General features: G+C 45.2%; 1 protein-coding gene across 1 annotated transcript; it reads right to left on the bottom strand.

Moving 5' to 3' along the window:
* Nucleotides 1-14,936: 14,936 nt before the first annotated feature.
* LOC116860279 (neurexin-3-like) lies at nucleotides 14,937-69,203 on the bottom strand (the record flags this gene model as incomplete). Its single annotated transcript, XM_032846265.1, has 4 exons — nucleotides 68,265-69,203; nucleotides 35,427-35,444; nucleotides 17,636-17,665; nucleotides 14,937-14,948 (listed from the first exon to the last, which is right to left on the bottom strand). Coding segments are annotated over exons 1-4 (769 nt in total), but the record flags the coding sequence as incomplete, so codon positions are not given.
* Nucleotides 69,204-72,089: the final 2,886 nt, after the last annotated feature.

The following is a 72,089-nucleotide window of genomic DNA, read 5'->3' as shown; positions in this document are numbered from 1 at the left end:
GGAGTCAGACACTCCCTTTCCAGTTTGCTTTATTCCCTGGAGTTGGCTAGAGCACTGTATGTCTCCAACTTGCCTGATCATGAGACTATTTGAGACCTGCAGATTCTGCGGTTAAAGCAGAAACTGAAAGTCTTTAGTTTCACGAGTTCCTGGGGTGATTCTCAGGACTTTGAGAAACATCATGGTAACTCTGAAAGGTTTTATTTAAAATGAGATATATGCATATATTATAGAAAAAGGAAGGGGCAGGGATCCTCTGTCTCATGGAAACCATGGAGCCATTGTGTTCGTTAGATTGGAGGAAGGTAAGCTGCAGAAGTCTACCAGGCCTGACACAAGATGACGCAAGAATAGAACACAACTCACCCACTGGGGCAGAGAAAAAAACCCTTTCCCTGTCGTCCTGGACACACAGCTGAATTACCTTTCCCAGCCTCCTTTGCAATCAGGTGGGATCACAGGATTGGGTTCTGGCCAACAGCAACACACACTACTTCCAGGTTTGACCCTTTAAAAGAAAACACCCTTCATGCTCCCTCACCACCTCCCGCTCTCTCCATCTGCCAGTGGAATGCAATGAAGGACAAGGTTCTCGAAAATGGCAAAGCCACAAGATGGAAGATGACCGAATGACTGTGTGGACCCAAGGCCCCTCCTTCACCATGCACCAATCTGCCCTGTAAAGTGTGACGCGAATAAGGAACTTGTTAGCATCAACCTCCTGGGATTTGGGGCCCGTTTGTCACAACAGTTAATCTACCCTAACACACACCATAACTTCCCTGCACCTCTCCATTTTATCCGTTCCCAGCCTACTCCCTGGACTTCAGGGTTAGGTAAACACAGACAAGCTGGGAAATGAGCCCAAGCAGCTGCCACAGCAGTGTCAGGACAGTATCTCAAACTCACAGGCAACGACTCTCCCTTAGAAAAATGCTCTTACATTTTAAGTATCATTTGGTGCAAAGCCCAAAAGAAAAGGAAAAAAAAAAAAAAGAATAACTTTTGGAATTCATTATAAAGGTGTTTTCCTCCTACCATATTGTGAACTGCTTAAGAACAAAGACTGAGGGGGGACTGGGTGGCTCAGTGGGTTAAACAACTGCCTTCAGCTCAGGTCATGATCCCAGGGCCCTGGAAGCGAGCCCCATGTTAGGCTCCTTGCACAGTGGGGAGCCTGCTTCCCCCTCTCCCTCTGCCTACTGCTCTGCCTGCTTGTGCTCTCTCTCTCTCTGTCAAATAAATAATTTTTTTTAAAAAAGAACAAAGACTGATTTTTATTCAATTTGTGTATCCCTTGTGCTCAGTGCTTGTTAAATTCAATTATACTTCGTTGTTACTGTCAAGAATGGAGGGAACATATTATTTTTTAAAATTACAGCAAGAGCCAGACATCTTGTTAGGCACTTAACATGTGTTAGTTCACTTCTCAATTCACCACAAGTAAAATAATGTATTATTTATAATACATTATATGTAATAGTATCTATATGCATTATGAAGACTATCTTACATTAATGCAACATTATCCCCATTTTATGGAAGGGAAAACTGACGTTCAATAAAATTAATTGAAGCGATCGTACATAGTTACGTAGAATTAGTTTCAGCTTCCGGGCTCGGGCAAGGCTAAGCTCATCTTGGTCCTGCTACTAGTTCTATAACTAGTTTTGCAACCCTGGACTTCTATTTTCTTATCTGTGAAAATGGGGATAATGTCATGTAATCATTCAGAAATTTCTTTAAAGGGACATGAGAAATAAAATTTTTTTAAAAATTGCTTCACATAAAGGATGCACTGGTAGAGAAACTTAAGGATCATTTCAGCCAAGATAAACCATTTCCAAGAAGGAAGAGGCACTGGCTCTCACCTCTAAAACAAACTGCCAAGCAAGAGCCAACGGAAGAGCCAGTAAAGGGAAATGCAACCACTTACCTCTTGGGAGAACGGTCCTGTCTCTGTCCACTAAATGGATGAAACAAAAAATGCATGAAAGGCTTCCAGCTATGGCCAGAAAGGGCATAAAGGATGCAAGAGAGAAAGCGAGGCTGTGAATCCTCAAATGTATTTTTTTTCCCTATTATTTTTGGAGGAAAGCCGACGAAAACAGGAAGGGATCTGGAAAGTTGACAAAAGTCATTATTCTCCACAAATTACTTTAACCTTGCCTCATCAGTGACCTTCACACCACCTCTGGTTTAATGACGTTTATTTCAACAATAGCTGATTTCACTATTAAACAGAGATGCAGAACACAAGATAATACGACTAAATCACTCTAGTAAATATTTAATATCATCGCCTTTCTTTTTTTCCTTTTAACAAATCACTATCAAAGCAGAGCACATAATAGAAAACACATTTATTTATTCTATCCTGGAAAAAAGCTTAGTGCTCATGCATTTTATCTATCTAGTTCTCCAAATGACTTTGACACTTGAGAGCCCTTGTGATCAAAGCAGTCTAAAGGAAGGTGGTTTGCAACAATTTAAGAACTGATTTCACGTGTTGATCAACAGCCCCCAAAAATGCCTCGTGGAAAGGCATTAAACTTAATCCATCACACCCATGGCAAACTCTAAAGTACAAAATTACTATTTTTTTTTAAGATTTCATTTATTTATTTGACAGAGAAAGACACAGTGAGACAGGGAACACAAGCAATGGGAATGGGAAAGGAAGAATCAGGCTTCCTGCCGAGCAGGGAACCCAATGTGGGGCTCGATCCCAGGACCCTGGAATCATGACCCAAGCCGAAGGCAGACACTTTTTGACTGAGCCACCCAGGCACCCAGAAAATTATTCTAAAAAGAAAACAAAATGGGGGTTGCCTGGGTGGCTCAGCTGGTGGAACATCAGACTCCTGGTTTTGGCTCAGGATCCTGGGATGAGAGCCACGTTTGGCTCTGTGCTGAACAGGGAGTCTGCTTGTTTCCCTCTGTCCCTACCCCGGAGCACGCACATGTGCTCTCTCTCTCTCTCTTTCTCTCAAATAAATAAATCTTAAAACAACAACAACAATGAAGGAATGATACTGGCTTAAAGATAAATAGATTCCTACTTGAGAAAAAATGAATTTTCCTTTTTAGTTAAAAAAAATTGTAAACAAAATTACGAAACTATTCTTAATGGAAGAAAAGAAGTGGAAAAAATCATTAAGTAACAGTTCGAAAATTAGTCCCAAGTGTATTTCCGTACAGGCATCTCCTCTTGGAAACTGGCAATATGGGACAGGAAAAGAAAAAAAACAAGCGGGTGTAAAGGCTTCTAAAGTCATCTTGGCATTTGTCACCCTCTTACTCTAAGCCAGAAAGTTGTACAAAGAGTCTAAAATCCTGGAAGTCAGAGCAATTTACTGACAGTGTCAAAGCGGGGTTGCATGGGTCCTTGGGGCAGTTACATATTTAAGAGCCATCCTTGTTTAGAATGCTCTCACCCCACTATTTGCGGAACCTTTTGGACACTGCATGAGCGTTAATGAGTGCAGTAGCTCGTGGGGGGATCTATAACACATACCGTCATGCAGTGATGGTGACGAAAAATTGGTCGCATCTTAGAGGCAGCTTGGTGAGAGAGAAAAGAAAATAGCATCGGGAGTTAGAAGGTCTGGGTCTGACGCCGACAACACGGCAAATTATCAGTGTGGCGGCAAGCAGGACCCTTCTGCCGCCTCAGCATATGTCTTGTCATCCACAAAATCACAGTGGGGTGGACTAAAGGAATTCTAAGTTCCCTTTCAGCTCTGAAATTATATGCTCCTAAACTCTGGGGAAGGAGATCAGCATTTTTTATAAACTAGCTCTTAACCAAATGCGTTTGTTTTCTTCATGGCTCACGTAGTTTCATCAAAGGAACGTAACGAAATCCCTTAGCTCTCTGTGCACACAAAAAGAGCAAACACATCCATCTAACACCTAAAGAGCACACTGGCTTTATCGGGAATACTTTTTTTTTTAAACTTTATTTATTTATTTGACACAGAGAGACAAAGAGAGGGAACACAAGCAGGGGGAGTGGGAGAGGGAGAAGCAGGCTTCCCGCTGAGCAGGGAGCCCAAGGTGGGGCTCGATCCCAGGACCCTGGGATCATGCCCTGAGCTGAAGGCAGATGCTTAACAACTGAGCCACCCAGGTGCCCCCTGGGATTACTTTTTCTACGAGTAGTATGGGAGGCCCTCAAGGAAGAGGCCAACAGTTCCCTCTTGCAATGGAAATGCCCAAAGACCTCCCACTGAAAGTAAAATGGAATCACAGGAAACTTGGATCTGTCCATGCTTCTGAACTCTGCTAAGAGTTACTAACTAGTTCAGTGATTTCTAACACCCATGCAACAAGCATTCACCGAGTCCTTTCTACCACGAGGCAGGCAGTGTCACAGGTGCGGGACATGCCACGGTCACGAACACATGTACCACCCTTACTTATGTAGAGCGTATGTCCTTGTGGACTACTAACTCCTTCACGTTGCATGGTGCCATTTTAATTTGCAGAGCACTTCACCTGCATGATATCAGTTACTATCCAGAATGAACCCACCAAGTAGGCATTGTACAGGCAAAGACGTGGAAAGTTAAAAAGATTAATTTGTTCCAAATTCCCAGATCTGTGGCGATACTGATGAGATGTTTTTATGACGATGTTGATAACTAATGTTTGTTGCTAATGTTTGTGATAACTAATGTCTTTTTAATGTCAGATCCAAGCTCAAACATAAGCCTTTTATACACATTGTATCAGTGGTTCCCAGCCACGCTATGAAGTAGGTAGTATTGTTGTTCCCATTTTACTTACTAGGATAATAAGGCTTAACAAGGCTGTATACCTCGTGAAGGTCAAGCACTAACAACAGCACTCTGATCTGTCCTGTTTTCTCCCCCAGCATCCCAAACTAGTCTTCTGACACGTATCTCAGGGCTCTTTGTATACCAAATGTTGACCCTGCATTAGAATTATTCACACCAGGATGTCGGGTGTTCGAGGCTCAACTGCCACCTGGATCAATTAGTTTAGAACCGGGAATGTCACCCATCCCATAACAATTTTGGCCAAGACATTTGTAAATGGTCATTAGTGGTCACTTGGGGAGGGTCCGGCTGGCTCAGGAAACTATGTCTCCACAACCAGATTAAAAGCCCCAGGCGAATGGCCCACAACAGATGACCAATGGCAGCCACTTCATGATGAAAGGACAGCACAGAAATAGGACAAAGGCCTCTGCCTTGCAGTGAGAAAGCCCACAAAATCCTTAGTTGAGCCAATGATTTCTAAACACAGTACAAGTCATTCTTTCTGGGAAGAATGTCTTCTACCTATGTGTTCACTGTCTGGGCAAAAAAAAAAAAAAGGCATCGATAGTCAAACTCTCAGAGCAATCGGATGAATGGTCTTAGCAATAAACTGATAACCACAAGGACTGTTCACAAGCTCCAAATTTCAAAGCAAATAAAACTTAAAGTTCCCAGTAATTTTCTCCTCTTATGCTGAGATCAGCCCTTCCTGGAGTGAAGCAGGCCATTTATCAGGAACGTTGTTTACACACAGTGGATAGAGATCCGTCAGAGTACTTAGGTAATACAAATTGGAAGCGTGTTAACAAGACTAGTGTCTTTAAAACTGCAGTTGTTTTAACATCTGTGTTATGCATTTTACCAGGAAGCTGTAATTTCCCTATTGAAACTAATCCATCCAAAAAACTATTCCCAATCAAAACAGAAAATGCAGTTACAAAGATTCTTGAGTAAAGCCAATCCAAAAGCCTCTTTCAAATTCTAGAGACACGACAACTTATAATATTAGACTTGGAAAAAACTCGAGAAATATCTTGTCCCAAGTTTTTCAACTGAACACCAGTTTTAATTCTAGCTATCCTCATCCAAAATGTAAATTATTAAAAAAAAAAAAAGATTTCACATCAAATAAATTTGGGTAACTTTGAAAACTACATTTTCTTTCTCAACAATGTATAACTTTTCATTGTCATCACAAAGGCTCTTAGAAGTCCTACGGTCAAAAAAAAAATGTTTCATTTTGTCTTCAACCTATGTTTTGAGAACTTATTTTTCTCGGTGCTTTTTTTTTCTTGGAATATTATTAGCATTTCTCAAAATTCTTTAAGAAGTTGGCAATCTGGCTGAACACACTGTATAATATCAGATTCTGAAAGATGACAAAACCTCCCCAAATACACACACGCTGATATTTTTCCTTGGGGTTATTTTGAAATCGGGTGAAGCACTAGTTTTAAAGAAATATAACACTTAAAACGTGCCCAGTTCCTCTAGACCTAAACAATAAGCAAGTGATTAGTGTTTGATTGATCTCCACAGTCCTCCCATCAACTGAGAAACAACACACAAGTCACTTGAGACAAGATAGTACACTACAAAACTCACATTATAAAGATGATGTTCAGATACCTCACCAGGAATTGGAAAATGTGTTTTTTCAATGCATATTTTAAACCATTCAGCAATTCTTTTTTTAAAAAAAATTTTATTTATTTGTTACTTATTTATTTGAGCGAGAGGGAACAAGTAGGGGGAGGAGCAGAGAGAAAGGGACAGACTCCGCACTGAGCACAGAGCCAGATGCAGGGCTCGATCTCACAACCCTGAGATCATTACATGAGCCGAAATCAAGAGTCACACGCCTAACCGACTACACCACCCAAGTGCCCCACTGTTTAGTAATTCTTTTTTTTTTTTGAAGTTTTTATTTATTTATTTATTTGACAGAGAGAGAGAGAGAGAGAGCGAGAGAGGGAACACAAGCAGGGAGAGCGGGAGAAGCAGAAGCAGGCTTCCCACCCAGCAGGGAGCCCCATATGGGCCCTGATCCCAGAACCCTGGGACCACAACCTGAAGGCAGCCACTTAACGACTGAGCCACTCAGGGGCTCCCCCACCCCGCCCCCGTTTCTTAATTCTTAAGAGCAGCAAGGTACAACTGATCATAGTAACACACTTAATTCAGCTTAAGAAAATGGGTTAAGAGATTTTTCTACCTGTTTGTTGTCTAACACCCAAGTTATTTTGTTCTGAAAGAATTATAATACAAACACATCTACACTCAATAGTATTTGAGGTTTGAGATCTAGTTCCAGATAGCATCAAGCCAAAGAACTGACTCTCATTTCAATAATGGATCCGCAGGCATTTGCAAGACACAGTCATTAGTTTATCTTTAAGTAAATATTTTGATTGTCAGACAGCTCGTTGCAAACAAGGATCTTTTCCCAACACTCCCGGTGCATCCAAGGCCACTTGCACACTTATTTAATGATCTGCGCCTGTGCTAAAATACGAAATCATCCTAAGGAAGTCGAAACCCAGAAAAAGCATGTTCTTCAGGTTCTTCATTCAAAAGGGCTCCCCAACATGCAGACCCCGCTGTCTTTCATCAGTGCGCTACATTACCATAACGCTTCGGAAGTGAGCTATTACACACCATCATCCCTCCTCACCGCGATCACAGAAAATCACACACTCACAAAACAGCATTAATGGTCAGAATTAGCAACCATTTAAAAGGCAGCTGTTCTTTCACTCTTAAATAGGCTCCAGATTTCAGATCCTCTCCCTGTATGGGTCCCTGATCTCTTGCTCTTAACACACACGCATGCACGCACACACAATGGATCCCTAGCCAAGCGCATTTAAAAAAAAAAATTTAAAGAACACAAGAAAATATTATTTATTAAGGAACATTTTCCACCCCAGTACTTGCCATCATTGTTACCATCAGCTGACAAGCTTTCAACCCGCAGGGAAGCACTTGCAACAGCTCGAGGTGAAAGGGCTCTGATTTTGGCAGCGGAGGGGAAAAAAGAGCAGTATCTCTTTAAGAGTCAACAGTAAATTAACTTGCCCCAAAGAGTGAAATAATTAGCAGTTAGTAGCTTATTAAAAGGATGGCAAAGGCCAAGCTGCCATCTGGGATCTCCAGTTTCTTGTGATTGTTATTATGTCAAGACGTGCAAGCTGCATTAGCTTTCATGTCACCGCGCCCGCCCTTCCTTCACACGAAAATTTTAATGAAAGATGCCGCACTTTTAAAAATCAGATGTCCATCAAAAAGTGTTATTAGTCTGGCTTTTTACAAAGCATATGGTCCTTTCTACCTCTGCTGTTCTACTAACCACTAATGCCTTAGGAAAAAAAGAAAAGAAAAGCCCAATGATATCAATTAGTTGTTCTCTTTGTGCAGAAGGAAATCTGAGTGCCATCAAAGACAGAGCAAAGCTACACACCTCCCCGAATGACAACATTCGTGACTCTGTTGACACACAATAAAAACCACAATTGCCTTCCTTTCTCACAAGGCTAGCCTTTCTTCATGAAAACGAAAGCACTCTGGAGCCTGCCTGCTGATCGATTACTACATGGATATGCACAGCTTTGGAGTGGAGAATACTATATTAAAAATAAGTGACAGAAAGTAGCAGGACAGAACCTTATGGGGGGGGGGGATGGGCACTGACAGGGGCGTATACAGGTTAAATATTTAAGCGTACTCTTGAGTGTGGACTTACATATTCTACGCCGTGTGTGCTCTCTCCCAATAAGCGAGCGAATGAAAAAATGAAAAATTCCTGCTTGTTCACCCGCAAAGAATATTCTCTTCCCTGCATCGGAGAATTTAAAGGGTGGGCGATTTGAACTCAAGTATTACCTGACAGTTTCCCTTCAAGACAAATTCATAAAATTAATTCTAAAACTCCAGATATATTAATATGCTGAACACTGAATTTATTTAAAACTTTAGGACAAGAGGTAGCTGTTACAACCGAAAGCCGTTTTCATACTGCTGTGGATCGTCACCAAGGTGTCGGAGGCCCGGCTCATGTCTGCGTAGCCAGTCCTGTGTACTCAGCACCTGGCCCAGCACATCGTTGGCTCTCTGTCAGTATTTGCCGAATGTTGACTAAACACCACTTTTTTGATGTTACAGCAGACAATACGCTAAATTCAGAGGCACGGCCCCCTGGACTGTATTCTTTTCAGTGGAAAAGAATATGGAAGCCACATGCGAGAACACATTCAACCACGATAAACCTGTAAATATGTATGTGGAGAAATTATACCTATACCCAGATACACTACACTGCTCTGCACACCGGAGAAATAGTCCATGACATGTACGAGCCCAAGCACACAAGGCAACACATTTGCTTGTTTTCTTATCAAATGTTTTTTCCACCACGTTACCCTTCTGGATTCTCACTTTATAAAAGAGATGTGGCATAAGCATGTCACGATTTAATTTGAAAGATCCTTTACCTGCCGGTGCTATCAAAGTTAAGTTTATATGGGTCTACCTAGAGATCTACAGTTGAAAATTATCTATCCTCTGAGATTAACCAACTTGGTTTGATTAAAGTCTATACCTCTAAGATCAACCAACTTTGTTTGATTAAAGGCTATATAAGCAGAGCACTATTCAAGTTCAAGGAGAAAGTGTTTTATGATATATATATATATATATATATACACAGATATAAAATCTGTGCATAACTGATTAATCCAAATTGATAATTGAGAAGGAAATAAGCATGTTGCTTGGAAATCTAAGCAATATTTTCCTTGATGTGGTCGATTGGAATTTAATTGAAACATCCCATTGATCCATCACACATTTTACTAATAAATCTGCTCACATGAACATTTAAAAAAAAAAAACTCTAAGAACGACTGTTCTAAAAAAAAGTCTTCACTGTCCAATGAAAATTTCTAAACAAGGAAATTTAAAATAAACCCTTTTTTTAAAGCACAATTTCAAAGACATCAATGTCAAAAACACAGAGTTGCTAAAATCAGGCAATTTTACTTCTATGTTGAAAATAAAACTATTTTCCCCTGCAGACTTTCAAAACCTTAGAAGGGGGGAAAAGAGGCATGGAAAACAGGCTTCTTTAAAAACACAAAGTGATTTTATTCATTGTCAAGAGGACAGATCACTGGTAGATGAGAAACAGATGAGGCAAGAGATGGAAATGTAGTATTGCCCCTATTTTATTATAATTAGATATTTATAGAGCACAGATGAGTTTATTTTCATAATTAGTAGCTGGCATTGCATTTACTAATTTGCATAAACAGTTTGGCTATCAAAACAGTAACTCCTTTGCAGGGCTTTCTGGTCCTAGCAGGGACAAGAGAGGGCTCAACTCCTCAAACCAGCTTTCTTAATGTTATTATCAGCAAAATACAATCTGCATGGAATCACATTCGAGTTCATGTAGCTTGATCATCTCCTTCCAGTTTGGCCAATATTGACTAGTTCAGGACTGGAAGGCAAATGATCAAATCTACATGGGGAAAAATACATGCAAATAAATTGAAAGAGCTCTTTAAGTTCTGACAGATTAAAGTAGATCTTAGGGTCAACACTATCTAGTCCAGTAATAAAGAGCTCTGTAAAAAAGGAAAAAGAAAGTAAGTGCCACCCTCCGCTGCCCTTGTGATTTAAAATTCATGAAACTTCTTGGCCATTATTGCAGTCTGTTACCTCTCTTCCTGGTCATTCTCAGCATTTGTCATACCCTCCACAAGCATGCCTACCCTACTTTACAAAACCAACTTCACCCAACACATGGATCGGGCTCCCTGGCAACAGTGCTGAGGGTAGGAAAGTTTCCTGCTCCCTGACCGCTGCTACAGGCAAAGAGAAACTGAATCAGGGATGTGCCAATGACTGCTTCCCACCATTGACGTTCAGTGAGAAATCTTACTCCTTCTTCCTCAAACCAAAGGTCAAAAGCTTGTAGCTTGTGGCCTACAGTGTGTTCAGGCATATATACATATATACATATGTACTTAAAACGAAAGATGCCATAAACTTATATTTTTAGAAAACCCACTTCTGGCTTTTCTTGAGGATCTCGGGACACTGGGCATGTATTCTTTGTGGCAGCAACTAGCTGGAGGAGAGCAGAGCCTGCTGCCCTTGACGGGATGTGTGCTCCCCCGTTTGTCATGATCCCCACCACTCTCTGTTGGTGATCTTACACCAGGACTTTTCTTACACGGGATCTGCTCCTTGATGACACCTATCAGGCCTCTGTTGACACTGAGTCTGCAACATCTACCCCAGGTTCAGTTTCAAGGAAAAATATTTGGTGACCTAACCCAGAATGGACAATCCCTAAGTCAATAAGAAAAAGAGGATAGAAGCTAAAACACACTCAACATTTAAAGAAAGACTGTCAAAATCAGGCCAAAAAAGCTGACCAAGGCAGGTTGCTGCGTACCTCCTCCACTCAGCCACTTCCGAGTAGTCACAATGGCTTTTGGCTCAGGGCAGCCCAAAGGCTTCCTGAATGTGGCAATGACCATCACAGCCTATACATATACGCGTACATCCCACTCTGTCTCGTAGATTTCACGTCATGATTCTGCTCTCACTGCTTTGCTGCTCAGCTTTGAAGAATGACAAGATCTGAGGCTTTCTTTCCTCTGACAATCTCCTAAGAATAAATCCAAAGACTTTTCCTGCTTTTATTCTGCTACAATCAATCTGTGACCATTTCCCTCTGTCATTTGCACACACAGGGCCAAGAGAAGGCCTGGGTGAGGAGAGAAGTGGAACCACAACATTTGGCCTCAGTCCATGACCCACTGGGGCTTCTTGGCTCAGGCAGTTGCGAGGCTGAGGAAGCCAGTGATAAGGGACACAGGTTGGTGTACAATTCTGGACCAAATACGGAGCTAAATGCAGAGTGGGTAACAGAAATAACCAAGATGCAGCCTCTGTCCTGTAGGGAGAGGCTCCCCGAAACACACAAGTAAATTGGATTGAAGGTACTTTGGCACGGGAACTCCGGAACAGAAGCACAAAGTCTGCCACACCTAGGAGGCTTGGCTTTAAAGCGTGATAAGGAGAGGAAGGGTATTCCAAGGACATTCAAGAAAGAGGGCAGAGCCCCGGCCAAAGACTAAAGGCAGGAAACCATAATGTGAATTCAGGCAGAGTGAGTTGTTGACTTCAGGAGACAGGGGGCCAGCAGGGGTGAGAGTGTGCAGTGGAAAATATTATAGAAAATTAAGCTGGGGAGGCACATTGACAATTATACAATGAGAATCCTTCAAAAGCTTTTGAACAGATGAGCTACATGATCCGATTTAATTTTAATTTTGCTTTATTTTCACTTTTAGGAAGATGATTGACAGCAGACTAAGAAGGATTAGAGATCTGGAGTCCCTTCCACATGCACCCTACAATGCTACACACATCTGGACATTAACAAATGAATATGTTTGCCTTCCACATCCTTGCCCATCTTGCAGAGCAGAGTGGCCCAGCTCCCCAGTAACTCTAATAGAAAATATTAGAGAGATACATGAAGTGCAAGCTCAGCTCCGAATGCAGCTCTCAAGGACAGAGAGCAACAACTAGGAAATGAAATCTCCGTGTGATTTCAATGGGCAGAACAAAGGTGAGGAGGAGTGGTTACTGGGGAGAGAAAGAGAATAAGTAAAGCTAGCAGAAGAGGAAAGGTCCAGGAAGGTTTCCCAGTACCCCATTTGGCAACAATTTTGCATCTAAGATTAATAGAGAAGATTAAATGTACACAAGGCCATCTTAGGGACGACTTTGAAAGTGAGACAGCTAATCCTGCAACCCAGGTGGAGGACAGCAGAGCGTAAGTAGTTTTCAGTTACTGGACAGCCTGGAAGGGGCTGGAGGAAGAATGAGGCTTGGGCAAAAATCAAATAAGGGCTACCTGGGAACTGAACGAGGGTGTTGACAGTAGAGATGCACGGGATATTCCAGAGAAGAATCTCAATAAGATCTCTCAACTGATCACCCAGGACACAGAAAAATTCAGGAAGGATAGAACACGATTCCTGGTTTTTAAGTCTGGGTGATGAGGAGGACCAAGGCACCATGAACGAAAATTGGGACGTCGCAAAGGGAAGCGGATATGAAGGTTGACTTTAGACACACTGAGGTCACAGCAGTGGAATATTTATAGGGACCTGTGTTACAGAGAATGCAAAGTGGCAGGCTGGAACCTGAGACAGGTCCGTGCCAGGAAAGCAGCTGGGAGGGACATCCATGGAAGGCATCCTCAGATCTAAGGCCGTAGGAGCAGAGGTTAGTGGCCCAGATTCTTTTCCACTTAGTAGCCAACTGACATAAGCAAACGTAGCTCTCTGAGCCTTGTACTTCTCCATAAAGCCGCGGTAACACCATCACCTACCTTATACAGCAGGTGTGGGGATTAAGGACAATAAGGCATAGAAAGCACAGGGCACTAGTTGCTGGTACAAAGGACATGCTCAGAGGTAGCAGCAGTAGCCAGAGAAAGAAAAGAAGGTACCCATGTGCAAAAGCAAGGAAGATCTATCTTATGGAACGGTTTAGGGGATTACAGAGAGAAAAGGAGAGATTTGGAGGTGTGGGAAGGGAAGAAGACAGGAAGACTCCCTCTTGTGTATTCTCGAAGAAGGCAGTGAGAAGAGGGGCAGAGGACACACAGTTACATACTTCAGAAGGGCTGAGTCCTGGGAAAGGATTGGTAGCTTTGCCTCTGAGGAGATCTCTGGCAGCCTCTGGTGGAACGAAGCAGAGAAGCAGAAGGGGCAGACATAGATGTATGCTTCCATTCAGCCTTCCTCTTCCTCTTCTCCCTTTCCCACCTCCTTTCCAAAGGCTCCAAGCTCATAATGGGGTAAGGGTTCCCCGTGACAAATTTCTGAAAATGAGCCCTCCTGTGATTAGTGTAAAAAGAATAGGCAATCAGCTGACTCCAAAGTGGAAAGACCCAAACTGCTTCCAAGGTAACCATACATAACTTTAAAAATCCAGAAAAGCATAAAACTCAAAAGAGATGGCCCGTTCACAGACCCGAGTCAAATCAGCACGTCCAATAAGCTGTCAGCCCCTTCCTTCTTCAACATCCTCATTCCAGAATCGCATTTCCTATTCCTGTGATTTGCCAGTCTTTACAGCAAGCAGCGGTACACAGCTCCACGGAGATAGGGCTGGAGAGTGAGGAGGGAAGAGAAGAGAACCGGACGTAGATTCATATTTATAATTTATCAGTTCAACTCGCCCTTCGCTGCTGCCCAGCTAATCCAACTTGAGCTGGTGAGCCATGTTCTGGGGTTCGGGTCTCTGACAGCTTTGACTGAGTGAAGGAGTGAGCTGTGCTCTCCCCAAAGGTGTGACGCCGAAAGCCCCATCAGAGCACTGGAGCAAGCCCACCCTCTCTGTGCCTCTCCTTTTCCCTGCCTACCTGGCAAAGGTAGACTTTGGAAGTGACAGTCCAGCGTTACCTTTCTCCATGCTTTTCAGATGGAGTGCACTGTCATTCCTGTGTCCTTCCACAGCTCTGTTCGGTCCCACCCTTCTTAGCCCATTGCCCCCAGTCAGGACATTTCTACCCCCCCAAATGCAAGAAACACAGAAGATAAAACAGCAATACATACGTATCCCCCAAATTTCACATTAAATTTCAAGCAATACACCAATCCTCTCCCCTTTCTTATCATCCTTCCCTCACAGATGATGGTCTCGATTCCAGATGTCTCAAGGAATGGAAACAACAGTATGGCATCTCACATCTCCCCTGTTCCTCTGAACACTCACCGGGAGAGAATCTCAGACAATTCCACATTTAAGTGAAATAGTTCTGCATAACTACTTCCAGAGTCCCCCGTTTCTGCTAGAAATAGCACGTCATAATGGATAAGTCCCATCCTGGATTCAGAGGGAGGCAGGCCAACTCGGAATGAACCCCAACCACCGAACATGAAGTGCACTGAAGGGAAATGATAGCATTGGCTTTTTATTTATTTATTTGTTTAGTTGTTGTTAAAAGCACTCAGTTATAATCTGGACTGTATTCATCAGAATCGACAATTCCCCTTGGAGGCATGAATATTGCAGAAGGCAGATTGATAGTTATAATGAGAAAAATAAAATCATCTCTACCTTTACTTCTACCTACAGAAATGAAGTGGAAGGTCCAGTTAAGTAGAGGAAGCATGGTGTCCACCACGGAGGCGGTGAGAGAAAGAGAGAGAGAGAGAGAGAGCAGGGAGAGGAAAACATCAGCACACTGCAGACTCACAAATAAATATAACAGACACCACAAAAACTCACAACAGTAAAAGCAACAGCACTACAATATCTTGAGAAAGCAGCACAAGACAAATGCACAATGTGAAGCCTAAACAAGCCAAAATAGCTTTGCCAGATGCCCTCACCAGCTTCACGCTTAAGCTTTTCCCATTTATTTCTTCCCAGGCCCGTCCTTAGAAACATGGTCAAGTCTGCATGCAAGAGCACTGGGCAGCCACATGTATGTGAAACTGGACACACTTCACCAACGTAAACTTGGTTTGGGAAAGTCTCAACAAAGCCAAGTTCTCCGGTGGCATTTTCCCACCGTTAACATGAGTCACGGCGACGAAGAGTGTCACATACATGTACAAGTGGTGCACACATACAACACAGGTAAGTATTCCTGGACATACTTTTGGGCATCAGAAACCAATGCTGGAGATTCAGTGGGAACCAGAGAGAAATCTTTCTTTCATGGTGAGGGAAGAGGGGAAGAAAAGCAGTGGAGGTGGGAAGCAGAGTTGATTTCTTGGGCAGTCGTCACAGGGCAAGAACAGAGAAGGGAGTGGGATGGGGAAAACATGAGTGGAGGGGGATGAAGTCAAAGAACCTTCCCCAAAACAGATTAAACTGCAAGTTGCAACTTAAAAACTTAGAGACACTGACCACCCAGAAGAATTCTGCATCCTTTCTTGGAAATCTCTTTAACGAGTAATTCATGGTTATCTGCTATGTCTGTCATTCTTTCATTGCTTAAAGACTCTATTTCTAGAAAGTGCTGGACTTAGCCCAGAGCATGCATACATGAGTATGTGTGAATTCTCTGCTCAGGTACACATCATGCTGGGGGTCCAAGAGAAACTGAGGAGGGGGTGGGAGAGTGGGGGGGAGGTAGAAAATACAGATGCTCCACATTGTTGTTCAGACCAGTGTGGAGACTGAGCTATGTGGGAACTTGCTATCAAAGTCAGGCCAATCAGATTCCAGTAATTCAAAGAGCCTGGGGCATCCTGGTTTGCAGAGAAGTTCTTAACTTTCCCAAACTCCCAGACAACAGGCTGACATCAAGTGCATCCTCTCTACTCATATGTACTTCATAGTTAGCTGCTGTCAGCAGAAAACTTCCCTCATCCTCAGACAAGGATAATGAGGCTTTATCCCACTCTCTTCCAGAGCTCCATCTAACACTGCCAAACGCACCTGACCTCCTGTCTCCAGCTCTGTTCTTTGAAAATTCACTCTATCCCAGACCATATCTTCATTGAAAGTCGAGTCCACATCGCAGATCTTGGCTAAGCTCCGGAGGATTCAATTCTACTGGGAAGGTGTGCTTCCTCATTACGCTGTCTTGTCAAGTCAGGATGCCCTCAACTGCCCACCACCACAGCTCCCTGGACATCATAAACAAACTTCTCTCAGCCCTGGGTGGTTTGTTGATCTGAGCATACTCCCCTTTACGGCAACACCAACTGATGGGTCCAGTGTAATTGAACAGGGAAGGAGAGTAACCCTTCAGGATTGCCCCACCCTCCTCAAAATAGCAAGAAAAACCAGACAACATAGATGAACTCCACCTTGCCCTTTTCTTTGGTCCTCCAAAAGAGGCACCATAGTCCCATGTGTTTTTTGCAAAGAAACAGGTAAGAGAAATTGAAGTACAGTCTTTGGGTGTCAGGGCAAGGCAGGTAGACCAATCTGGCAATCATCCCAAGGCTCAGAAGAAACACAATAGTAGCAATTGAACAGTGAAGGAAAAGACAATTTTAAGTAGGCTCAGTTCTCAAATCCTGATTTAGGCTGATGATGTGGAAAATTTTTATTTAGGAGAAAAAGGCTTCATTCACAGCCCACCCTGTGCTTAGCTGAGCTGAATTTCCTGCACAGCTCATTCCCTGCATATTTGAATATTTTAGGTTGCAGATGCTGAATTTACAGATCTTTATATGCAGTTTTCTTCAGGGTGTATAATGAGTTAGAATCCTGCCATGAAGACATTAGCATGTTCTTTGGGTGGTTTTTGCTTTTATATAAAACTGAAAACAGTCAAACCCCCAAGGGTTTCCTTTGACCATGTGGGGCTGAAAGTCATTACAATGGGCAATGGGATGGAGGGGAAGACAAAAAGCAAACCTTTACTCAGAGTGAAAATCAGGGAGAAGCCCAGCTCCTCTCCTCCAACCACAGGGCCCCCAGCATGGGGCCCGGGGAGGAGCAGGAGGAAGTTAACCGCTCTGTTGCTTGGAAATTAGCTCCATTCACCCCCATTATCGACGCCGTCATGCCTTGTTTCATGCTTCTCTCTTGGAGGCAGCCCGGCAGGGCCAGCGCCCGGGATGACAAATGGTGGTGCAGAATGGACAAGCCAAGGGGATGATGGGGACAGGAAACCAAGATGCATCGGGAATGGTAACCCCCACCCCAGGGTGGCCTGCTGCCAGCCTGGCCCACAGCAGGAGGGACAGGCAGCAAACGGCCTGCCAGCGACAATGAGACTCTGAGCGGCCAGCCAGAGGCGCGAAGGCAAGCAATTCGGGGCAGCTGCAATGTTGTGAGCACCAAGCACCTACCTTGTTCGCTCATCATGAGATGGGAGAGGCCTTGAGGAGGGAAAAGAGGACGGAAGGGGTGAGGAGGGGAAGGGAAAGGAAAAAAGAAAGAAGACAAAGTTAAAATTCTTAACACAATGCAGTCATCTCTTAGTTGTCAAGTGGAAGGAGTAGCAGGCCTTCACACACACTCAGGAGCACACACGGAGGCTGAGAAGCCGGGCAACACAGTGGCGGCCCTCCATTGGAGGACAGCCTTTTGTTGGCTGGACTGCTCAGGGTCTCCTCATGAGAGCCTTCCTCTCACCACACTGCTCCATGCGATGCTTAGGTTTGAAATAAATCTATTAAAGATTAGGTCCCTTGGGAAGGAGACTCAAGAGGTGAGGCCAAGCACATCTCCTTCTTTCTTTTAAATGGCTTTTTGCAGTAATACATGGTCACTGTAGCAACACTGGAAATTTCAGAAAAGAAAAAAGAAAAATCTTTTGTAATCCCACCATCCAGAGGTTCCTGCCCAATTTTATTTTTTAGGTACTATATTCTCTTCTCCAAAAATGGAATCATGCTGGACATATTAAATGAGTTCGTGCTTGAAAGGGCTTCTCAGACAACCTGAAACTACCTCCCCCTCTCACCTTTTCTTAGCCCAGGGACAACCACACCCCTGCCCTCCATGGCCTCCCCCGCCCCCTCCCCTACCACCTAGTCTCAGAAGGTCTCCCGCCCTTGATCAGGGAGACCGAGCCCAGCACTGAATGGGTTAAAGAAGGTACACAAAGTCCCAGTGAACAAACATCACAACCTCTGGCTATGTTCTTAAGGAAGTCAAACAAGGCTATTAAGAGCTCATTATTTCAGGGGAAATAAGCTCTGATAAATCTATTAAAAGAAAAGATTTCCAACCAGTATCCAGAAGCACCAGTTTGCTCTCCCATTGCTTTTATTATTTTGACAAACTCCAGGTCACCCCAGAGAACCTTTACCCAGAGTGAAATTCAGGGATATACAGGATTAATAAAGGAGAAAAAAAAAATCTCTGAAGTATAGAAATCCCCAAATGTTTTTGGAGATTACAAGAGATTTAGAAAAGTAATCAGAGGAAAATATGGGTCAAGCAACTGACTTTTTAAAAGATCAATGATATATTAAATACATAGATAAACATGCCGTAAATGTCGTGGAATCTAGTTTTTAAACAAATTTCATTAAACTATAATCATATTTTAAATGCACATTTCTGGCATTCATTTCTCAAGGCCCTGGATTAACACTCACAGAGGAATGGAATCATGCCAAAGTAAGTCGTTCTCATGATTTGTTTAGTTTAAAAAATTTTTTTGGCCCTTTTTGTGAAAAGATGATAAGGAGAGAGAACAAAGGGCCCTACCTTTGGCTAAGAGAAACCTCAGCAGTGTCACTATTCCTCAAATGCCTGGTATTTCTGGACCAAGCCAGAGCCCTCAGCATCATCAAGAGCACTAAAGGGGAGAGAGAGGCTGAGGCAGCCAGGTAGGGTGTATGGAAAGATGGCTAATTCACAGGAGGGTTGTAAGAATTGAGAAATGAAAATAAGAAGATCCAAGGAGATACCTAAGAGTAAAAGAAGGGGGTAAAAATGAAAAGAAAATAATACTGTATTATGTATTTGCAAGTTGCTAAGAAAGTACAGTTTAAATGTTCTCACCACAAAAAACAAACAAACAAACAAAAAACAGGGATTCTCTGACAGGATGGAGAGGTAAACACTAAGGTGGTAATCGTTCTGCAGAATTTAAATGTATGAAATCAACATCTTGTACACCTTAAACCTACGCAGTGTTATACATCAATTCTATCTACATACAGCTGGGGGGTGTAGTTTACTTTTTTTTTTTTTTCAAATTCAAAAATGAAAGGACAAACATTTCATACTCACAATGAAAGATGTTTAACAGCTCAGAGAAGGAGAAGCGGTATAGCCTTTTCCCTTTTTGACTCAAATAGAGATTTCAAAAAACATACTGAATGAAGAGTAAACAGGACAATTGGCCTAAGGGGCATGAGAAGCCCTGGAGAAGAGGAGCCCCGTCTAGGGGCCGCATGTGTTTCTTTAATGTCACGTTTCCCAAAGCGTGTTGCACTGACCACCTACATCAACAACCTAGGGATGCTTCCTAACAGTGAAGATCCTGGGCCCCAACTGAGGAATCTAATACCTTAGAATCTTGGGGAAGAGTTTGGGGAAGGATCTGAATTTTAAGCAAGTTGCCCACGTGATTCCCATGCTCACCATGAGTTGCATATAAATCAAATTTTGGTAAATTAAATTGTATGATAAATGCACTAAGAGGAATTGGTTAATGGAGCCCTTTAGTGGATCCTTTTGTAAAAGAAGGAATACTTTTAAAATGCAAATAACCCACCGCCTGTGTTTTTTAAATTCAAATATGTACTTATTAGGCTTTATTAAGCTACATATGTAGCTGCAGGATTGCAACTCCAATGTTCCTATTCTTCAACTTATGAGAATCTTAAATAGAAATATTAGGCCAATGCATCTGGGATCCTGATGTTAAAACTGGTTTTGCAGGCAATGAAGGAAAATGGACAAGAAACAGGAAGGTGAGAGGGAGAAACGATGCAACCATAATAATGGGTTAAGTTTTACTTTTGGAGAAGGAAATTTTATTCCCCTTTGAAGCACTTTTACATCAGTGCCAGCTCTTGTCCAAATCTATCCTCAAAGCTTACAGAATTAAGAACTGGAAGTCAGGAATTCCAGAGTATCTAGGTCTATTCTGAAATTATTTCTGTCCCCTTCTATCCCCAGACACTCCTCCCTGAAAATCACAGGTGCTCCCTCCAAATGAGTGGAAGAACCAACAATCCACCAACCACGTGATTCAAGCACCTGCCATATGCAAAGACTGGATGAGGTAGTGGGGATACAGAAAGTATGATAGACGGTCACTAACCTCTAGGAATTCAGAGTCTAAGTGGGAAGATGTTATGTGTTTATATTTACATAAACATGCATACGGTATATATTACTGGCACCTAAGAGTGAAGTATAGGGGTTAAGATCAAGGTCTTCAGAGCCAGATTTGAACCCTACTGCTATGACTGCAGTAAAGTTGCTCAACATCTCTGCACCTTGATTTCCCTATCTGCAAAATCTGGATAACAACAATGCCAAATTCATAGGTTGCTCTGGGGATTAAATAAGTGAATATACATACAACTGGGCTTGAACATGGTAAGGGCTTTACAAGGATTATTATTTTTATTTTTATTATGCCATAAAAACACACTGACGTGTGGGCCAGCAGCGGGCACAATGCCTGATACACAGTTGGTGCTCAGTACCTGTTTGGTGACTGAATGAGGAATGAATGAATGAATGAATGAATGGGTCATTCCTACTTGTCAAATGATGAATTCAGGCAATAAAGACCACAGGACTATAAGGAGGGCCCTGGATGTACAGGAAAGGTTTTAGGAGGAAAGTGAGATTTGAAACACATACTGGAAGATGGTTTAGGATTTAGAGAGATGGAGGACACTCCAGGTAACACCCCCAGCTCCCAGGACCACAGAGTGAATTTGTAGGGACTTCCCTATTCAGTGCTCCCGGAGCACCTAGGACACTGCCAGGCACATGGTTGGCGTGTAATACATGCTATTCAAATAATAACAGACACATATAAACAGTTCATATAAGGAAGAAATGAAAGGTGATCTTAAGGATGAGAATAAGAACCACTGGAGGAAGGCCTTGAATTTCAAGGCTAAGGAAAATGGACTTGATCTTACAGCTGATGGGACACAGTGAGGGCTCATGGGCAGGGGAACGACCCAGGGAAAATGATGTTGAGGAAGATTGCTTTGGCAATGGTGCGGACAGGATAGATGAGAGGGAAAAGAGACAGTGGCAGAAAGATCAGTCACAGGCAGAGGGTCTAGATTAGAATCATGGTAGTGGGGAGGAAAAGGAAAAAGAGGATCCAACAGGCTTTGGGTGACCGACGAGATGCTTCGGGGGAGGCGTGGATGGGAGGCTGAGCGAACATTGTCAGAAGCAGGAAGGTGGGGTGGGGTGGGAGATGAATGGGGGGTGGGGTGCGGTGGGAGATGAACGGGGGGTGGGGTGCGGTGGGAGATGAACGGGGGGTGAGGGCCATGATGAGTTCGGTTTTAGGCACGATGAGTTGAGGAAACAGAAGAATCACTCAAGCAAAAATGTCTACGATGTATCTTAAAATATAGGACTAATGTCTGTGAGAAAGTCAGGACAAGTATGAGGGTGTATCACAGCCACTTCCTGGAAGAAGGTAAGTCCATGAACCCTCCAAGAAAAAGGGGCTCGTGGACTGAGTCTTAACTGGGAGAGATGGGACAAGTATTAAGGTATTTTGGAGGTTCTTTTTTTCCCATCATATTCAACATTAAAATAAAATTTTATATTCAAAAAAGAAAAAGGAACTATGTGGCTTTCAAATATAGATACAGAAAATAATGCTCAAAAAATCTTAACTGAGAAGGATATAATTAGTAAGGGAAAAAAAGGAATCTATGCTGGGTGTGTGTTATCTGTGTGGCTGATGAGGAAGGGGGAAAAAGGAAGATTGGCCTTCCCATCAACCACAGAAACAGAGGGTCAGCTGCAGCCCTCTGGACTACATAGCCGGCCCTGGGACTAGCATCTGGCTGGGTCTGGAGTTTGGCATTTATTCTGGGTGTGATGCTCCAGAGAAGAATGGCCTGGAGCAGGGACTCAGGGAAGCAAAAGGGACAACATCTTTCACAACAGTCTCACCATGGGCTCTGGATTTGAATAAATCCTCAATTAAGACTCAAGCCAGCTCCATAAAAGTTCACCTACTGGAGGAGGGTAGGGAACAGGAGGTAGACTCAGAAGAGCCTTTGACAGGTGGGATATTGAGAATTGCCAACACTGAATTCCTGTGGAACTATAATGCCTTAAAAAAAAATTACCAAAAATTTGAAAGCAATGGACGTGTCCATCTAGATGTCACGCCCTGACAGAATGCTGCCCTAGCTAGATCCAGGGACCATTCTGGATCCCAACAAGATGTTTGCTATGTATACCCATCCCCTCACTCTTTCTAGTGCTTTATTCCACCCTTCTTGTGCCTACCTATGTCTGGGCACAGGTTCTCAGGGCAGATGTAAGAACAAGAGAAAAAGATTGCCAGTAGGTAAGATATACAAAATTGAAACTGCCTTAGAACAGACTGCAAATCATATGTAAATTATATGCAAAATATACGTATGGCCCTCTAAACTCTGCTACGTCCTTTTGGGAAAATCCCCATGGAGATAGCAGCTTTTGCAGCTTGGGAGAATGGAAACGGCTATGAAAGCAAAGTCATTTGTAAGCAGCTGTGGCCATCATGAAGCCTGTCATGAGAATGACTGATACAGAGAATAGAAACCATTTACTGAAACAGGCAAGAGGAAGACGCAGTGTTCAGGAACCAGGCCAGAAGTTGAAGGCCTTCATAATTTAAGCTAATACGGTTTCCCCCTCAAACCTATAATATCCCACCCACCTCAGATGGTTTTCAATCCATCCTACTTTCCTTCATTTTGCCTGAGTAAGTAGGGAAAGTATTTCAAGGGAAGAAGGAAGTCACTCATGGGGTTAAAAAAAAAAAAAAAAAAGATTCAGGAAAAAAAAAAAAAAAGGCAAGTTATCTCTGCCAAGACTTTTCTTTCATTCACTTTCAGGGTAACTTTTATCCCCGTTTAAAATCCACATATATCATCTCTTTTTCCATACTGAAGTAGAGAAATTAAATGTCACTAATTGCTACAAGTGCCAAGTGCTAACGTTGAATTCTTATGAAGCCACAAGGACTTTTTAAAAGAGTAATTACATAAAATCAGAAGGTAATAGAAACATTCGATATTTCCAGAGGAACTAAGGAGATCGTGAATGTGGTAGGGGGTGGGACCCAACGAAGAGAAGCCACAAGTGACTGTGGCTATAAGCTGACTGGGAATTTGGAAAAGAAAGAGAAAGAAGAAATTCACATGTTAACATTTTAAGCACTTAAAAGAGGAAATTTGATGATCTTGGGAAAAAGAATAATGACAGCCCCTAATAGCTGCTGATGGTTCATATAGACAAGGCACAGCTATATGTCACCTCATTAAATATAACTCTATAAGAAAGGCATTGCTATGATTTTGATTTTACAGATAAGGAAACCAAGGCCTAGAACCAAAGTCACACTAATTAGTGCGGGGTGAAGTGAGGATTCTAAGCCAGCAGAGGGACTCTCCAGACGGTGATGATAACCATAACACTAGTTACCCAGCCTCCTTCAGTGCTGGTGGAGAAAGGAGGATACATGTCTTAGAGAATTCAGCAGCAGAAAATATGCCTGGATACTAACTCAACTTCATTTATGACTCTGGTCCAGCATGATATAAGGAACACTGCGGGGAGTCCTTTTAAAAGGCCACTATCTCCCTCTCCCTAAGCTCCACCCCAAGATTCTACTAAAACATGAAGCTTTTCCTTTGGAGGCATTTCTTAGGGTTATTAAGCCATCTCCCCTCATTAAAATGCAAACCTGGACAGGAGACACACTTGGGGTCTCCAGCCATTGACCCCACTCCACATGTGATGTCATCAGAAAGCCAAACTAAAAATCTTCCTTCAAAGACAAGGGCAGCACGGGGACTTGTATGTACAGGAAGGACAGTGACATGAAGTCACAGGTTGAGGAAGCCTGCCACTGTGTATAGGAGAAAGGACTCAGGAGACAGGGCAGGACAGGGGAGAGGAACATTTAAAGCAAGAGTAGATCTGAAAGAAACCTCCATCTACTTCCATAACTGTGCCTAAGACCAGCCCTTCCCTGGGCAATTCCCTGACCTTCGTCATGGACTTCGATGTCCTTGTTCTATCAGGGCTTCACTAGTAGCTTGTATCAGAACTTAGGCCTGCTCAACATTCTGATGAGTCACCTGGCTAAAAACATTAATTGGCATGTGTCTGGATGTTGTGATGAACTAAAGCTGAAAGGAATAGCTAATTTGTTAGATAATAAAATCAGGGTCCAAAAGGATATGAGCAGGCAAAAGTGAGATTGAATCTTAAGGGACAAATGTAAATTCTGACACTTAAGCACAATCCCCCACTTCTCCTCAAAATAAAAAGAAGACAATAGTGCTACCTCTTCTCAACATGGAATGTACCAAACCTAGGGTTTTGGTTCAGAGAATGGTGCCATACACTAGGAAGGACATTGACAAGGCAAAATGTGTCCAAAGGAGAAGAAAATCGGGGAGTCCAGAAGCATGTCACATGCAGAATGGCTGCAGGAACTGCCACACACAGCCTGAACTAGAACAAGCTAGAAAAAGACACAACAGCTTCCTTCAAGTATTTTTAAAGTTGAACATGAAAGATATGGGGGCAAGCATATTTGGCCAGAACACAGAGTCAAGTAATAGGGGAAGCCTCATGTGCCAGAAATGCGGTAGAACAGAGTCAGAGTAGGGTTTTTGGAGATAAACTACCAAGAATCCATTCCAACTCAAAGACACTATGCCTTTATGAACTAAGATGATCTTCAACGAGGCCAAGAAACTATTGGGTTGACTCATACCAAACTGATAATTGACTACTTTTGGCCTATAAAAATAACTATTTTAGGGGCGCCTGGGTGGCTCAGTGGGTTAAAGCTTCTGCCTTCAGCTCGGGTCATGATCTCAGGGTCCTGGGATTGAGCCCCGCATCGGGCTCTCTGCTCAGCGGGGAGCCTGCTTCCCTCTCTCTCTCTCTCTCTCTCTCTGCCTGTCTCTCTGCCTACTTGTGATCTCTGTCTGTCAGATAAATAAATAAAATCTTAAATAAATAAATAAATAAATAACTATTTTAAATGGTTCAAACTAATACTCTCAGATCACCACCCAGAATCAAAAAGGGAGAGACTAAACAAAGCTTCTGTCAATCACCTAACAGCGATCTGAGCACTTGGGACAATCACCTGTTTACCTATATGTTTCTGGCTTTTCCATGAGCCTTGAACAGCACTGGGGATGAACTGAATAGTCAGACTGATGACAAAGAGAGCCTGGGCTTAACTCTTCAAGGCAGGAGCCACCCAGGTCCCAGCTTCTGGATTTGCCCTTCCATGATGCCACTGTGTGCCTTTCTCACCACTAAGCCCTTTGTAGGATATAACTATGCTAGTGCACTCACTGTTTGCCTCTAGACCAACTTTGTTCCTACAGCTTGGTGGCTGGACTGAATAGAAAGTATTTCTTCCAGTGTCACCCATGAATCACCAATAGCCCCTGCAGGGTATAGCCATCGGGTTGAGGAAAATATGCAGCACCTTCCCAACCTATTCCATCTCTTGGGGGCTGGGGAGGTGGGTTGGGGTTTCCTCGTGCATGAATACAATACAAAGAAGAGAAATGGAAGCAGTCATGCTTATCACCCTAAGGGTTAAAAGATCAGTGACTGTGGCTTTTAGAAAAGACTCTTCCCAAAGGAGATGTTCTTACACTCCAACTGTCATGAACTTCTCTAAAACTGCTCTTTATTCATAAATGACATGAAGCTAGAAGGGCAGCCGATGTGCTAGATGAAAGAAACTTACCCTAACAGATCATGGCGTGTTGGATTTTAAAAATCCAGGGCTGATTTGAACAAAATCAAAGAATGATCCAACGAAGTCAAATAAACCATCACACAGTGTAGGAAAGGGAGAGAAATGGTTTAGGAGCAGTGCACAAAAAATAGTCAAGGGGCACCTCAGTGGCTCAGTCATCAAGCATCTGCCTTGGGCTCAGGTCATGATCCCAGGGTCCTGGGATCGAGCCCCACATCAGGCTCCCTGCTCAGCAGAGTATCTGCTTCTCACTCTACCTCTCCCTCTACCCCTCCCCTCAAATCATTCCCCTTCATAAAAATAAAAATCTTAAAAAAAAATAGTCAAGATCTTCAATGACTTTAGTTCAACATCATGCTATAGTCATTAAAATAATAAGGAAAGGTATTTGGTGCCACCATTAATAGATGTAGGAAGTCTAGAAAAGGGGAGCAGTGGGATCACTCTATAATGAACTGGCTGGGATATGTCCATAATACTGTTTGTGGTATGGGCATGCTTCTTTGGAATGGATGCAAAAAAAAAAAATAATTTTTCAGAAAACAATGACCTGGATGAAAGAACTTAAAACCCTTGTATGAGAATGGCCAAGGAAACTGGAGATGTTTTAGCCTTTAGGGGAAAAAAAAAAAAATCCTTAAAGACCAAAAGCCCTGTCTTCAAACACTGGGAGTGTAATTAGATCAATTCCGTGTGTCTCCAAGGGCTGGAAGCAATACAGGTGGTAAAAGCTAGAGTGAGTCAGAATAAGGAAGGCTTTGGAACATTCAGTGCTCTTTAGAACAGGATGGAACGGCAAAAGGAGCAATGAGCTTCTCGTCACTGTAGGGGTTCAAGCCAAGTCTGAATGAAACCTTATAGAAAGAGATTCAAACATCAGGTGCACAGAGAGCCTTGAAAACATTTTGGATCCTTTTCCATCCCTGAAATGCTGTTTCTAACAATAAAGTTTTATGAGGACATACAATGTGGTAGGTAGTGGGGACGCAGGCATGGATACATCTCTGTTCTCAAAAAGTCAGACACCCCAGGTCCTTCAAAAGCCCACAGTGGTCAGCAAAGAGGCTTGTGAGGGACAATACACAACTGACTGCAATGTATTAGGATGATGGCTCTACAAGCCCCATCACCTAAGATGCCACTGGAGCTCGAATTAGCGGGGTCATTCATTCCATCCTTCCTTCCACCTGCCCCCCTAACTTCCTGTCTTCCTTTAATGTTTAAAAGGTAGACAAGAGTGGTTAATGCTGGAGCGTTAAGTTCCTTTACCTTCCAGATCACCTTCATTGAAACAGTGGTTCTCAAACTTTGGTCATACCAGAACTCCCTGGAGGAAATGTCTTACTTTAAAGAGCCTGGATCTCCGTTATTAGTTCTCCAAGTGATTCTGATGCTGACCAAAGTTTACAAACCGCTGCTCTCAATCCTCCAAAACCTGAATTCAGATCCCAGTTCTACCTCTTACTAGCCATGGGATTCTGAGCCAGTTAGCTCTTCCGTGCCTCCTTCCAGGAAACTGTCTTCTCAGGATCACTGTGACAATCATGTGTAACCACGTATGAGCAGCACTTAGCACTTCTCAGGGAACACAGAAAGGGCTTGAAAGGAGGTAGTCACTGCTCTTATTATTCAGAAGACTGGTACACCCCGCCTCCCACGTCTCGCCAATGAGTTTTCCAACAAAGTGGCGGCATTAGCAGACCACCTTCCCTGTGCAGCCCCCGAGGCTTCCCTCCATGGTCATAGTCATCTAAGTTGCCCCACAAGGGACCCACTGTCCCCAACTCTCAGCTGTATTCCATCTCCCAACTCCTTCCGAGACCCAGCCCCACAAACTGACAAGCTCAGCCCAGGTCCTTCCCAGACCTTGCTAGGTAGGTCTACAGAGGGGGAGGGTCTCCGAGGCTGTCATAACCGAGCTGTATGATTTAACCGAGTTACATGGAAGTTCTCTGGCATCAGTTTCCCACCTGTACAAGGAGGGAATTGGTCTAGAAGAGTTTCTCTGCGGTCTCACAGGTGGTATTTTGGGGATACAAATGTTTGAATGAGACTCTTCCGTACACTACAATGTATTCAGCAAGCATTGCTTCTCCTTAAAGCCACCGATGCCCATGCATCATCGAACAATAAATGTACACTGCACACGTTTGGCAGGACCAGGGGCGGGAACAGTACTATCCCACTGAGACTACATGATATTTCTAATGAATCTTTCCTGGTCTAAGTCTGACTTTGCAGTCCAGAACTGAGAAACAAACCAGGACCCTAACCAGCATCCCAGCGGGTCTACCTTGCCAAGACAGTAAAGATCATGATTTTAAAATATTCTAGAAAAAGGCACTAAGGCCCAGTGGTCTGCTTCCTTAACTTAGCTACAGCTGGAGGCAGGCTGGGAAGCAGCTCCCTACTCACACTTATTCATCAAGAAGAGCTACAGCAGCCAAGGGGGCCTAACTAGGCCCCTATGGGCAACCGGCTGGAAGCTGATCACTGTCAGCCCAGCCAAGGGCCCCCTTCCAATCCAATTACACACAGCCCTGGTGGATTCCCCACTGCCTGCATCCTCCACTGACCTGAGCCCAAGATGGGCACTGAATAAAATTTGATTACCTCCCGTCTCAGGGTGAACCCCTATACAAAAAGCAGACTTTTTTCCAGAGAAGTGAGGAGTAAAACTAGAGCTGAGTCCCAAGCACTATTTATTCACTGACCCAGTATTTATTATTCCATTCCCACCACATACTGGCATTGATCTGGACCCAGAGCACAGAAAGAGTGAACAGGAGTGTACCTCTGTGGAGTGTATTTCCTGCTGGAACTCACCATGAGTCATCTCGCGGGCCAGACACACCAGGGTTTGCATCCTGCTCTGCCACTTCTTACTGGATAAAACTGGTGAGTGGACATCCCTGAGCCTCAATTTGCTTGTGTGTGGAATGGGTCTAATAACAAAATCTACCTCCTGAGGCTGTCAAAAGAATTAAATGATGCATGCCAAAATAGTATTTAACTCCTGGCTCAAAATACAAGCTCAGTGAATGCCATGTGTTTTCCCTAATAAATAAAGGAGAAAAGCAAATGGGGCTATTGCCCAAAAGAAGAGGAAGGAAAAGACAAAATATGTTATGGTTAGCACTGGAGTTAGGAGCCTTACGTCTTCCGTAAAAGAGAAGGCACTTTCCTGATTGCTATTGCCTGAGCATCTCAGTTGGAGGCCTAATCATGGATCCTCAGAATGAAAGAAGCCTGAGAGGCCATCTGATTCAAGCCCTTCACATCAAAGAAAAGACCCTTAAGGCCCAGAGAGGTTTCATGACTTACCCAAGGCCACATAACCCCCAGGGAAAGTAGCAGAACCAGAAGGAAACAGAATGACAGGACAGAAATCCCAGCCAAGCGTTTCAATCCTGGTACCTACCATACATGGTTCTGACCCTGGGCAAAGGTAATGTCTTGGAGCCCTAGGTTCCTCATCCATGACACGTGCCTGGCACACAGTGGGACCTCTGTGAATATCGGTCCCCTTGCCTCCCTCCACTCTTTGGGATTCCTCGGCCTCATTTCAGAGCAGTGGTGGCCAGGATCTAAGTCTGAGGGATCTCATCACTGAGGACATAAAGATCAGGACGGATGGGAGAGAATGTGTCACAAGGGAAGCATAGCAGATGTCTTTTTTTTTAAGATTTTATTTATTTATTTGACAGAGATCACAAGCAGGCAGAGAAGCAGGCAGAGAGAGAGGGGGAAGCAGACTCCTCGCTGAGCAGAGAGCCTAATGCAGGGCTCGATCCCAGGACCCTGGGATCACGACCTGAGCTGAAGGCAGAGGCTTTAACCCACTGAGCCACCCAGGCACCCAGCAGATGTCTTTTGAGGAGCTCTCCAGCATTGGGAGCATGCCTCCGAACAGTGTGGGAGACCAGGACAGGCAAAAGAATGTCTTTTCTTTTTAAACTTCTCTGAGGCCATCTTGACCTGTGTGAAATGAAAACGTGTGGAAAGGATCAAATGAGCTAACTTAGAATACGAGCTAATTTACACATGACTTACTACGTGCCAGGCACTGTTCTGAAGACTTGACATGCATGAACTCACGTAATCTTCACAAGAGCCACGTGAGGTAGTTACGTACTGTCCCCATTTTACAGATGAGGAAAGTGGGACCCACAATGGGAAGGTAACTTAAACAGCACCTACTGTTCATACTGGGAGAAAGCCAGGATGTCAACCCAGCCATCTGGCTCCAAGTCTATGCTCTAACCCAGGGGTGGCAAACTTTTTCTGTAGCAGGCCAGATGGTAAGTCTTCTAGACTCGTCTCGCCACACAGCTACTCCACTCCGCCTTCGCAAAGCAACCAGAGACAAAGCAGAAATGAAGAAGCGTGCCTGTGTTCTGATAAAACTTTATGAACACTGAAATCGGAATTTCATAAAATATGTGCATCACAAATTATTCTTTTGACTGCTTTCAACTATTTATAACGTGAAAAGCCATCTGTAGCTCAAAGGCCCTATAGAAGGAGGCAACGGGTTGGAGTTAACCCCTGAGCCCCTGAGGGAACCCTGTGCTATCCTGAGTTACCCTGCCTCGCTTTGTAAACTCTTACATGAAAAGTGCCAGAATAGTGATGGCCACAGACTCAGTGGTCAGGAAGTGTTCGTTCCCTTTCCCTTCCCTAATCCCGGTCACCCTCCCAACCCCTGTGTACCCAGAGCCACCTTGCGCTGTGTACCCAGGAGAAGAGACGAGAAACCGGCAGTCATGTGGTGGACTGTGCCTTCCTCAGTAGACACAGCCCCGATGGCCCCAAAGAGCAGGAAAAGCCGGACACTTCAGGTCAGTGGGTCTCAAGCCTTGATGTGTGCATACCTGGGTGTCTTGGTAAAAAGCAGATTCTGACTCAGCAGCTCTGGAGTGGGGCCTGAGATTCTGCTTTTCTAACAAGCTCCTGCGTGAGGCCAGTGCTGTGGTTCTGGGTGTCTGTCTCTGAGCGGTAAGTTCTAGGGCAAACCCTTTGTGTCCATCACACAAGTCAGACACAACAGTGCTGCGTCCTGACTTCAAGTTCAACGTCCCTCAGGCTGGACTTCGTGGAGACAGGGCAGGGCTCAGGATAAATCACCAGGTCCAGTCTCTCAGGACAGCCCCAAGATGACTGAAACTGAGAGGGAAGACACCGAGGGCAGAGATCAAGAGCGGGCAGAGGGAGGCTCCAGCGGAGGCCGTCAGTTGCTTCGGGCAACAGCACGCCGGGACCTCCTCTGGGCCCTGGCAGACAGCGGCCCCTCCTCCCACGCCTGCCAAGGCTCTGACGGACCGAAGCAAGAGGCCTATTTCCTCATCGGGCCTCTGAATAACTAGGGCACTTCCACAAGGTCACAGTTATTCATTTAAATTCCAGCTCTAATCAGCAGGCAGAGCCTGAGAAATTATCCCTTCTGAAGAGAAAGACTGTCATTGGAGCACCAGAAGCAGCCCCTCGTGGCTGCAGGGAGAGGCACTGGGGGAGGGGAAGAGAGGGGTCTTGGGCCCACAGGCCCCAGCACTGTTCTCTGCCCCCCAAATCCTTCCTCTCCTCCAAAGGGCTTATTCTCCCCTTGGCAGAGAGTTCTGGAACACACAGAAGAGGGAGAGAGCAGAGGGCATAGCATGGTAGAGAGGGGGCTGGTACTGCCCACAACTGACACCCCAGGCAGCACAGGAAGACCAGTGACAAATCCCAGTGGGCCAGGGGCATGTGATAAATGCCTGACAGGGGTCTCTTCCAGGTCACCAATGTGTTACCTGGCCTTGGTAGATGTCCCTTCCCCACCCCGGACCTCAGTTTTCTCCTCTGAAAAGTAAAATAGTTGTCCTTTTGAGCTGCCTCAGGACCTTACGGACACACAATGCCCTGGTACTTGTTCCCACACTTTCTGCACAATGAATATTTTTGAGGCCCTACTATGTCCCACGCCCCGTAAAGAAAGTGAAGAATGCAGACCCTGACAAGCAGCGCCCCTGGCCCACAGCTCTGTCTTGGAAATGCCAGGGTTTCAAAGAGAGAGAGTACAAGCTTTAGAGGTAGACGGATGTGAGATCCTGGTCTCATACTAGCAGCCGGAGACTGTGGGCAGTTACCGACCCTCTCTGAGGCCTCTCTCGTCTGAGAGAGGATGGTAATACCCGCCTGGGAGGATTGATGTGAAGAGTTAAATCAGAATGGAGTGTCCCTCCTCTCCTTCACCACATTGGCCTGATGCTACCCTATTATCCTAACCTCCCAGCTCAAGACCAGATGGAGGAGGGGCCGTGGGTCTTCCCACATGGAAGTGCAGGAGGTATGGCCTGCCCCTCTTCTCCTGAGGGTTTCTAGCACAGCCTCTCTGTGCCCCCAGCCTGTCTCCTGGACCTTGGGGAAGGTGCCTCTTGCGGGCCCCCATCGCCAACGGCTTCCAGTAGGTTACTTCTCACCGACACCCTCAGCACATAAAATTGATCAATCATCCCTCACAGCCTTCAGGCCACCCCTGGGTAAACAGTTACATTAGCTCATAAAATCCCCAATTTGTCTTCCTGTGGGGAAGGGGGAAAAAACTCCAAGAACCACTCAAGGCACCTGGTTTCAGAGTCGCAACCCTGTTGGCTCTGCGTTGCCTGGGCGGCTCCGAGAGGCGGGAGGAGGCAGTTCACCTCAGCCCGGGCTGGGCAGCTCAGTGGCCTCCCGTCCTGTCCTGGCCCAGGGAAAAGTTCGGAACTGGTGACCCGTTTCCAGCTCAGAAACCAAAAAAACCAAGGGGCTGGGTGGGGAGATAGAGGATTGGCAATCAGCTCCTGACACCTCAAGGGCAGCAGAGTGGCGGATATGGAATCAGGCTGGAAGCCCCTCTTGACCCAGCTCCTGGATGTCTGGGTGACCTCAACATGTCACCTAACCTCCTGGCCTCAACTTCCTCAGCAGAAGAATGGGGCTCAGCGGACACACCTCAGAGGGTTATTAAGGCAATAAGATGAGAGAATGGCTGTGGAATTGGAACAGGGCTGTGTGGGGCTAGTTACAGTTGCTATGATGTGAGGGAGTGTCACCTACTGACCTCCACCCCTCTGGAAAGATAGACAGGAGCCTGTGTGTCTGTGGCATTTCACTCCACCATACTGTTTCATCCAGGACCAGTAGGTGCCTTTGTGAGAATTACAAAATGGCGCCCTCCCCCCTACCCTTGGTTGGAGGCAGCCCCACAGTGGCGGGATTTCATTCCCACAACACACACAAGTCAACACGGGGACCCTGGGTCACATCTCTGCCAGGAACCAGGAGGAGGAGGGGTTGAGCCAACTGGCACTTCTACAAACAAAACTTGAGGTGTTGGGCTCCTACCTCACTACCTTAAGGTATTTCAGAAAACATCATCTTAACAGGGAGGCCTTTCCTGAGATTCCTTTATAAATTAGCAACTTAGTTTTTAACAGTTTCATCTTTCTCCCCAGTGCTCATCACCCACCCTTGCATGTAATATACATAATACATACATATATGTAATATGTATAATGTGTGTGTATATATAGTTCATTATCTTCCTTTGAGTAGAATAAAAGCTCCATGAGGACAGGGATTGTTTTCTATTTTGTCCACTGTTCTATTCCTAGTGCCTACAACAGTGCCTAGTACACAGTAGGTTCTCAATAAATATTTGAGTAAAATATTATTAAATACAAAATTAATCTAATGGAATCTTCCTAGGAAATGCTGTCCTATGCATCAGTTAGAACACTGTTTATTTTCAAAAGTAGGATGTGGAGAGAAGAAAACAAAGACAGTGAAACCCTATTTATTAGCTGGGAGATAACTGTATTATTCTTTTATGTTATGTAATATACCACATAAATCAATGGCCAGAAACCCTACTTAAGTCTGGTTGATTCTTCTAGATAGTTAACAAAAAAAAAAAAAGGATAAATTCATTTGGGAAAAAAAAACTGCTAATAATGAACATCATATTATCTCTAAAGAAAAATAGACAATAGTCCCATTAGTTAGGAAATGTTTACAAGGCCTTCAACTGCTGAAAATTTTCAGTGATGGAATTTTCAGTGTGTTCCAATGGAGTGTGCATGGGCTTTGGAGTCACAGAGTCCTAAGTTCAAATCCCAGTGCTACCACTGATGAACCCTATAACATTGGGCAAATAGCATAGACTGCTGGCCCTCAATTTCCACTATATTAAAATGGAGGATATAACAGTACCTACACCTTGTATCGATATTATAAGAATTCAACATTAAAAGGACTAAACAAGAAAGTGTATATGAAAATAGCTGAGAATGACAATATTCCCTTCTTACTTGGTAGCATTAATTACTCCTCTTAAATCAAAATTCTATCCAGTTTAGAAAAGTCTCCAAATCATTCTAAGTCATCTGATACTTTTTATCCATATATGGTTGTATCCTCTCATATGAGCTTGTGTGTGTGTATGTGTGTACACATGTGTGTGCACACACAGACACACAGATAATGCTTACGGTTAGAACTCTGGATGATTGTGCATTTTAACAAAAGAAATGCACAATTAGTATAAGAATGGCTCTTCCATTTGTTCATTGACAAAAACCATTCCTCTTCTTTTTCTTTTTTTTTTTTTTGTTAATACAGTGAGCATGTATTGGTTACATAACCATTTAAAAACTGCAAATTTCATTATGAGGTGGGGAGAAAGCCATTTCTTAGAATAAAAAGAAAGAAGACTTCTTTCACCCACATATTTTCCATGCTAAGTATGTCATATCTTCAACTTTTAACCACATGAAGCTATAGAAGATAAGTAGATCTAGATATGATAAGGCAAAAATGCTCATTAAATTGGAGAATTCATATCTTAAGGATATATTTTAAAAAATATTTCCAAAAGTGCTCATTTTCCACTTCTTTGATTCACCCAGAAATGTTAATCAGAAGGAGGTGACTGTATAAGCATGGGAATCACATTCCTTTGGTTTTAAAATGGTTTTCAAAACCAATACGAATACATCAATTCAAGGCATTTCTTCTCAACCCAAATCAATGAAAATGCAGTGTACTTAGATCTCTGCTCTGTTTAGAGCCCCTAGAAAAAGGTCTCACTCAGAATCAAACCATGCACAATCTGGCAGAGGGGAAATTTCCACGGCAGCTGTGTAAACACAGAGACTCACCTGGACCTTGACTGACATCTGTGGCAGCATTTTCAAAGAGAGGGAAAGGCAGAGGAGAGAAAGGGGGAGAAAAAGGAAGAAGAGTGTTAGAAGTACACACACACACAGTGCAATGTGCCCTTGCATGACTATCATGTTCATGCAAGACCCCAGAGGTACTCAGCTTCTGAGCACTTAGTTCTACCTTCACCCAAAAACCACCCATGCAAGCCGAGGGACCAAGCTCCCTTTCCACTGTGCATGTAGCAAGAGAGGTGAGCTGCACATCTGTCCGGAAAGATATCATCCTGGAATCAGATAGGGCTCTGGCCAAGCAGACTGGAATCCTGCAAGAATATTGGTTAAAATATTCTGGTTGATTTCTGCATAACACCACCCAAGCAAATCCTCCTTGCCTCCAGATACAGAACACTGGACATGATGTCAAGCAAGTTTCCCCGCAGAGAGAAAAAATAATAAACCACTTCCTTGAGGAACAAAGAAAAAGAGGCATGAGAATGGAGAGCAAGTTGCAGCATTATTTACGACATAGGACTGAAGGACAGACGATAACAAAACATTTATAATCCCCTCCCTCTCCAGTATTCCCAGTGACCATCCTTCATCACAGACAGCAGTGTGTATGCGGGAGATTGTGTGTGAGTAGATCATTTGCCACACAAATTGAAATTCTGCATCCCCTTTAATTTTTCTTCTTGCTTTTCACCCCATCATTAATGACAGGAATTGCCATTCGAAATCACTTTTCACAACTACAAATAGACATCCAGCCCTAGGAAGGTTGACATTTGAATTAAGCCAATGAACTTTCAAAAAATGAAGAGCGGTTTACTCCCGTCATCCTCATGAACACAATCTCCTCCTCCTCCCCTCAAATGTAAGATAGAATCCTGCTGAGAAGCCAAATCGAAAGCAAGCCAGAGCTTTGTCAAAACCTCTAGACCCAGGGCACCTGGGTGGCTCGGTTGGTTAAGCAACTGCCTTTGGCTCAGGTCATGATCCCAGAGTTCCAGGATCAAGTCCCACATTGGGCTCGCTGCTCAGCAGGGGGTCTGCTTCTCCCTCTCACCTCTCCCTTCTCATGCTCTCTCCTCTCATTCTACCTCTCAAATAAATAAATAAATAAAATCTTAAACAAACAAACAAACCTCTAGACCCAAACTGAAAGGATATACCTTTCTGAGGAGATGGAACAAGGGGCTGTTTCAGGAAACCATTGGCCATCCTAACAATCCCGGGTGACTCACTTAGAATCACAAAATGGTAGACCTGGGATACCCACAGACATCATCTAGCTTAATTCATTTTTGGTTAAGATGTGGGGGGGATGAATGAGGTTGAGAGACTTGCGCAAGGTCACACACTTAGTTCAGGTACAGAGACTACATAAGACTCTAGACCCCTTGAATCCCACCCAGTTCAACATTTGTTCAATGGAAACCCACGTTCCTCAGAGGCATAGGGGACCCAAATTCAGTTCGTAGCTAAAGTGAGCACCCTGGAACCATGGAGGAGACCCTCTTAGCTACCCTGTGAGTAAGTCATGGGTTTTATTTACTGTGCCTCTAATTTGCTGCAATCAGATTTATCAAGCTTCAGCAAGATCCATCGACACTAGAACTCTTGCCCCAGGAAAATCCAGGTGCTGACCTAACAGAGCTGTGCCCCCAAATCCAGGAGGGGCAAATTCACAGCAACAGCTAAGCATTTCTCCAGCCCACACCCTGTATTCCCTAGAAGCTGTATCTGCCCAAAGAGACTTCTAGAGAGCTCTGAATCATTTCTCAGCCACACCCCCTTTCAGATTTTCTGGTGAGTTGTTTGAGATTCAGGGTAGAGTGGCAGCAAGAAGAAAAGTGGCAAAATAGAAGAGATGGGAAGGGAAAACACTCTGTATAAATAACTAAGCAGGGCAATTAACTGTGACTGATGGACAGCTAGAATAGTGGTCGTTAGAATACCCTTTCATTAAGCAGGATATCAAACTATTTACATGTGGGGGAGTTCAGTGGTGGGACTTTGAACACTGTTGTTCATGGAAACATGCTCTTGGAAGCACCAACACCCAAGGGAGGCAGGATATCATGGAACTCCAAAGGTCTTTCAAAACTAAGTTGCCCATTTGAACATTGTGTTTATAATCTTAAACTCTGCAGACAGACAGATCTGGGTTCAAATCCCAGCCTACTGAAAGGCTGTGGGTCAATCACAGAACTTTTGAGTTGTTTGCCTCAGCTATACAAAGGCAAGAGAACAGAACCTCCTTCATGGCAGTGTTAGAAGATTAAATACTTTTAAAGCATTTAATTCAGTACAAGGCAAACACTGCATAAATATTACCTGTGTTGATTGTTACCAATTTGAATGACCACAGACAGAATTATCAAGAAATGTTGACCAGAAGGCTCCCTGGAAACACCAAGAGCCTACAGGAATTAAGGCTGTGTGTGTGTGTGTGTGTGTGTGTGTGTGTGTGATTTCAGTTCAACTTTTCTGCTTATGAATGAAGAGATCTGTTCCAGCCCTCCCATCTCTTAGGTCTTTTTCCTCCCATCCTCCTCCTCAGTGGGAAGTAGGGCAAGGAAGAATTAAAAGGTTGTAGGAGAACAGGAACAGGGGTCCAAGAAAATTCCATTCCCTCCTAAAGCTTTAACTGGACTCAGTTCTAGCCCTGAGCATAAAATATACAGCATCTCTTCTTGCCAAAGAGGGGCAACAAGAACACCAAGAAAAACCTCCTTCAGTGAGGGGTCAGGGTCCAGCCTCAGTTTCTAGTTGTGTCAGTGAGCTGGAGGCAGTTCTGAGCATTGTGTCTAACATGAAATAGAGACATATAGTGTAACCTGGCCCCTGTCCCAAGAAGCAGTGAGTAATTTGAATCTCCACATTCAATTCTGACCAACAGAATGAAATAGCAAAGCCTGACAGGGGCAGGAGGGAATCAGAACCACAACCATATTCACCTGTTATACTGTCTGTCCATGCTTTACCCCTTCTTTGTGTCACAAGTCCCAGCTATCCTTTGGGGAACCCTTTCCCACCCTTAATCCATGCGGCTTGGTAAAGATGACCCCACCTTAGCTCTAAGTGTGGCCATGTGACTCCGGCCAGGCCATAGCAATTGGCACAGAGAGCGAGATCCACAGCTGGATTGCCAGGATTCAGGCTCTGGGTCTATAGGCTGTGTAGACCTTGGGTCAGCTACTAGATCTTTCTGTGCTTCAGTTCTGTCATCTGTAAAATCGGTATGATAATAGTCCCTACCTCCTAGGGTGGTTGTGAAGAGCTTGGAACAGTACCTACCTTTAGAAAGCCCTCAACATTAGCTTGTAATTTTATTACCTTCATATATGAGAGGACAAGAGTATTAAAAGTCTTTCCTGTGGTCACACAGGCAAGGAAGGCTGATCTAGGATGCAGCTGAGGGTGTTTCTGACTCCATGCCTTGCTGCTGTCCCACTTCCAGGGTGACCATCCCCAGAGCTCCCTCTGTCTGTGCTTACTAACGGTCTTCAGCCTGGAGTCTATGTCTGGGGGAGGAGCACTGAGCCCCAGGACTGGTCAGAGGAAAGATAAATATGTAAATTCGTGTAGATATATCAATTTTTAATGGAGAAAAATGGGGGCAAATTGCAGAAGAAAAGGCAGTTGATGACCAGCTAAGATTGATCCAGGAGAGACGGCGTCCTCACCCATATCAGCATTTCCTCTGCTCCCCCCTACTGTTTTCTTTTCTCACACTGCTGGGCCTGTAGTTTTCCAGAGCACCACTGCATTTAAATCTATATTCTATTTTCTCTCCTAGAAAATAGGTCAGACCCAAGACAGAGTTCACCAGGTGGGGTCCCAAAAGGTTTGGCTGGGCCTCGCCTCCAGGAGGGTGGCTGTGCAGCCTGCCTCACACTCCCCAGAGCTTATCCAGGGGTGTGGGGGGTGTGTTTGTATGTCTAAGTAGTGAGTTGGGGGAGCTCGGATTCCTCCCTTGTGAAATTATGTGGTCCAAATGAAGGGTAAGGCAGGAGGGCTCCCTGACTGAGCTCTCTTCTATAAACACAACAGCAGCAGATGGAGGGTCCCTCCTTTTCCCCCATGGTTAGAAGAACCAGATCTCCCCCAAACTATAGGAACATGTTTCCTTTTTGAACTTAAAAATGCGTGTGCTGATGTTATGCACTTGGGGCTGGGGTTATTGTTGAATACAGGATAAGTGTCTGTGGGGTACTTCGTGAAGGTGGAAATGCCCTAATTTACTTCTTCCCTGGTTATGATGCTGAAGACAGTAGGTGAAGGGTGGCAGCTGTGGTCAAATCCTTCCTCTCCCGGGTTGCTGTCCCAATCCCTGCTTTGAGCACAGCATTCCTAACAGAGGTGGCCAGAATTTTTCAGCCAGATTGGGCCAGAATTTATTTTCATCAGAAATTTTTTTCACCAAGATCAGCATGAGTGCCAGAGGTAGGGGGACAGAAGGAGGAAGGTGCAAGGTCATGAGAGCCAGTCCTCAGATCTCGTCACAACAGAAGAACACTAATTCTGTAGCCTGTGCATGTGCTAGCCCCTGCCTGTAGCCTGTGCATGTGCTAGCCCCTAGACTGAACGGTCTTTGTCAGGCACTTATAAGACAGTTTCTCATTTTCTGTAGGTATTAGCTCAAAGATTACTTCCTCAGAAAGACCGTCCTTTACCACCTTCTCTAAAATAGGGACCTTTCTCTGCCACTTACCCTGCTTTTCCTTCCTCAGGGCACTAAACACTATTTGATATCACAGGATGGGTCTCTGCTTTTATTGTTTATAACCCCCTTTAAATACAAGCTTCACAACAGTAGTCTTGTCTAGTTCATTCACTGCTTTTATCACCAGTCTCTAAGCTGGGTCTGGCCTACAGTAAGTGCTCAGCAATATGTACTGACTGGTTAATAGATCATCTCAATTGATACTGGTATCTGCATTTACACACAAGAAAAGTGAGGCTCAGAGAAATTAAGACACATGGCTATGGACAGAGTGACAGAGCTGGTATTGGACTCTGAGTCTTTCTTAATACCTACTAAATTAAGAACACCTGTTTTCTCCTGTGTGGCCCTCATGATCAGGTGGGTTGTCCCCATGTGGTAACAGAGACAAAACCTGGCAGCACTAGAGAAAATAGAGCAGCTGGTTTCCTGGTAATTCTGGTAAAATTCCCTGGGAAGCCTCTCACTGATTTAGCTTAGGTCATGTGTCTGTTCCTGAGCCAATTACTGTATCCAACATCACACGTCAGGGTAAATGTAGGGATAAAATGGGATGTCTATATATCCCTGACACAAGGCACTACCAACTCATAATAAAGTTCACATTTATCGAATATTCTCTAGGCTGCTGCTAAGTGCTTTATATAGCTCATCTTATTCAATTCTCACCAAAACCCTAACAGGTAGGAACGTCATGCATCCTGTTGTACAGATATGGAAACTAAGACCCAGAGAGGAGGCTCTATCTTATTAATATTTCCCATACTCAGAGAAGCATAACCAAAAGGGTCAAGCTGTATTTCTGAATAAAAAAGCAAACCAGGAGAGGTACCACCGGACCCATCAAGCTACAAACTAGGGATAGGAATATAGGGCATATCACAAAAGTGATAAAAAGGCACAGCCAAGGGCAGAGGAAAGGGGTCAAATGCAATAGGACCACAGGCCTGGCCAAACGGAGTCCTTGGCTGGGCTATACACTCTGCCCTTCTGAAGCTATACCCTACCCCAGGATCTGAGGAGTCCGTAGGGCCAACCACATGTTCGCACCAAGAACCGGCAATGCCTGCCACTAACTCCTTTGCAGAGTACAATCGGGTACTCAGAATCCCTTGCCTAAATTGCCCCAAAGTCGCTGGGGTCCATTCTCCCAAAAGCTGACCAATCCGCTGATGTGTGTACACTAGTGTCGAGAAATGGCCAAGGAAAAGCGATCTATAGGAGTTATGGATTTCTACAGGCTGGGGTGTCCACACCAATGTCCACAGGGATCTTCACGGTGCTAGAAGTGGAGAGAAGGGAGGCTATCCAGTGGGAAGCCGATCCCCAGATCTATTCTTGCCCCAGGCCCATAAGCATTAGGTCAAGACTTCAACTGAGGAGTTCCCCCAACTACAACATGAAGAGAGAAAGAAACAAAAAAAGGCAGGCACTGCATCTCTCCAGTGGCCTGTCCTTTCTTGCCCATGGGGAGAGTGAGCAGAAGGTTTTTCCCTCTACTTCAGGAACAAATACAGAAACAATCTCGTTAGTTGAGCTAAAGCAAACTTCCAGCAGTGCAGCGGCTGGGTTTTCTGTGTTCTGGGGCTCCTTCCAGCTTTCGATGTCTGAGCTCTTCAAACACTGGAAGAGCTGTCTTCTCCACAAAAAGCCAGGTGGTATTAGCTTCGTTCCCAACACAGAGCCCATTTACCCGCCTTTGTAGAAGACTGAGCCCCCACCCCCACCCCAGCCCCTGTGCTGTTTGCTTTTGTTCTTTGATGCTAATAACTCCAGCTTTCAAGATGGAGCAGGGAGGTAGCTGCTGTGTCAGGGCCGCCAGCCTGGGAGGCAGGAGCAGGGAGAGGAGCAGCTGCAAAGCAGGAAGGAACACTGAAGGCACGACCATGGGCTGGGTTACTCCTGTGTCCAAATACCTTAGGGGCTCTCGCATACTGGTAGTGGGTCTGGCCTGAGAAACCAGAGTTTGACTGACAGCTGGGGAGAGAAGGAGACCCCTTGTTCCACATGCAATCAAACCTCAGTTCAGACGACAGGGTTCGGTTTGGTTTGGTTTAGTTTGAGCACAGACGTGGGGGGTAAGGCAATCTGGAGTTCCAATAGTGACTTTGCCACTAGTTATTACCAATAATTTTGTCTAATGGCTTAACTTGACCTTCTACTTTGGCCACATGGAAATAATGGCAGTGGAGTCAGCTAAAGGGATTCCAAGTCCCTAAAAAGTCACCACGCGGTGCAAAATCACATAGTAAAAAAACACAGAGCTAATTGGGAAAATGAAGCTGGGGCATGACATCCCAAAACCTCATCAGTGACCCATAATAGAAGATAGGAACCAATTTTACACGTGTTAAATGGTTAAGAAATCTATAAATACTACAACCACTGGAGCCCTCAGGAAAGACTTGAAGTGTGTTTGCAGGAGCAGGAAGCTTGTGAGTTGTTGCCAAATAGTGAGAGGAGGACGCTCTGATGTTGGACAGAGTTGTAACACCAGATGTGCATGGGTGTGGCTCACAGCACGCATGGCAACTGAAGAAACAGGAGTGCTTCTGAGGTGTGTGCAATTTGTGTATTTCTACGCAGCCAGGCTCAGCTGACTGCAGTTTTCTGCCTCTACCTAGTGTTTCTTGTGGACAAAATCATGCATAATCAAAGGCAAAATTATTATGCTCAAATCGTTCCCTAATATATCAATCGCATTGGAACAAATTTGCATTTTCAAAACAAGCTTTCTAGCAGAACTGACTGTACCTAATTTACGGGACTGTTATGAGGGTCAGATGAGATGACCCATATAAAGATCTCAGCACACCACCAGGCACAGAGTAAATGTTCAATAAACACTTATAGAAGTTGTTATTATGAATGTCTCTGCGGGCTTGTTGATACACCCCTTGTAAACTGAAAGGGCCAAGTTGAGCTTCTATCCAGTCGTTTAAGCCTCACAAACAAAAGGCATCTCTAGCTAAATAGTACTTCCCTGTGTTAGGCCAGGAGGCTGGAACCTACAAGAGGCTCCCACCCAACAGGCTTTCGAAAAGGCCTCATAGCAGGTGGGCAGAGCCAGGAGCTACAGCCCAAATGCTAACTTCCTAGGTAAGGAAAATGGGTATCTCCCTCCCTCGATGAGCATGAGTCACCAATAGTAGTATATACCTCATCGCACAGAACACCAGGAAATCGGGAGACAGACTGACCTAAGTGAGAGGCTGTCCCTCATCTTGGTAGGTAAGAGAGGTGGGAAAAGAAATCAGTCAATCCTCATGGAAAAACAGCTGAGATGAAGACAACTTCAATTTCCCTGCCTCCTGCTTATAGCACAGGGGTTAAGGGGCAGGGTCTGGAGTCAGGAAGACGTGAATAGAAGTCCTGGCTGTTCCACACACCGTACATGAACTCAGCCATGCTAACTACCCTCCCTGAAGCTCTTTTCACTATCATAGGTGGTATCAGAAAGATTAAATAGGGCACCTATTCACTATGATATTATAAAAGAAACTTAAAAATATGACCCAGAAGGCGAGTGCATTCATTGTCCATTATAATCTCTGCTGATTAATGAAGGCCTCCTACATGGCTAGCACCTGTAGCAGCATTGTGTGTGCATGTGTGTGTGTATGACTTCTTTAATCCCAGTATAGATACACTTGTTACCCTCACTTAACAGACAAGGAAACCAAGGCTCAGGGAAGTTAATATACCCAAGTTCACTTTATTCATACACAGTAGCCAAGATTTGAACTCAAATTTCTCTGAATTCAGTCTCTTTCTTTCCCACACCATTCCCAATTATTTCTGCCCTCACTGGTCAACCATTCCAATCTAGATCCTGGAGGAATGGGGCAAATATCAAGAAACTGGTGTGGGCTTGCCAATTCCAGTGGTAAGAATTGATGGTTGTTAGCTAAGGACACCATCCAAACAAACAAACAAACAAAAAAACCAAAAAGACAACTTATTAAATGGGAGAAGATATTTGCAAATGATATACCCAAGAATGGGTTAATATCCAAAATATATAAAGAACCTATACAACTCAATACCAAAAAAAAACAAATAATCCAATTTAAAAAAAAAGATGACCTGAATAGACGTTTTTCCAAAGAAGATGTACAGATACATGGCAAACCGACATCTGAAAAGATGATCAGCGTCACTAATCATCGAGGAAATGCAAACCAAAACCACGATGAAATATCACCTTAACACCTGTCAGGACAGCTAGAATCAGAAAGACGAGAAATAACCAATGTTGGTGAGGATATGATGTGGAGAAAAAAGAACGCTTGTGCACTGTTGGTGGAAATGCAAACTGGTGTAGTCCCTGTGGAAAACAGTATGGCGGTTCCTCAATAAATGAAAAACAGAATTACTATGTGATCCAGGAATTCCACTACTGTGTATATACCCAAAGAAGATGAAAACACCACTTCCAAAAGATATGTGCACTCCTATGTTTACTGCAGCAATATTTACTACAGCCAAAAGATAGAAGCAATCCCAAGTGTCCATCCAGAGATGATCAGATAAAGCAGGTATGGTGTCGATATACAATGGAATATTACTCAGCCATAAAAGAGAATGAGACTTGGGACAACATGGATAGACTTCGACTGTATAATGCTACATGAAATAAGTCACTCATATGAGGAATTTAAAAAACAAACAAAGACACAAAAAACCACTCTTAAATACAGAAAAATGGTGCTTGCTGGAGGAGAGGTATGTCCAGGGAAGGGTGAAATATGTAAAGGGGATTAAGAATACACTTACCCTGGGGTACCTGGGTGGCTCAGTGGGTTAAAGGCCCTGCCTTCGGCTCAGCTCATGATCCCAGAGCCCTGGGATCGAGCCCCACATTGGGCTCTCTGCTCAGAAGAGAGCCTGCTTCCCCCCACCAAACCCCTCTGCCTGCCTCTCTGCCTACTTGTGATCCCTGTCTGTCAAATAAATAAATAAATAAAAATCTTAAAAAAAAAATACACTTCCCTGATAAGCACTGAGAAATGTATAGAGTTGTGAATCAGTATATTATACACTTGAAACTAATATAACAGTGTATATTAATTATACTCAAATTAAAAAAAGAAGGTTCATTAAATATATTAGAATACCCATGACAGCAGGCTCCATATTTCAGAGAAAGGATTAAAAGTTGAGGCAACATATCCAGAACAAAATCTACCAAGATACAACATCCAGCAAAATGTGAATAGGAGTTCCTTGCCAACAACAATGCAAAAAACTGTAGTTGAGTAATAAATTTAGAAACAAGTGAATTAAACAAAAATAAACAAGTATCTCTATGGCAAGACTTCAGAAAGCCTAACTTACACTAACACACGCTGCAAAGTCCAAGAGAGGATACAGTATGCGGGTTTACAAAGTTTTTGAACACAGGACACTTCTCCCTCTGTAGAATACCTAGTAACATCTCATGGAATACAGTTTCAAAAAGGTTGGCTGTGAGGTTCTCAGAACAGCTGGGAATGCTTTCATTTGCCATAAGCCTTTATCCTCACCCCTTCTGTTCCCATAGCGAGCCCTGTGTCGGGTTCAATTCGAAAGAGCGAACATTTATTGACTGCTCATACAGGCAAGACACTGACTTAGGCACCGCAGACTCCAAAAACAGCTGTCCAGGATGCAGTGAGTAGTAAATCTAATAATCCAAGAGAGTAGATAAACATGATGGGGTAGCCCTATAGGGCCTGTTATTGCCCTTAGCACTAATACAGGATTTAGGGTTGACAGAGAATGCTTCAAATTTGTTTACTGGAGAAACCCAGAAGTGGTCCCTAGAGGATGGACAGCAACAATTAAGTGGAGAGAACATTTCATCATAACTGGCCCGCGGTCATATTGACACCCCTGAGAGTGGGGCTCCTTGGGAGGCATGGCGGCATGTAAGCTTTGAGCTCTAATACCAGCCCTGCTATTTATTATGACCTTGTAAAAGTTGCTTAAACTTCATCTGTTAAATGGGCTTTATTATATCAATTTCACATTTGTGAGGAGGATCAAAACAGGCAAATGCATCCAAAATACCTAATGCTAGCACGCATTCGTTCCATTTTCTTTGGTGACATTTTTGGAGTAATACGTTAAAAAAAGAGTCTGAGGCTGCATATGGGTTTGGAAAGAAAAGGGGGTCATGACTGATTAGCATTGCCTGCCATGGGCTTCAGGAGAGGGTCACATATTGGCTCTTTAGCTGGAAACTTTCACCTAAAGGCTTTCCTAAGGGTTCCTGCCTTGAGAATGGAGTTTCTCGTGACCTGGGAACCTTAGAAAAAAAGCAAATGGCCCTGAAGCACACTACTAAACCCCATCAACTCTTGTGCTTTCCTTTAAACACTCTGTCTTTCATTTTCAGGAAACTAGAAAGGTTGACTTCTTCCCTGAAAAAGCAGGTTGTGTTGTCATGTGAAATTAGTACAGTATCTGCCCTCACCTAAAATAATTATTTTTGAATCTGAGAACCATGCATGTCACCTACTAATTAATACCAGTCCTATTCTAAAGGGTTCAACAAGATCCTGCAGGCCCCAGCAGAAGGAACTCAGAAGGCCAGGCAGGGTGGCCTTCCACTGTCAGGAAGCCCGGAGATCAAGCAAGCAGAAGGGGAGTTCCTAGAACGAATTCCATATTTTATATATCATGTAATGTGTCTTTTCAGTTAAATCATTATTATTCATCACCATTTCTAATCTTAAATTTCTGTGGTACTCCAGTTCAAAAAGGGGTAAGGACACTAAAAAGGGGTTGTTGATGTGATCTTTCAGAGAAAACAGAATAGGAGAGACGGAGAGAATTTTAGAAGTGGAAGAATTTTCTGGTGTCAAGCAGAATCTGTTTTACAGGTTCATTCCGCTGACATGTATCCGAAGCACGTACCTGTGTCTGAAGGACTGGGCTAGGCACTGGCGGGATGGCAGGTGAGCAAGACAGAGCTGGGGCTTGTGCTCTCAGAGCTTCAGGTCTAGCTCGGGGAGATGGGCCACAAACAACCGGGTAATTAGTTATTTCATCGTAATTGTGATCCATGCAATAAAGTGGCACGGGATCCTTTGAGACTCAGATGAGAGACACAGAGCTGAGACCAGGTCACTGACATGTCCACCACTGGACAACACAGACACGAAAACCAGAACCCAGGTCATCCGCACCACAGTTCCCTGGTGCTCCCACGGCAGCACCAGTGCCCTGACAGGGGAGCTGGGGAACAATCCGGCCCTAAGAAGACAGTGGCAACCAGGAGGGAAAAGCAAGTGGCCACATCTCTGCAGCTTTCATAAAGGAACAAGAGCAGACACCTGGGTGGCTCAGTCGGTTAAGCGTCTGCCTTCAGCTCAGGTCATGATCCCACCGTCCTGGGACTGAGTCCCGCATTGGTCTCCCTGCACAGCAGGGAGCCTCTTTCTCCCTCTCCCCCTACTGCTCCTCTGCTTGTGCTCAGTCTCTCTGTGTATATCTCTGTCAAATAAATAAAAACTTTTAAAAAAAAGGAGCAAAAGCGTGATCTTGGAGGTTCTGTCTCCCAGACACTCACTCATGCTTTGCAGCGGTGGAAAATGGTTTCCACCACCTTACGGTAGAGGCCTAAATGCTAGAGCCTTCAACAATCAGGACAACAGGGAAGGGAGAGGAGAGCCTCCCCCAAAACCAATTAGAAGAGGCAGAGAATGGGGGGTGTAGACCCACCGCACGGGCTGAGCTCTAATCTATCCACCATACTTTGCTTGGGAATTAATCACACAAATCCCCAGATAAATCTGAGGCGTTATTAGACAACACTAATATCCCCCTTAGAGTAATCCAGACAAACACAGCGAGAGAGGGAGGAGTCCCGAGTGGCCAGAAACCAGACCGCTTTCATGATCACACACCTCTGCACAAGAACACAGGCATGGGCACTGGCCCCACTCCTCGCCCCCCAAGGCCAGATGTCCGCTTCCCAACAGCACCGTAGGCCTCTGCTCTGACTGCTTCAGGCAAGTGGGGTGAACTGAAAGATGGCAGAACCAGGTCTGGGTTCCCTTCCCACCCCCAACTCTGCCACTGACCTAATTCTCCACAAGAGAGGATTTTTTCCTTTTTGGTCCTGCTTGTTTGTAAATCATGCCAGCCCAGTGCACACACAGCTTAAGGCAGGCCTGGCTGAAACAGGAAGAAGCCAAGAAGCTTCAAACCGTGGCCCCAGCTGCCATTTCTCAGAGAGGTAGGCTGGTGGGAGGTTCATTAGGCTCAGAAGAAGGAATGAGAGGGTAGGAGGAGGAAAGACACCATCAAGCTCGTCCCAATCTTACATTCAGACCCTGCCTTCACTGAACTAGGAGAGTTGTATATGCTAAAATAACCCAGCAGAATTCTGTCATGAACTTGATGTATGACCTTGGGCAGATTTCTTAATCCTTCTGGATCACTGGTCTCTTCTTGCCACACTGGATATTTGGACCCTGTATTTTTGACACTTCAAGTATGTTTAGACCTACTTTAAAAAAAAATCGTTAGAAAAGAGGCTGACTATAGTTGTAAGAAGATGTGAGTCTTTGAACTGCAAAAATTGACCTGGAATAAAAAAAAATCAGACCTGTCAGGAAAAAAATCAACGCAAAATGGAACTGACAGCCGCTAAAAATGCACATGATAAAATTTGTTATTGACTAAAAAATTGAAGGAAGAATCAAACATTCTTGACAAAATTTAGACTGGCAAATTTGATGTGAGAAAATGAGATGTGGTAGAAATAATGACCACAAAGGAACATTCACAATGGCAGAAGCTCTATAGGCAAAATTTGATAGGCACACAAAAAACTGATCGATGAATCAGATCAGCATTATAGAAGACACATGGAGTAGAAGTGATCTGGTTACAACTATTCAGTAAAATAAAAATGAGTTGAAAAAATTAAAAATGGTTTAAGTATGCTGAAGAAAAAAATGGATTGAGGAATCATACAAGTCCCACATCATTTGCCTCCAAACAAAAATGCTCCTTTGATAAAAATGGTTCAGTGATTATATGATCACGACTGTACCAACATAGAGTTGAAATGCCTCAAGGTCAAACTGCGCAATCAAAACATATTAATAAATGCTGAAGAAAAATAAATTATATGATCTCAGAGGTCCATCCGGGTTGCAATTTTTCTTCTGATAAAAGATCGGAATAAAAAGCAAATAAAATTAAACAAATACTTTATTCCTAAGAGGAAAGTAGCAGGGGACTCACCAATGGCCCGTGATAATAAGTGTAATAATAGATTTTACTTTCCTGTATTTCAAGCAATTTCATAATTTTGGAAACTAACACAGGATGACTATTTCTATTTTGTCAAGAAAAAAATGAAACCCCCAAACTGATGCTTTATATTATCACATTTTTTCATTCCTTTTTTTAAGATTTTATTTATTTATTTATTTACTTATAGAAAGCGAGCGTGCAAGTGTGGGGAGGGGCAGAGGCAGAGGGGGAGAATCTCACACAGACTCCCTGCTGAGCCTGGGGCTTGAAGTGGGGCTCAACCCCATGACCCTGAGATCATGGCCCAAGCCAAAAATTAAGAGTCGGATGCTTAACCAGCTGAGCCACCCACATGCCTTCTGTATTACATTTTATTAAAAAGCCATTTTAATATGAAGAATTAAAACGGCATAATCTCAAAGTTAAAAAAATGTGACTTTACAATAAGCTTGTTTATTTCTCTTGTTTTCCTGAAGAACTTCATTCTAGTCCCTCTGCGTGTCTGTCACAGAGGGTCGATCTGGAAAGTCTCTGTGCTCCAGCGTCCTTACCAGTAAAATCAGGACACAAGATAACGCTACTCACAAACATAGTAACTGTTCAATAAATGTTAGTTTAAAACCCAGGGAGCATAGGGCATTTAGGATTAAGTGGATTCTCAGCTTTAGATTGTACTCCTCCAAGTACTGAGAATTGTTTACATATCCTGGAATATAAAAGTCCCTGGTAACAATAACTGAAGAGTGTGGATTGACCAGGGCAAGCCCCCTATTCCTCTCCACCTGCCAGGAAAACATACAGAGCAGGCAGAAGTGCCTGGGAGGGCAGGCTCGAGAAAGTCCATGCTAAGGGGAAAGGCCGCTGTTTGGAAATGCCTTGGGTTGCTCGCACACCATGTGATTATTTGGGGAAAAAGTGTTTTGGGCTGGCAGCTAATGACACTCCCTTTCTCTATTTTTTTAAAGTTGTTTTTTTTTTTTTAATTTGTCAGAGAGAGAGGGAAAGCACAAACAGGGGGAGCAGCAGGCAGAGGGAGAAGCAGGCTCCCTGCTGAGCAAGGAGCCCAATGCAGAACCTGATCCCAGGACCATGGGATCACGACCTGAGTTGAAGGCAGACGCTTAACCAACTGAGCCACCCAGCAGTCCTGTTCCTTGACTTTCTTGTCCTAGCAGTCGTTTATCTTCACCTTCTCCACATAGAGCTTCCTTTACACAGAGATTCAACCCCCAAATCCTCACCTCTAGGGTTCTAACTCCACATGGAGGTGTCCGTATATACACCCATTTACCAGACACGATCTGTGTCCTCATCCCATCACACTGAAGGTTTCTCCCTTTCCCCACCCGCGTCCTCCCTTCCTTTCTCCCTCCCAACCTCCCTCCATCCATCCTCATTATGCATCAACCATATTCCAAACAAATACTTAGAAATAAAAGACCCAGGTCCTGCCAGTGATATTAGACTAATCGCACCTGTCCTTGGGCCAATCAAGTGACAATGAAGAGAGGTTGTCCCCCTCCACTGCTTCCTCCCTGTTCCTTCTCATCTTTACCATCACCTCCTCAGAGGGGCCTCCCTGGACACCCTTTTTCTCATGGGATCTCCCCCGACCCTCCTCTTGCCATCTATAGCACTCACCACAATTATAATGATGCATATGCTGGATTGAGTTTTCCACAGCTGCTTTCCTCTAACTTGTAAGCTGCACCAAGACAGGCACCGTCACTGTTTTGATCGTCGCATACTGTGCTCAGCAACCCGTGTTCTTTGGCATCAGCCAGTTCTCCGGGGCCACTTACCCCTTCTCAGCATGATGGAAGGGAATGGATGCCAGACTAGGAGTTAGACTACCTGGGCTCCGACGGCCCCAGCCACCTGCTGGCAGAGTGGCCTGTTGCAAGTCACCTTGCATTTGTAAAGCTATGGTGGATGCTAAAAGGAGTCCTGGCCACTTCCTCCAGATGGAGTGGGCTGGGTTTGGGGTCTAGGAAGGCCTCCTGGAAGAGGTGAAGTCTGAGCTGAAATCTGATGGAGGCGTGGGAATCAGTGAGGTGAGTAATTCTTCTAGTGGAGGCCTGGAGGTGGTTAGTGATTAGAGGTGAGGGACAGGATAGCGGGTTCTTTCATGGGGAAAGTGAGTCTGGGGGGTGGGTTGAACTGGAGAAATGCAGGGTCTGAGCCATGGTGTGTTGTCTCTTGTGTATAACACTTAATTCCATAGTGCTCCTCTATTATTTTTCCTTGTCATAATAACCATGACATTATCATCTTATCCTAAAAACTGTTGAGAGGCGCCCCTTGAGAATGGGCTCTGGGGGAACAAACCTCTCCTTGGCTACACATTGGCTTAAAAAAATGAAATGGTGGTGGAGGGGAAGGGGGAAGAATGGACCAGGAAGAGATAAGCAGGCTCCTGGAGGCTAAATTAACCACCTGTTCCATTTCAGGAGTTCATGTCAGACAGCCATGGACTTGGGGCTGTGTAACTACCTCCACGTAGCATGATGGCAGAACATGTGGCCTGGAGCTAAAGTGCCTGTTTCCAATGGAGAGCAACTGGCAGTGTGAGCTTGGGCAAATAAAGCATATGTCTCTGAACCTCAGCATATCCATCTGTGAAATGGGAATACCATAGCACTTCCTTGGAGAACTGTTGTGAGCATTACACAAGGTCAGGGATGTAAGGTGCGTAGAACAGGGATAGCAATGACCATCACGGAGCCTGATGCAGGGATCGATACCCATAATGGTTCTCATTGATTGAGCGTCTTTTTATGTGATAATCAACCTGCTTCTTGCTTTGCCTTGATTATCTCATTTAATAACTACAACCACCTAATATCTGCAGTCACCCCCCTGAAAAAGCCTTGGGCCTCTTGTGATTCCATGGAATGTCTTGAACTTCACCGAGCCTTTGTTCCACCAGGCTTGAAGAGAGACCCCTGAATGTACAAAGCACCGTTACTCTATGCTTCCCCTTTCACAGCCTCCATCACCTGATCATTGCTTGGTGAATTAGGCAGCATGAAAGTATGCCTGTCTTGTTCACCCCCATGCTACCCTGACACACAATAGGTCCTCAGTAAGGGTTCATTATTGTGGAAAGGTGTGGGAAGAAGCCCTTTTGGAATAACATCATCAGTAAGAGATTTCATGTGAGCATGCATGCTCACGTGGGCTCCATTTCTTGGTTCCCATCACACGCCAGCTGGGCCCCTAACACCTCAATTTCTTCTGCTTAGAAAAATGTTCGAAGGCGTTCTCCCTCCTCCCTAGGCTCCCCATTCTGACTTACGCTGGATAAGCAACTTCAGATTGCTGAACAGCAACACACAACACAGCTGGGTGAAAATTCCTGTGTCCTGAAATTCCTGGAAAACTGTGAGGCACAGCAAGCATTCGGAGAATGGACACATCACCCACCCCCAACCCCAGAGAGTCAGAGACAGGAGAAAGGCCACAAGCAGGCAACTAGAACTGAGCCTCAATTTCCTTAAGAAATGATTTTGCTTCCTTTCCAAACACCCTACCCCTGGCAGAGGTAGAGAAACCACAAGTGAATTAATTACCAGCATCTACATCACTGGCTGCCCAGCCAGGAGATTCTGAAGCCCCCCTTGTGGGGGAATCTTGCTCTTTTGGCTTCTAGGGACCAGAATTAGAGGATCTCTGGCCAACCCCAGGAGAAAGTGTATGGCTTTGAACTGAGCACCACTGCTGGTGTCCTCTAGAGCTCAATGCCCAACTCTAACAAAAACGTAGGCAAGGCATTTCATGTGTAACTCACATGGTCTCAAATGCAAAGCACAAATAAGAATGCCAGATGACTGATCTTGGGCAAGTCATTTCTTTTTCATTAGGTTTGATTCTTTCAGATTTCTGAGTCCTTGATTCCCATGGGATTCTGATGTTCTGGGAGCCAGAAACTCCATCATAAGCAGAACATCCAAAACCCTCAGTTTCATCACCTTTATATGAGACTTCACTTTCTGTTCACGGAAATTTTCTCAAATGAACAGAACACACTAGATGGAGGACAGAAGAAAGGCCAATATGAATAGTTTTTGAAACTCAACTATGCAATTTTTTTTCAACTATGCAATTTTTTGATGCTGTTCTATTTCATTCAAATGGGTGCTCCAATGTCAACCAGGTCATTTACTGATAAGTGAAGAATTTGAAGGAACTTTCCTTTACTCCTAGTTTCCCTCTACATCTCTGGTCATCCACTTGCATCAAGCCATAGATTCCTTTTTTCCTATTATCTTAATATTAAGGCTCCCAAAGGTTCTGTACCTTCTTCACCTCTCAATTATACTGTCTGCCTATACAACCTCATCCATGTGCAAAGACCTCTCTCACCCCCTACAACAACTGTAACATCTGTGCCCAACCCCATTCTTCCTCCAGCACCACCACGTCCCCCACCTCTCTCTGCACATCTTACAAGTCTCTTACAGAGTTAAAAGAGAAGGTGGAGTGTGGACAAACCAAAATTGATACAACCCCTTTCTTGCCTTCACTCCAGATCTGTTCCTCCCACTGACTTTCCTGCCCTAGTTATACCTACAACCAGAAGAGCATGTCATTGGTTCCTCTTTCCCCTTTTCAAGAATAATGCTCAAAGTGTTAAGCATCTGCCTTGCACTAAGTTCATGATCCCAAGGTCCTGGGATCAAGCCCTGCATCAGACTCCGTGCTCTGTGGGGTCCTGCTTCTCCTTCTGCCTCTGTCCCTCCCGCTACTTGTGTTCTTGCTTGCTCTCCTCTCTCTATCAAATAAATTAAAAAATCTTAAAAGGTAATTGATACTAATTAGTAATAACAGCTAATATTCACTGAATGCTTACGATGTGCCAAGTATTGTTCTAAGCATTCTATGTGTGCTATCCCATTTAAACCTTATATCAATCCTAAATAGTGGGCACTACTACTACTCCTATTTCCCAGATGGAAAAATTGTCCTTGGTCCAAATTTGCACAGACACTATGTGGCAGAGCCAGGCAGCCCGAGTCCAACACCACTCAATGTCACTGCCTTGCAAATTATTAAGTTCTTCTCCTTAGCATCTCTGCAGTGGACCCTTCTCCCATCTCTACTGCTCCAGCACAGACTCTCTGTCAACAAAACCACTCAGGAGCCTCCACCGGGCCTCTCTGCTTTAAGCCTTTCAATCACCAGCCAATCTATCATGCAAATTGCCCCTACAGCCATCTCCCAAAAATTCAAATCTGTTATTACTCAACTGAAAATCTTCCAATGGCCCCCAACTGCAGGAAGAAATAATGTCCCAAATCCTCAAAAGCACTGAGACCCACTCAGTCTAATACTCCTTAGTATCTTCCCATTGGCCTCAATCCTTCAATCCAGCCACCTTTACTACTGCAAACTACTGGTTCACAGGGCTGCCCTGAAATGCCTTCCCCTCCTCCCCCGGGTCTACCAAATAAATCTCCCAAGTCCAAGTGTGTATTGTCCTCCCACCCCAAGCAGGGTGGGACACTCCCTTTTGAGCTACTCTCCTCACATCCTACCTGCTCTAACGCATGCTGCACTTCTTGGTTTGACAGGCTCTCCAACTAGACCACAAGCTCCATGTGGGCAGGGACCTCGTCAATATAGAACAGATACTTCGTGGATGTCAGAAAAATGTACTTATCCCAGTAAACAGATGACCTATTCCAAGAGATACATGATTTATACATCAAGAACTCCTTTGTAAACGCCTGAAGATACCCCAAAGACTTTGTTCTCTTCCACAATCCAAAATCGCCCCAGCAAATGCCATGATTTTATGACGAAAGAAGCTCTGGGATGATATTAGTAATTCCAAACAGTGAGGCCTCCAAAGGAGGGAGGCATGACCGGAGCATCTTCCCATGGGGCCCTCCCAGACTGCTGGCAAGGTCAACCAAGACCACCACACACAGGGCTGAGGACAGAGGAGGAGAGCCTAATATACATGCCATCAGCACCAGCTTCCACCTGAAAGATGCAAGCCCCCAGGGGGTGAGGAATTGTAACAGGAGGCCAAGAGGAACATATTCAACTGAAGAGAGATCAACAGTTTGTGTGTTGATCAGTGGCCTCCAAACCTTTCTGAACAAACTCCCTATTAGAAAAAATAATTTTAATGTGTTCTTCTAAAAGATGTATATTTATTTACAAATAATTTGCAAATAAGTTAACTATACATTTCATTATTTCTTTCCCATATAATGGTCTTTCATGTGCCCCATGTTCAAGGCCAGTGATCTGGAGTGTCAACTTCCTACTCCCACCCCCTAAAAAGCAGAGGATGAACATGATCAAACATAAGGGTGGTCCCGGAGACTGAGACCCCCAGAAGCAAGGTGTCCGTGGTTTGAAGGCATGTACATACACACCAGCACACACTGACAGCTATCACTCTAGCACCCGCTGCACCCCCTCCAGATGAGGGGAGGCATGGTCCAATAGCTCTAAGCGTCAGGATTCTTTCTCTGTAGCTCTGATCTCTCAACCCTCCCACTCAGTATCTACTCCCTCCTCTTCATGGCAGCTCTTCTGATATCCGAGGACAATTATCCTGTCCCCAGTGAGCCTCGTCTTCTCCAGGGAATCCACATAAGCTAATGGGGCCTCTCCATCTCCAGTGACAACCACATGTCTGCCTCAAACAGCCACTCCACAAGCATTTACATGGTCCCAGGCTGGCTGCTGCCTGTAATTGTTACAGGAAACTATTGCTTTGTAAACAAACAAGGAAGTCTTTCCAGTCTGTCTTCAACAAGATCAGACCGGGTGGAATGTATATGTGCTTGGCACAGACACACTGAAAACTGTCCCACAGTAAACATGTCACTGTTTATATTAAGAAAGAGAAGGTGTTTCCAGGGTGGCCCATGCCCCTTTGGTCCAAGTCACAGCTGACACGCTGGTCAAATTATTAAGCAGATATTACTAAACTCACATTCCTGGGAACCTTCATCCATCCATCACCAGGTGTTAGCGAGCACATGAACACAGACATACATGCGCACACACAAAACATGAAAGTACATGCACACAGACACGTCATGTGTTTTATTAATGCAACATCTATTGAGCGCCTGCTGTTTGTCACATACCAGAGACATGCAGGTTAGCACCCATGCCTGTATGTGCAGTAATTAATTAACAAAGGAAATGGTACTCCCTTAGTTTCAGGTCTGAGAGTTCTCAATGAGAGTACCTCCTTGCATACGCCCCTACAACGAGAATTGGGAAACTCAGCTGAGTTACCGCAACTTGCATCAAGGATGTGAAAGCCAAAAGAAGCCAAGAGACACACTAAAACATAGCCACTGGTTATACACTCTACATGGGAGAAAAATGGCCCCAATCTGCTTAACATGAGGCTGAACACTCAACATCAGGAGGAGCAAACTGCGAAGTTTCTCCCGCCACTAAAACTCTATCATCTGCCCGTGTGACAATTCTCACATGACTGTGTGAGATGGCCGTGCCCACTTCCCCGCACATGCACATGGTCCATGGAGCCTGGGTGGACGACGAGACTGTGGTATAGAAGCCTGTGACTCTGAGCACATCTCAAGCTTAGACTCAGAATGATGTCTGTGGGCTTTACTCTTGAAGGTAAACGATTTTATGCTCTCTCTCGCTTAAAAAAAAAAAAAAAAAGGAAACTATTTTAGGGGTGCCTGTGTGGTTTAGTCAGTTAAGCTTCCAGCTCTTAATTTTGGCTCAGGTCATGATCTCGGGTTGTGAGACTGAACCCTGCATGAGGCTCACGCTGGGCGTGGAGCCTGCTTAAGTTTCTCTCTCCCTGGGGCAGCTGGATGGCCCAGTGGATTAAAACCTCTGCCTTTGGCTCAGGTCATGATCTCAGGGTCCTGGGATTGAGCCCCACATCGGGCTCTCTGCTCAGTGGGGAGCCTACTTCTCTTCCTCTCTCTCTGCCTACCTCTCGGCCTACTTATGATCTCTGTCAAATAAATAAATAAAATCCTTAAAAAAAAAATTATTTCTCCCTCTCCCTCTGCCCCTCCCCCCAGACCCATGGGCTCTCTCTCAAAAATATAAAATTTTTTTTTTAAAAAGTAAACTATTGGGGCGCCTGGATTGCTTGGTGGGTTAATGCCTTTGCCTTCGGCTCAGGTCATGATCCCAGGGTCGTGGGATCGAGTCCCGCATCAGGCTCTCTGCTCAGCAGGGAGCCAGCTTCCTCCTCTCTCTCTGCCTGCCTCTCTGCCTACTTGTGATCTCCGTCTGTCAAATAAATAAATAAAATCTTTAAAAAATTTAAAATTAAAATTAAAAGTAAAAGTAAACTATTTTAAACCACCCAATTAGGAGATGAGTTCTCCTTTCTTTGCTGCATTGTCAGCAAACTGACTATCAATGAGGAGGTAGCTGAACATCAAGACCAGCCTCTTCCCTTTTACAGGGCAGGAGGGAGTGTGTGTGGCAGGTTTCCAGTCAATGTCCATGTGGGAGCAACATCATGTAGCCCTTCCTAATCCCTCTCCCTAGGAGACTTCTGCTCAATAGGGCCCAAAGCATGGGATACCCAGGCAACGTGGCAGGATGGAAGCATTTTTGCTTCTTGCTTCCAATCCTGCTTCATCTCATGACCGTATCCCTTTTTTTATTTTTTAACTATCCCGTTAGAATTTTTAGCAAAACCTTGATGTCTGTTGGGGTGTCCAACCCCGAATGCCAGGATGCGCTTGTTCAGCTAGTCCAACCCGGTTCCACTTTATGCTACTCCATGGCATTCTAGAACTTCTCATCTTATTGTCAAGCTATTCAAGATTCCCCGGGGGTCCTGGGGGAGGGCATCCCTGGAAAATCAGAGATGTTGCAAAGCTAGCTGGGTAGGGAGGAAGATGGGGCATCTTAGGGGGATGAAATGAAGCACAGACAATAGAGCCAGAGATGGGTCCAACTACGAATCTTTCGGAGTGCAAGCTCCCTAGGAACAAAATGACTGGAGTATGAATCACCCGCTTACCTCAGAGCCTGTTCCCACATCAGCCTCTCCCACATGATTGAAGATTAATCACAAGCAGTTAATTCGAAATAAGCCGGTGGTGTGTGCACCACTAGTGCCTATTAGAGAATCCCTTATGAATTTTTCTTGACACAAGTGTTAATTCTTGCAAAGCATCATCCAGAAATGTTATGACCCATCCATCCCCTCACCCACATGGCCCACTGCAAAGGTCAGACTGCTTTAATTAGAATGGGGAACAGTGAGGAAGTGGCTAGAGGCTGAGTGCAGCCCCATGTAGGAAAAGCTAGCGCCCTGATCCTCTGCAGTGATCAGAGACACGTTAGGCTGCCCTGAAAACCACTCAGCCCCCATCTGTCACTGCAGCTGACTAGGGTAATTCTGGGGGAAGAGGAGAAATGTCTTACACAGTGGACAAGAGGATGGGAAATAGGAAGTTGGACCCAAAGACACTTAACGTCCCCTCTGAAGTTATCATCCCATGATTCTTAACAACGTACCTTGGTTTCCAGTGCCTTATACAGGGCAAGCCATGACTAGAAGGCAATGTAAATGTCTTACTATCCTCCAATGGGTCATGGGATCGGGGCTCCACCCCTCACAGAATATTTCTTCCCTGGCACCAGAGTCCCCCCAAATTTCCATGTGGCTCCTTCAAAGTGAGAAGGGTCTCATAGCACATCCCCTGAGCCTGAACTCTGCCCTTGCCTTTCCTGACCTAGATGCAGTTAGTATATGAGGTGATGATTCGTCTTTTAGGAATCCCATGGGTGAGAGGCTTAACATCCTTTAAACCCACCCTTCCCCATTCCTTTAGCTGTCCAAGGATAACCATGCAAGTGATGGGACCCCCTTCTGGAAAGGAAAAAAGCCTGAGGAGATGAGGAAGAAGGAAGAAACCATGAGAGTCTGGTACACTCCCAGCCTTGCCAGCCCTGTTCCCTCCATTTGGATCACAGACCTGTGATGTCAGCCTGGCTGGTCCCTTCTCACAAGAAGGGTATTATTTTTATTTTAAAGCAACTTATTAACTAAAGAAGCTCTACACTCTCTCACTGCACTTTGTCTGTTCTCCAGGGGCTGTAGACAACACATTCCCAATAATACCTGGAGGAGAGGTTATGGAATTGCCTGGAACCCACTGCTTGGGAGAGCAAAGATGCCAGCCCTAGCATTGCTGACAACCATGGGACTACTGAGACTCTCTTCTAAGATCTTTGCTAACAGAACTACCTCAGGAGAATTGGACCAGCAGACAAGAGGCAAAAATGTCAGGAGACGATCAGATGCATAGAGTCTCACAAGAAACTTGAAGGAAAATTCCTCAGGGTCATCTAAGTTACAAAGACACTTCAATAAGAGCCTCAGTAAAACCGAAAGGATCCTATATGCAATTTACGGTACACCTAAACCAGGAGTTTCCCGTGGCCTACAGCTCGGGTCTCTGTCTTTCGTTCGTCTCTATCCTCTGTAGACTCTTGTGTACCCTCACCCAGTACAGCATTTCCCCCCCCAAACAGCTGACACATTCACCGTTTCTAGGACCACGTGCACAGTAAGTTCTATCACAGAGCAGAGCTGGGGGGTTTGGCTGGATGAGTGTGAGATCAATTTATCTTTGAAAGCTTGCTAGTACTGCTTCCTGAGTTTAAAAAAAATTTTTTTTAACTGGAAAATACATTATTTAGGAACACTGTGGACAGCGGTGGAGGTCTGAGAGCAGATATAAATGATGACACATTTAAAGGGGGCCCCGTATTGCTTTTAAATAGGTCACCCAAAGACATCAATTTCTGGAGAACAACAGCAGTAATGACAACCCACTGGCACTGTCAGTTCCCAAATAGATCACAGAGACAGGCCTGCAGAGCCACGCTTTGTCCCTCTCCTCTGTCAGCCACAGCCTGTCACCTGGAACACAGCCCCCCAGTGAGCTGCAGAGAACCAAACATCCCAACTTCAGCTGGGAAATGCTCCGGAGCGGGATGGGGGCGCCCCCTCTTTTTACATACCACCATGTTCCTCTGCATCGTCTGCAAACATTTCTAAACATGTCCTCACTCTCCCCACTGGATACCCCAGAAAGCTCCTCCTGCCTTCCCAAACGATATTCCTGGAAGCCCTTCATCCTCCACACTCCCTCTCCATGGCTCTTCCTGCCCTGCTGGTTACAAAATGAAGGAAAATATGTCTGTGATGAAGGGTCCTAGGTCACTGAGAACTCCATGTACACCCAGAGCAACATTGCTGTCACGGGACAGCAACAAGTCTTAACAGAGACGGATCCACAGCAGTGGGATTGGAAGCTTAAGATAATGGGGATTCCTTAAGGGGAAAAAAAAATCACAAATTCAAAATGAGGTATGGCACCTTAGAAGGGACCCTGTAAGTGAGGCTATAGGAAAGGTCTTGTTTTGGGCTGAATCCGGCTCTGTGATAATCTCCCTCCCCCACACACAAAGGAAAAGAGAAAAATAAACACAGAGAAAGAGAGTTTGGTTTTGTTAGTGTGAAGACACTCAGAAGGCAGCAACAGAGCAAGATAGAGTAATCCAGGAGCTCCCTCTTTTACCGCCAACCCTTGGTTGGGTGCTGGGCAATTCCTGGTACCTGGGAAACCAAAGATTAAATCTGAAGAGGTCAGGCGATGCTCCAGGGCTGTGCAGCTGTGTCCAAATGCCTCGGGACCCGTGGGTCCAAACCCCAGTCACTTCACTTCAAACCAGCGTCTTGAGGGTGGGAATTGACCACTCAGAGACATTCATTTCATTCTCTCTCATTTTTTCATATTCTCTCTTTCTGTCTGCCTGGGAGGAGCAAGGCTCCCAGGATTAGCCAAGCTGATAACCTCCTACACCAGGAGGTTGACATTTTGCTTATCACCAGCATCCAGGGAGGCAATGCTCCGTTTCACGATGGAGACATAGGCCATTTGTGTTAATGAAGGGAGTCTAGGAGCAGAAATAAAATGCCATGTTGGGGATCTGGGTTTGCAGGTCCCAGAGACACCTGCCAAACAGGCAGCATCAAAGCTTCCTCTCATACCCACACCAAGTTCACTGGCACCTCCGGTCAGGGTCTCCTCACCTGTTCAGTGGGATGGCAAAGCCTTCCTTCCGCACCTGCCTCATTGGGTTGCTATGGGGGCCAGAACACCACAAGTTTGCAAAGAGTTCCAAATACTATCCAACATGCACAACTGTTATCAGTGATCCAGTGTTCTTAGGCAGGGGCCAAATGGCAACAAAATTGGATTCCCCTCCGTTTATCTCTGCCATTTCTTAAACGGGGATGAAGGAAAATGGCAGAGGTGGGGGTACTCCCAGGGAAGCTTCAGACCTTCTGTGAAACCAAATTGACTCACACAGTCCATTCTTCCAAGCACCAGGCAACCAACAGCCCGGAGTCAGGACTTGGTTCTTCCCCTAAGACGATGTAAATGACCCTATACATTTCATCTCATTTCGTGCCCTCAACCATTGATGATGTAGGGTTTCTTATCCTTGCTTTGCTGCAAGGCAGGATGGTATAGTGGTTATGTGCAGGCTTAAAGCCAGGCTGCTGGGGTACAAATCCCAGCTTTGCCTGTTACTAACCGTGTGGCCTTGGAGGAACTATTTAACTCTTGTCCTTCAGCCTCCATATCTACAAAGTGAGAATAATAGTGTGTTGAGTGGTTGTGAGGGTTATAAGAGCTAATTTCTGCAAAGCAGTCAGTATAGTACAGACATGGAACTAGTGCTCCTTGAATGCTAGCTGACATCATTTATTATTATTATTATTATTATTATTACTATTACTATTGATGAGAATACTGAAGCTTCCAAAACCATCTCCAAAGACACACAACTTATCAGTGGACAAGCCCAGATTTTTCACTCCAGAAGCCATGCCCTTAACACCTACACTAAACCTTGTTCAAGATCCAGGTTTCTCTGCTCCTTATTTTCCTCATCTGTACAATGGCACTAGTGAATGATCTCACCCACACGGGAGTGCCACGAGGATGAGATGAGACAATGCATATAAAGCCCTTAGGCTGTCAGGCACAGGGTGGGACTCAGTAATAGTAATACTAACATCATCATTATTTTTACCCAAGGAATGGTACCTGACCCTCACAGCCCTGCCCCATAGCCTCTCACTCCAGGTCCACCTCCGGGCCTGTCGCACAGGACACACACTGCAGGACAATAGGAATCATCGGGGAGGGCGTTGCTAGTCCTATGCCCCAAGCACAGCCCCTACCCCAGCTCTTCTGTCCTCTGAAGGGGGCAGAGGACCCAGCTAATGGGCAGCTGCCCTAGGAACTGGAAGCCATCTTTCCCAGGCGGCCTGAAAAGGGAGATGGGGGCTGTGAAGATAATTAGCCCCCAGTGCTGGGCCTGGGGTGTCTCATTACCAAATGCAAATGCAAGCTCATGTGCCACTCCAAGGCTCTTGGCAAAATGCCTGTATGACCCTCAACCTTGCTGAATTTGGACGAAGCATTAACCAGTGTCCACCCCCTTTGGGCCTGCAGCTGGTGTGCGGACTGTGCAGGGAGAAAAAAGGCTGTTCTCGCCCCCACTGAAGGGGGAACAAGGAAAAAGGGTCTTATTTCTTTAAAGGCAGAGATGCTGGTGGGGGGGGTATAAAAAAATTGCTCTTCCCTCGGCAGTTAAAAGAGGGATAATTGGTGCAAGTGGCGGGCGGGCGGCTGCTCAGCCATTTAGCATACAGCATACCCAGGAAATCTCACTTGGTAATCAGGAGAAGAGGAGGAAAAAGGAGCAATCAGACCCCTATTCAGGCTCCGTTTAGCGACAGCCCCTGCTGGCTGGCTGGGCTAGTCCCACCTAAAGCCTGAACGCAGGGTGGGAATCAGGTCTCAGAAGCCACAGTTACCCTTTGTGCATGTTGTAAGGCCTCCCTTGTGTGCCACCGTCTCCACACCAGGGAGAAGGATTTGGCAAGGAGACTGTCTTTACTCTCCGACGACGACTCTCACCAATCCCCTGCAGGCCCCCAGCCCCAGGCCAGGCCAGGTCGCACAGGTTGGGAACAACAATGCCCTGTTACAATCCCAGCAGGAAGTGCACTGGGGAGGGGAGGAGAGATGTTTGTGTTTTTACACAAATGCCCAAAGCAGAAGGATCAGGTGGGCCCATCACTGCCGCCTTAACTATAACATTCTTTGTCTTTGGCCTTTGGTAAATGCTCAGGGGCAAGCAGTCTCTTGGTATACCATTCCATCCCAGTTCTGGTTTTGATAAATGGGGAAAGAGTCACAAAATTCTCAATAAAAAGGAAAGTAATTGAAATTCGCCTTCAGGAAGGCTTACCAAGGCCACCCGGCTGTGTTGAGCCATCCATCCAACCAACCTGGGTCAGATGTCATGGATGGGAAGGGGAGGCCCTTGGGTGCCACTCAGCAGTGTGCTTGTGGTAAGGCTCAGGCCCCTACTGCTGACACCCACCCCTACACCTCACTGTGGGAGTCGAAATGCCTGAAAACTTAAGAGCTAAGACTCAAGACAGCAGCTTCTGGTCTGGGCACCTGCCCAAGGCAGCAAGAAGAGAACGCAATGATTTATTTTCTCCCCCAACTGAATAAGACCTCATGCCTCTTCACCGAATGAACCTAAAAATGTGGACACAAGTGGTATGTGACAGGCAGGCCCACGGCATGAGACCCGGAGGGAGAAATCAACAAGTGATGCCTTCTCCATCTTTCCCTGGCCCTACCCCCGCAGGTAACAGGCTGACATCACAGTAAATGAGCTCTTCAGTACTGAAATGTACACACCTTGGGAGTAAATCAATTCTTCATGACTATAAGATTGTTAAGAAATTCAATACATGCACATTCATAACTAGGAATGGTTTAAAAATAAACAATCAATTTTAAACTCATTTCAAGGTAATAATAAACTCTCAATGACCCCTGAGGGGATAGCTCTCTAGGGGGAGCTCAGGATACCTCTTCATTGCACAGTGAGATTCCAGGCTACCCATAAGGGGACAGACTGGGCTAGACCAAAACCAGTGCATATGCCATGCCGTAGCCAGACTATCTTCCAGAATAGAGACGCAGAATTTTAAAATCATTTTGAACTATCTTTACTTCTTCAGTCCTCCAAGCCCTTCCTAAAAAGGCAAGATTAAATGTCAGCCTTGGACGCCTGGGTGGCTCAGTGTGTTAAAGCCTCTGCCTTCGGCTCAGGTCCTGGGATCGAGCACCTCATCGGGCTCTCTGCTCCGCGAGGAGCCTGCTTCCTCCTCTCTCTCTGCCTGCCTCTCTGTCTACTTGTGATCTCTGTCAAATAAATAAATAAATCTTTTAAAAAAATAAAATGTCAGCCTTGACAAGTCTGAAGTTGAGCACCAAAACATTTTACTTATAAACATAACACCTAGAAGTAAAACTCTGGGACCTCTTCTCCATCACATTCAATGTGACCATTACTTAGGCTGGGAGCCTTGGGATGAAGTTTTCTCAAGCAGGCTCTGTGGAGTTCAGCCTGGAGCTAGAGCGAGTAACATTTCACCATGTGAAAGAAGACACTGAGTCCACGACCTCTGACCCTCCGGGCCCAGCTTGCTCATAGCAGCTACCTCCGGTATCTTCTGGGTCTTCGTAAAGAAATACCCACTGCGGGGTCAAAATAGCCCAAAGCACATAAAGGAGATGGGCCCATCTGTGCGTTCTTCGCAGGGTGCAGCATGGAGACATTTTGGAGCCATCAAGGCATGGAAAGCCAGACAGGCCGAGCAAACATCAATGCCGCGGGCATGCTAGCAGCTAATGGACCACAGAGAGTGCCTCCAACAGGCCTCGACCACATCCATCTAAAGCTGCAGGGGCCTCCCAGCAATTCCTGCTCCCTAGCTGCTAGAGCATGAAGTACACAATGGACCTTCCGTCCTGGGTACAAGCCCCCACACGATCACGTCAAGGCCATTCTTAACAAACTGCGACAACCACAGGACCCACCTCTGGAATAAGTTCCCTGGTTTCGGGTCCCTGCCATGCGCAGCTGAAAGGGGGCACGGTGGGGGATGGAGGCATCCTCACTACCCACCTCCCCACATCTTGAGGAAAATGGGAAGCATTTATTTGGGCTATTTATCTTGTTTTGTGCAAGATCTACTTGACAGCAGCTCCTGTAATTTTTTTCCCTTTAATATTTTATAGGTGGGTATCTGCCCCGCCCACCCCACCGGCTGACTATCTAGGAATTAACTACGTGTGGAGAGACAGATCTTTTCTAAAAGCCTGTAGTGCTTTTTTTTTCTTTTTTGTGATTGATTAGACATGATGACAATTACCAGAATCAACAGGCTCCAAGTTATCAACAGTAAATTCTGATACCTCCCCCAGCAGCCACCCTCACCTCAACCTTTGCACTGCTCTGTTCTGAGCCAACCAAGTGTTACTGTTACTACAGAGTTCATTTACTCTATTTATGTATTGAGAGAATAAATGAGCTGCGCCGTGTGTTTGCCGTCTTCAGATAGGGGTATCAATCCACAGCCACTAGACGATCTGAACCCTGCAGAAAGAACTATTATTAAAATATCCATGTTGTATTTAGCTATTAAAAAATGGACTGCCTATACTCTGCTCTAAAAAATGCCTCTGGAGACCTGACTCACACACAGACACATACACACCAAGAGAGAGAAGACAAATCATACACATATACAGCATAGAGATTCTTCCAGCAGAAAAGTGCTGATCCAGACCTGCCCAGAGGAAATGAGTTCTTTTTAAACACAAAAAATGCAATCAGGGGTAATCAGCAAGTTAACAACACACTTGCAAACACCCTAGTCCCTAGAAAGGAAGAATGCCAGCTTTCAATGCAAGTTCTGAGAACAGAACATATCCTTTGGGCGAATGAGAAAAACAAGTGATCATGTCAGCGTCTTCAGGAAGAACTTTCTCCAAAGCCAAGAAGCTTTGGAACAGCAGTCAGCTCCAGAAGGCACCTGCTTATAAGAAGTGCTTCCATAACCACATTCCCAAAGTGGCTTTGTGGGTTGGGGTTGCCTCGGCTGCTCTTCCCCAACCGCTTTTCCAATGGGCCCCGTGGGGGAAAAAGAAGCCAAAAAAAGGAGGCATGCGTGTCTTGAATCTCCCTCTCCTGTAGCCCACCCACAGGCAGGGAGATGTGATGCCCAGGGCAGCCCAGCTGGGGAAAGCAGCCACAGAGGCCTGGGGAGGCTTTTCCAGTCGCCCCTACGTGACCTACAAAGGGGCCTCCAACAAGACCCCTCAAGGTGTCCTAGTCTCCAGCATGTGCCATCTGGAAAATAAAATTCGCTTTGATTTAAAAAAAATTTTAACAATTGTGGCTAAAGTTCATATCAGTTACACCCTCTTTAGGCTGGGTGGGCTGTGGTGGGATGGTTTCAGGAACCCCTGCAGACACTATTTTTTATTACAAGCCACAAGACAGGGGCCTCATCAGAAGGAAGAAACCCTGGGGTCAGTGCTGAAACACTCATCTGACCCCACCTACCTGACCTCCCTTGTCCTATTGCTTCTCAGTCTTGGCTGCACACTAGAATCACCTGGGGAGTTTAAAAATATACAGATGCTTGGATCTCACACCTCACCCCCCACCCCACACCAAATTCTGATTGAACTGGTCCATAGGGTGGCCTGAGAGTTTTTAACTCCCTTAAGTGATCTTAATATGTGTCGCCAAGGTTGAGAACCACTGTTCCGCCCTACACCATCCCACCACCTCCATGGAGACCAGTGTGGGATGGCAATACATTTCTAGAGAAATCCAGGGATTAATTCCAAAAGAACAGGAGTAAATTGAACTTTACCTCTTCCTCATTCCAAACCCCAGCACACACACCCATGTGGTCAGTTCTCACGCTCTTTGTCATTTCAACGCTCCCTCCTGCTCAAAGCTGGGCCTTCAGTGAGTCCCAGAGTCCAAGAATCTGGATTTTTAAGTGTTTGTCAAAGTAGAGTCTGGACCACTTCCTCCCATAGGTGATCCCAAACAGTCAAAATTCACTGAATGAGGTGAGGGCAGTCTAAGTCTTTGGGTTTGAGTCCCCTCTCCCTGGGAAGCTGTAGTTGAACTTGGGGGGCTCTCCAAGGCTATGCTGAGTATCGCCAGTTCCCTTCTGTGCTTGGCTGGACAAGGGTCCTGTCGGTCTCCATGTTTTCCTATACCATTCTCAGTACACAGAGATGCAAAGGGAGGACAGGAAAGAAGAACGTGATATGAAAAAGCCTGCTGCTAGAACGAGGTCTTGAGTAGGCCCATCCCCAGTTGCCTCATCTACCCTCCAGACACTTTCCTCAAAGACTGTGGGAGGAGGAGCAAGTAGAAGGGCTGGAATGATAGCGGGCCAAACATGGCCTGGAATCCATCCACCCTCATTCTCCTTTGCATGGGCATTCTTCCTCCTGGGGCTTAAGGAGAAGATGATGGGGAGTTTCCCATCCATCCCAAGGGTCCAACTCTCAAGGGATCAGGAAGGACAGAGATAGCTACTTTCCCCATTTCTATTGGATTTCTTGCTCTGCACTGACCCTGCTAAGCTGCGCTCCAGTGGAAGGAGCTGAGCTGGGCTCATATCCTGCATTCTATTCCATCTAGCCCTTTGAGGAAAGAGCTCATGATTGAGCAGCTGGGATCCTCTTCCTGATGAGATTTGATGGGTTTTCCATTGAGAGCAATCAAAGGATTTCCAACCCCTCCTCGAAGGAAAAGGACCCAATTATCTAACATGTAACTAAAGATGGCCTTCAACAGCAGCGTTGGTTTCTACCATGGGTCTTGGCCCTCACCCAACCCGGCAGGTGGGTGTCTAACAAGAGAGGGCTAGGGAACGAAGGTCTTACCTTCCGAGCAGAGCTTGCCTCCATAGCCGGTGGTGGAACAGTCACAGGTGGGGTGGCCATCCAAGAGAAAGCAGATCCCGCCATTTTCACAGGGACGCTCACCACAGGGTCCCTCGGCATCCAACCGGACACCCTGGCTCCCCAGAAGCCGAGGCTCTGAGTTGCCATACTTGAGATCCAGGATTAATCCTCTGAAGCCGGGCATGGCCTGTACTCCATCCAGGGTCAGGGCAGAAGGTCGAATGTCGGCGGGGACTCCACCCAGGAACAAGTCACTGACCACATCCATGTAGGGCCGCTGAGGCTGCAGCTCTCCCGCCTGGCCCTCGCCGTCGAGCACCAACACCGTGCGCAGGCGGTCGCGGCTCACCATCAGGAAGTGCCAGCTGCTGTCGTTCACCTGCTTGTTGGACAGCACAGCGGTCTCTGCACAGTCCATGCTGAAGCGGAGCTGCACGCGGCCGTCCACCAGGGAAAGGCAGAGGAAGTCACAGACGCCACCGTCATCCAGGTAAAGGAGCAGCCCCGTGGACACGTTGGTCTTGAACTGGAAGCTCAGGTCACTGCGCGTGCTGGCATCCCAGCGGAGGTAGCGGGCCCACTGGTTGGGGAGGCCCATGAACTCGAGGCCCAGGCAGAGCCCCAGCAGCGACCCCAGCAGGACGCTCACCTTCAAGGTGAAGAAAACTGAGTTTGCGGTGAAGCTCATCGTGGCTGCCAGGATGGATCCCGGAGGAGCCGCTGGGCAGGGAACAGCCCTTGGGGGACGAACCCCCCTCCTTGGCAGCGGAAGGGAGAGAGGAAGAGGAGATGGGCCGGGCCGGTGGGGGGCACAGAGAGCACACAAGAGGACGGAGGCCCACACGCACTAATACCCAGAGGGTAAGGAAGAAGGACCGTGAGTAAGACGGCCCCAGATGGGCACACAAGCAGGAAATTCAACAATGAGGCAGACGGGGAAGGCCGGGCAGCAGAAGAGGAGGAAAGTCAGTTGGGGAGGTGGGAGACCAGAGTGAGGAGCCAAGTGTCCTCCAAGAAAAGATCTCAGCTATCCATGTGGATCCGGAGGCCTTGATTCGAGGAGGAGAAGGTACTCGGTGGGTGGAAGGCTTCAGCAACGTGCTCCTCCCAGCGGACCCCCGAACACCCCAGCCAGGGAGGCCGGGGAGAGGGCTGGGCTGGGGCTGCCGTGATGGAGGAGGTGTGAGCGGTGGTGAGGTGAGCCGGGTGAAAGGCGGAAACAGGCCAAGGACCAGCCCTGAAGTTTTACCTCCTAGCAGCAGGGGGCTGCAGGGAGCGGGGCCGCCCAAAGCTGAGGGCTCAGGCGGGGCAGGGCCCAGGGCAGAGCCAAAGCAGCTTCAGGCTTCATGGTGCAGGCCAGAGGCAGTCCTGCCCATTACCTGCCTCTCAGGACTCCAGGAACACACCTGCAGGGAGAAGGGGGGTAGGCAGAAAGAAGAAAAAGATCAGGGCGGTGTCAGGAAAACACTGCACCTTATTTCACAAATATTGATGAACTGCCGACCAGGAGCCAGGCTGCTCTAGTGATTGCCATAGTGCCTGGTGCTTAAAATAGGAGAGAGGACTCAGGTTCGCGCAGAGCTGTAGCAGGACCCTGAGCTCAGTGCCTAACGATGAGCGCGGTTTTTCCATGTGCAAAAATAGTATAAAACTCCCAAAGCCGTATCAGCACATTTTTACAGTATCCATATCAGAGGGTCACATAGCTAAAATTTATTTTTAAGGTAAGTGTAACACTTTATACACTCGAGCACAGACATGTAATTTTAACTATTTACTGGTTAAGAGGCACGAAATGACATTGATTTCTTTTTAGATTTTTCTTTTTCAATTTGACAATCCAATGCCTGGGTGTAGGCGGCCTAAGACAGATTTCCACCTTTAAGTTTTGGAAAGAAATATTTATAAAAATCAGCAGAAATAAATTAGAAAGTGAGTAATGAGCAAAACAACTCTCATCTCTTAATACATGTTGGTGAAAAGTTCTTACAGGAAAAAAAAACAACTGTGTTTCAAGACTTAAAGAAAAGCTATGCCTGAATCCTAGTTCTTTTATATGGAACTTCTGAGCCAACTTCTTCATGTATTTGAGCTTCTATTCCCTCCTTGGTAAAGCAGAGGAAAGAAGTGTCTTTCTAAGGTTGGAGAGAGGTTATAATGAGATCAGGTATGGGAAGATCCTAGCATGAGACTATATACATGGTAGGTGATCGGTAAATATTACATTCTTTACTTTCTTATTTCCAGACTGAAAGGGATGGGAAGGGGCGCCTGGGTGGCTCAGGTTAAAGCCTCCGCTTTCAGCTCAGGTCATGATCCCAGGGTCCTGGGATCGAGATGTACATCGGGCTCTCTGCTCAGCGGAGAGCCTGCTTCCTCCTCTCTCTCTCTCTGCCTGCCCCTCTGCCTACTCGTGATCTCTGTCTGTCAAATAAATTTTAAAAAATCTTTAAAAAAAAAAAGGGGGGGATGGGAAGAAAAATCCTCATGTGTCTGCGCATGAGGGAGGGCATGGTTGTCTGTGGGGGAGGGGCAGGACATAAAACCTCAAGTACTTTTTTAACAACTACAAAAACTGCAGAATGACCAACCAATGAGGAAGAGCTAGAACCTAGAACATATTACATATATTTTATACTGGTTGGAAATGCACCAACACCCAGTCAAAGTCAAGTGGGTGATCAAGTGTTGACTCTAGCAGACTCTGGCCCACCCAGCCAAGCAGAGACTTCTTTGTTCACATAAGAGCAAGGAGTATAATTTCTGAGAGCTGTGAAAATAGCTGCTTATTAATTGACCCATTTAATAATTCACCATAGTCTCTATTAGACCATCACTGTCCACTATTTTTATGATGACCATGTTAGCAAACTTTCCCAGCTTTGAAGAGGAAAATGTTCCTTAACAGGAACAAACACCTATTCCCACTGAACAAACAAACCAAATCAGTAAGAGGTTGATTAAATCCAGCATAAGGAAAGCCTTTCTTCTAGAAAAGGTTTTATCCAAGTAGTGTTTCCCAAAGTGTGGCATGCGTACCTCCCATAGTGCCAAAGTTACGTCCCTGGAACGCAGACACAGCAGTGTGGCGGTGCCCAAACATGTGGACTTTGTCAGAGCCAACTGTTAAAACTTCAGAAACGTGTGGTTAAGGTCACTTTGGTAGAATGAAATCAACCGGGCTAGGAGTATTTACACCATGGAAATAGTCAAACACCACAAATCTGACTCTTTGAGAAAGTGAGATTTAAGGAAAACCTTGAAAGAGAGTGAGGGAATTAGCCATGGGAAGAATGTTCCAGAAGAAACAGCACAAAGTCCTTGCGACTGAAGCAGGCTGGAATATGTGAAGACAGGCAAGGCCCAGGCTCAGATGGCCAAAGCCAATGGGGCCCTCTGTGGGAAGAAAGGACACAAAGATGGAAGGTCTCATATTATGGATGAGCAGGCACATGGGAAATGCTTGAAACTTCCAGACTGGTCTATACTATCTATCAACTTACCTCTGAGCCTCTGAAAGTCACTTATTTGTCTGGATAAATTAAATGACTTGTTCAGCTCAATAGGTTTATTAAGCTCCGATTCATTCCAGACACTGCTCTTTCAAACCAGAATAAGAAACCATCCTTGCCCTCAAGGCCATCAAAAAATAGTGGGGTCAAGTGTGCTTCAGAAACACAAAGCACAGTGGTGAAGAGCCTCGGCTCTAGAAGCTTGACAGGGAGCTCCCGGTGGGCAGGGTATGCTTCACCACGGTTCCTGCCACAGGGCCTTGGCATGGAGTGGGAGCTCAGGAAACATGTG

The sequence above is a fragment of the Lontra canadensis genome, unplaced genomic scaffold (genome assembly GCF_010015895.1).
Source record: "Lontra canadensis isolate GAN:19392208 unplaced genomic scaffold, GSC_riverotter_1.0 scaffold173, whole genome shotgun sequence".
Taxonomy (NCBI): domain Eukaryota; kingdom Metazoa; phylum Chordata; class Mammalia; order Carnivora; family Mustelidae; genus Lontra; species Lontra canadensis.
Note: the sequence above shows the minus strand (reverse complement) of the source record. Positions and strands in the feature narration are given on the sequence as shown.